This window comes from Sinocyclocheilus rhinocerous, unplaced genomic scaffold (genome assembly GCF_001515625.1).
Source record: "Sinocyclocheilus rhinocerous isolate Xijiao unplaced genomic scaffold, SAMN03320098_v1.1 scaffold12, whole genome shotgun sequence".
Taxonomy (NCBI): Eukaryota; Metazoa; Chordata; class Actinopteri; order Cypriniformes; family Cyprinidae; genus Sinocyclocheilus; species Sinocyclocheilus rhinocerous.
The window spans coordinates 836117-901611 of NW_015626394.1; the positions used below are offsets into that span (position 1 = coordinate 836117).

Genomic DNA, 65495 nt, shown 5'->3' on the forward strand with positions numbered 1-65495 from the left:
TCTTATCAGCTCTAGACCGTTTTCTTTAAAAATTAGATATATTTGCAGTGAATAAGCTCCTCACGCTCACTGGGTAAATCATGTATAGCCATGCCAACTTCAATATTTATGCCATCAGGTCTTGAGTGAAAAGGGCAAACACTGTATCATGTCAAAGACCAACATCCATTTTTCTCTCAGAGGAGGGATTGTGTGAAGGGAAAACGGTGCGCGTGTGTTGTCAGCATTTAGGTCCAATTTCCCTCAGTCCAGTTTGTGAATGAATCATTTTTAGGTTTTGTGAACTGGATCAAACTATTCATTGAAAAGACCTGACTCAAAAGAAAATGTAATTCAATAATTAAACATTGCTTCCCTTTCATGGGAACTTCGAACTGCGTCCTCTAGGGGTCGCTATGGGGAACGCCTCGTCGTGACCCGTGTCTGAAGCATACATTGAAAAAACACCAACTCGTTGGCCGGCGACAGCCATGACGTCACTACCGGTGCGACTACAGTATAAATAGACGCCGGGAGCACACACCTGTATGGTAAGGGTTACGCATTATTGATCTCGTTCCCTTTCTCTGAGTTGGTTTAGACCCCGGTACCTTGGGCTCCACTCAACTAGTGTGTCTCTGTCGACACACTGGAAGCATCGCTCCCCTCACCATTGAGGGTTATTGTGAGTAAGGTGCTTTCTTTTGAGCGTTAATCCTCTCTGCGGAGTTGGATTCCTCGCTCCATGGGCTGTCCTCGTGGTAGTATTGAGCAGTGCTCCCCTCTTATCAAAGGGTTACCTGGAATGAGCAACATTATTCCTCTGAATTCGGAGTTCTCCTCTCACATGAGAAGTTTGAGTTCTCTGTTTCTCCAGAGCACCTGGAACCAGCAGCATCAGGTGAATTAGGCCCTTCATCTGCCTCCCTGATGCGCTGAGTGTTGGCTAGCTTGCAGTATGCTTACCCTTCTGATTTTACAAGTGCCCAGGAACGGGGTGATGTGAAGATTTTCAGTGAACAATGACTTCTGGTCAACACAGAGCTATTATGTGCCTACAGAAGTGGTATGAACCACTTTTATGATGCTTTTGCATCCTTTTTGAAGTTTGAAAGCTCCATTCCCCAATTGGTCAAGTGACCAATTCCAGTCCATTACTAAGAAAAATCCATTAAAAAGTTTTGCTTTCATGTTTTGAATGACATTAGGGCCCATAAATGGTGACAGCATTCATTATTGGGTGAACTATGTGTGTTCTGAGAGACTGAGATGTTTTTCCAAGCTCAGAGTAAATTATGTCATCTTCCCCTCATAAACAATACATAAACCTACTGTTCCTCAGCATAAAAGCCAAACTTATCTAAATCTAGCCCTCTCAGTCCAGCAGGGCAACGCTTTGAGACGGAGGGTGAAGGCCAGACCCCGTTGCGCTTCAGCGGGAGGGCCTGGTCGCTGCACAGCACTGCAATCATTTCAAAGTGGGTTTTATTGACAAGCACAAGGCTCCATCCATCACCCGCTATCTGCTGACAGACTGCCACTGACAGATGACCACCACGGTCCTCTCCTGAGTGGCCAGTTGGCGTAATGCCAGGAAAGCACAGTATGCTGACGGTAGAGGCCGAATCTGCGGCCCATCAGGGAAGAGCAGTGGCAAGGAGTGAGACAGATGCTTTTGTGGGTGGTTCTGCAAACCTCGTGGAATCAATTTGTGCTGCTGTCAGCACAGAGTCTGGGGCTGCGTTTACACTTGGCATTAACATGCGACCTGTATCCGGATGTACGCCGCCCCCTTTCTCCCGAACTGTCAGAAGAACAGAGCGCTAGTGATACTTGTACATTTATTTTGATTTGTAAAATGTCCCGCGACTGAAAATAGTTTTCAAAAGAAAACCTACCACTTCAGGTCGACTTTGCACCGCGGACTTATTTAAATATTGCGCGGGAAATACAGATCCGATCGGTTATCCAGATCGAGAAGTCAGCTGATGTTGCCAAGTGTAAACTTAAAAAAGCATCATATGACCCCTTTAACACACCTGGTATGAAGGGTAATCCTCTCATAGTCTCACATGGAGTCTGAAAGTTGACGAAAAAGGTGATTACAAATCCATTGTCATTGTCTTGGAAATGTAAACTTTGGATTCATGTTGGTTTCATATTTGGGAAGAAAAAAATTAGACAAACATTTTAAAACAAGTAAATGTCAAATGAAGTCCTACACATCAGGGGTGTCAAACTCAATTCCTGGAGGGCCGGAGCCCTGCAGAGTTTTGCTCCAACACGCATACCATGTAGTTTTCAAATAAGCCTGAAGGACTTGATTAGTTGGATCAGGTGTGTTTGATTAGGGTTCAATCTAAACTCTACAGGGCTCCTGCCTTCGAGGAATTGAGTTCAACACCCCTGCTCTACAGGGTCTTCTCTGTGATAATTTCCTGTTTTTTGGTTTTATTGTCATTACCGCAAATTTAAAAAAAAATATTAATAGTTTAAAACAGATCTATATAATAAGGTTATATAAAATTGTATATAAATATTATAATGTAAATATATTTATATAAGTATTATATCATATGAGTTAATGCATAAACTTACATTAACAATGAGCAATCCATTTGTTACAGTATTTAATAGTTATTTTTAGTTCAATTAAATTCACATTTATTTGTATTGTGCTTTTCACGAGACATATCGTTTGAAATAGCTATACAGAAAATTATGTTCATGTTAGTTCAGCTCAGAAATTAGCTCAGAAAATTAACATTAAAATTCATAAATGCTTTAGAAGTATTTTTTTATTGTTAGTTCATAATGGAGTTCACTAATGTTAACAAATGTAACCTTACTGTAAAGTGTTACCAAATCTTTTTCTTTTCTTTTTTTCAGCCTTTAATTAAACACTTTGTTTCAGTTTCGGGGTGGTTATACCACATTGACTTCATGGCCAACAAAAATTATCAAAATTAATTTTAAATTATAAATTGGAAACATTAAAGAAGAGGCGTAGTCATGTAATTTCTTAATTTAATTTGATTTATTTTTAATAAATTAGAGAATGTATACAGCCTAACTGACACTTTATAATGCATTTATTGGACTAGAAAAAGTTGGAGTTAATCAGTCAGGTGAAATCAGATTAGGCTACTTAATCCAGAAATTGGTTTGCACCTGGACTCACATCTATGCCCTACCGTTATTGTCACTGTATAACCAATGATCTCTATAAAGAACACAGTGGGGTGCATCAGATAAAAATCATTCTTTCATGATGTTTGAGAACAAAGCTGAAATTGTTTTAGTGTTTGGGCTCCACAGGGAGACCGGGAGAGTCTGTTTGCATGCTTACAAGATGAGCAAACCAGACAGTTCGAGTGGGTCTCAGAACCATAAACAGCTCCTTTACACACAGAATATCGCCTTTATTCTCTGAGGAAAAGAGTCGCTCTGTGCTGTGAAATAACAGATGCTTTGAAATGATTGATATCATCTGCAACCAGATGTCATTGATCGGATCTCTTCCATAAAGCTAGGAAGGAACCAACACTAGGATTTCACAAAACCTGTCATATTTCACACTGACATTGAAAGAATAAAAGGACCTTTAAAAAATGTAGGACCTTATTTCAGGATCTTACTTTTTTATTTTATTTAAAAAATGTGGTTTTTAAATTAAAATAAATTAATTAATAAAAAATGTGAATTAATGTGAACATATGATTTCAAGAAAATACACAATCGATTAACAACCTCGGAGCTCACAACAGGTCGATTTTCCTAAAATGAATGGTGTTTTTATTTCCGAAACCTGACTGTTGCGTGAGGATTTTACACAACACCGTTTTCAACTAAAAACAGAACACTTTTTAAGCGTTTTGGCCATTTATTTACACAACAACAGCATTTTGGGGGCCTGCGAATGCAAATGTTTGAAAACGTGTTGCAAAGTGCAAGTTTTTGAGATCGTCTCCGTGTACAAAAATGCGAATTTGTGAAAACAGTGATGTCATGTGCGAGCGTATTACGTGTGTTTGCATAGACTTTTCTTCACCGTTCTATTTCTTTATGCTTTATTAAAAGCAAGTTCTTGCTCTGGGCACTGTATAGCCTTACAATTTATTTATTTTTTGGAATAGCAAGCACAGATGAGTCATGCATAATGAAGAAAATGTGCTGAAGTCTTTTCCATAGTCAAACACAAGGATCACCTCATGCAGTGTTCACAACTTTTTGCTCCTACTGACTTTTCTCAAAGTAATTTATGACCTTTTTTTTGGGGGATGTGACATTAAAGAATGGGTGGGTGGCCATAATTGGTCAGTGATAAAGGGTCCCTTTGCCTTCAGAGTATTCACATTAATGAAAGCAGGAGTAGGCCAAATGATGTTAAATTACTTCACTAAGCCAATACGGTTTGGAGCTAAATGGAGCTTCTAATATATATTCTGCACAGAGAAAAAGAAAAGAACAAAAATCAGATGGATATTAAAAATAAATAAATCCTTTGTTTGACCCGTCCTCAGGTTATAACAATGCCAGTCACTTTTTAAAGTATCTTCACTAAATGAAGCAATGGGGGAAGTCGTGACCTAATGGTTAGAGAGTCAGACTCATAACTCAAAGGTTGCGAGTTTGAGTCTCAGGTCCGGCAGGGATTGTAGGTGGGGGGAGTGAATGTACAGCGCTCTCTTCCACCTTCAATACCATGACTGAGGTGCCCTTGAGCATGGCACCGAACCCCCAACTGCTCCCCGGGCGCCGCAGCATAAATGGCTGCCCACTGCTCCAGGTGTGTGTTCACGGTGTGTGTGTGTTCACTGCTGTGTGTGTGCACTTAGGATGGGTTAAATGCAGAGCACTAATTCCTAGTATGGGTAACCATACTTGGCCACATGTCACGTCACACTTTTTCACTCACTGTCTTTGTACAAGTAGCTTCAGAAAATGTGCCGCCACTTTCATGCATATAGGATGCTGTGCTATAACATGAATTTAGTTTGAAGGGGTTGCACATAAATCTCTAACCATGTAATTTAAAGTAATGTAGAACAAAAAAATGAACCGTTTTTAATTTCTGTATTCAGACACTAAAACCACCCATTCATTCTCACTTGCTGTTGAAGCAGTGTGGCGGTCTGGCCTGGTAACTGAAAGCTTTCAGGGTTGCGAGTCATGTACAGTAAGTCATTTTGAATAATGAGCTACATGATTAATTAGTACGTAGCAGCTCAGAGGTGCTGGAACCTGACAGGTGAGCACCTGCGGCAACTGTTGTGGCAGCAATGCTATGCAATTCGGCGCCTACTGGCTGCAAGGACAGGTTAATAGAGCTACTGACCTCTGACATCGGCCATTTCCATTCAGCACTCTCATGATTGAACAGATCAAAGTCATAACTCCTGACCTCTCTGGCTCCATCGAGCCCATGTAACAGCACAAGTCGTCTTTGTGCTAGCAGCTCTCTCATGTTTATGAGCGAACAAAACAATAATCCAGATGCCATTAGTCACCCTTTACACATAAAGACATAGATTAGTCGTGTACATTTTGTCAGCATGTGTTTAACGGGAACCAGTTGAACTACTGGAACATTAGTTGGACAAAAATAATGTGAACACTCATTATTATTATTATTATAGGGGCTAATATCATTTGTGTAGGCTACAGTGAATAACCTGCTGCGATTATCTTTTATTTATTTTTTCATTGTCTATATTTCCTGGACAGCTGGAGCATCAAGATGAACTTCAACATCTGCCCTGGCCAGACAAATCATCTGACTTGAATATTATAAATCATAGCCATATAAGCCAGTTTTGCAGAGAAGAGTGAGAAACCCTCTTCCAACATCTCCGAAGCAACTGGCAGATGATCTGATAGACAACATTCTACTGGAGACTATTCACAAGTTGTATGAATCTCTTCTAAGAAGGTAGGAAGCTGTATTAAAGCCAAATGGTGGTGAAATACTTCCCAGGTCTTCACATTATTTTGTCCAACCCCTGTATAATGGTCTTAAAACAATACATATTTAGTTTGGTTTATGCCATTGTAGTCGGTATGTGCTAGGCAGCTTCCTTCATTAGCAGAGCATGGCTGTCGGAGCAGAGGTGTTGTGGGATTAAAGTGAGATGAGTGCCTCATCAAAGAGACCGTCTCTCTCCTGACTGCTGCGTTTCCGCTTGCCTGGATCTCTTAATTACTTGAAATCTCAAGACATGCTGCTTTGGTTTAGCCACGTCTCCGCACATTAGAGCCGCACAACTGAATCCAAACATGCCGTCTGCTCGTTCCATCTTCCGTCTGTTCTTGGAACGAAAGCGACTCACCTTGATGAGATTCAGCCAAGTAGAGTCCCCATCCAAACATGCTCACTGATTATCATCAAGCTCCATTATGTTTTGTTGGACTTTGTTATTGATTTGCTCAAAGTATGCCTACCTTCTTATTCAGCAGGCTATCACAGTCAGGGCTGGAGCGAGATCATGGCTGCTAATGCCTCTGTGACCATGTTGCGCACATCCCTGCCAGCCATCTGGTGCTTACTGCAGTCATGTATCCTTAAAGAAACTGCAATGCACAGAGACAGCTTATACATCGCTACAGCTTATCAAAAATAGTCATTTGCAAACTTGGATAAGGGAATTACATTTTTGGTTAAGAGCACTGTAAAAATGGACACATTCAAAAATATATACATATATATTTATTTGATAAGCAAATTTACTGAGCATGAACATGAATCTTACCTTTGTTATCTTAAATTGTTAAATCAAACAAACGTATAAACAAACAAACAAAAAACTATAACGTAGACAAACTATAAACAAACGTTGCAAGAATATTACAGTCATATTAAACCCAATGTCCCCTCAGGTTATTTTCACTACAAAAAGAAACTAAAACTATTAGAAATAATTTTTTGTTAATTAAAATAAAGCAATAAAAGAAAAAAATATATATTTCAGGAAAAAATGAAAATGTGAAATTTTGCTTGTTGAAGTTGAAGTAAAAAATGCTAAAACTAAAAGCAAATTAAGAGTATTAAATGCTCTTATAGTACATAAATACTAAAATAACATTGCGTTTTTATTAAACAAGAGAGTCCTCAATGTTATTTGAAAGACGTGAAAGTAGGGGATACTGTATTTCATTTAAAATACAATATATTAAATTATGAAAAGTTTATTATTTCACATTTTATTATTGACATGTTCTTAACAAAGGATTATATTTAATAAGCTAGCAGGCTAACAGGCTAGTGGTATGCTAAGCAGTTAAAGAATAAGAAATGTTTAATTTCCCAATCTATAGCTATTTATATTATAATTAACATAAAAATTGTGGCCTAATTTGTGCAAAAGGATCCAATGGTCACGACACCGGATTCATTTTTATATAGCGTTATCATGCTATTCCAGTGAGCTGTATAACATAAAGCACATATAGCGTCAACATTTAACCTTTTTTTTTTTTTTTTGAAGTGGTAAGCACCACTTGTCTTTTGAATTTGTCTAAATTGATTATTTTATACTAAACATGCTAAATATAAGAATCTTACAGTTTCTGCAAAATCTTACAGTTTCTGTAAACTTATGAGCACACAACTGTAACAGGTGAAACCACACACAATCATCCATTTTTGTTTTCTATGTATTTGTATTGAGGTTCTGTTCATCTGTTGCAGAAGAAGTCCACTGGGAAACATCTTGCCGGAAACATGAAATGGCATACAGAGCATGCGAGGACTGAAAGCTGCAACAGAAAACAAATCAATGGCTATAAAAGTGTCACCTAGATTGACAGTGAGCTCTGTTTACTACAGAGCATGCGTTATGTGCTCAAGAACAGGAACCATGGCAGAACAGAGCCCATGGATGGGGAACAAAGCCAAAATGGATTTTATGAAATTGCTTGTGACTGAATGAAAACACCTGTTTAAGACAATCTTCTCCCAGGATGCCTGTTGCTGCTGTTGTCAACACTGAAAAGTAACACTTGAATTTGAGGCTTTTTTATGTGCTGAAAAGTTGACGGGACAAGTTTAAATGCTTTTTTTTGTTTTGTTATTCAGCTATGGTGGGAGGAAGAAAGGGATCAATGTTCTTTCAATTCTCTGAGCAGTACTGTGAAAAAAAACCAAAAAAAAAACAAACTTCAATACTTCATTCTTTGAAAGGAGAAAAAGTGAAAAATACGTTTTTTTTTTAAAAAGTAAAGGGAATTAAAAAAAAACTTGAAAACATGCTCACGGTTTGTGTCCTGTTCTGGGGATCGTTAATCCAAAACCATTAGATTGATTTTTAATGCAAAAGGATGAATGCAAAGTAATTCTATTTAACATTCACATAACTGCAAATTGTTGTTAGTTTCAATAAAAACCTAAGAATGCAGTGACATGTATATACACACACACTGTATAAATAAAATATCTCCATATGATTATAGACGTCTTTTTTATTTGGTTTTGGAATTTATTTAAAGTATTATTATTGTCAAAGTTTTCAAAGTCTAAAAAGAGCTCATCCTATTCAAATTCAACATGAATAAGCAACTTCTCAAACTAAAAGTTACATGAACAGCAGACGATTAAATTCTCACACTATCACTAGGTGCATTTACATGGAGCATTGTATTCCAATTACACGTTTACATGCAACCAAATAATCTGTTTGTAATCGGATTGACTGCTTAATCGGACTGAAAAGCCTTCATGTAAACACCTTAATCGGCTCAATCGGAATGAAATTTCGATCGGATTGAAGGGGGTGGTTTATTCCTTTTCTAATACGATTGAGAGTGCATGTAAACACTCGATCGGATTGAACCCCGAAACTGAAAGGACTGCGCAATGTGCAATGATGCAGAAATAGCTTAATGAAGTATGACGCGCAGAACGAGCGGTTCTTCCTTTTGAATAAAGTGTTGTATAAATGCGTGTCCTGTCATTATAAAACTCTCCTTTCACTTGGCAACTGTGAAGTGGAGCAGGACAACCTCCCACCAGTCCTTGTTTTGGATTCTCATCCACAGGCAACCCGTTGTGGGAGCGGGGAGGGGCATTTTTACTGCGTGATAAATATGAGCAGCACGGCACAGCGGTTTATATGTATATTTATCCATAAATGGATAAATATTAATTCTGCTGTTAAAAACAAATAAAGAAACCGTGTAGGAGTGTGGTTATGTGCAAACAAGAGAGAAACTCTATATTTGTGCAGTGTGCGCATGTAAAAAACAAAAAATCTATTCCGATTTGAAGCTTGTGACATATAAACGCGCACATCAACCCGATCACTTTATTTAGCGTTCATGTAAACACTACATTCAGATTCATCAGTCGGAATGTTTTGAAACAAAAAGTGTCGAATGAAATTAATTCAGTCCGATTGAACCAAAAATTGTGCATGTAAACATTTAAAAGTCCAATCTGAATGAAAATGCTCCATGTAAACACCTCAATCAGAATAAAAAGGCCCAAACAGATTCATCAATCGGAATGAATTCAGTGCGAATGAACTTAAAATTGTGCATGTAAACATTTAAAAGTCCAATCTGAATGAAAAGGCTCCATGTAAACACCTCAATCAGAATAAAAAGGCCCAAACAGATTGAAATTTTAATCGGGTTGAGAGGGGTGAGATTAACCTTTTCTAATCCTTTCGATAGGACATGTAAACACTTGAAGAAACCTGAACACCGTGTGTTTTGAGTTTGAGCTCCGTCAAATTAATTCTTTGTCGTCTAATTTTTTATCTTAAAATCAATTTTATACACCATCATTTTCGAATAATTGCTGTTAATAGTGTTCATCGTCTTTTTTATTACGTCTTAAATTGATTTTTCCGTACATTTCTGCCATATGTACATTAATTGACAGTCACCACTGATAAGCTACCACTAAATATTGTAGAAACTTAATTTGCTGTAAAGTTGCTTTGCAATGATTTGTATCGTGAAAAGCGCTGTACAAATAAACTTGACTTGACTTGACTTGATCGGATTGAAAACCGAAACTGGAAAGTTTTGCGCATGTGCAATGATGTAGAAATGGCGCAATGATGCGCGGAACGAGCCAATGTTGTTATAATGTTGTTATAAGCATCATTGCACAAAGCTTCATGTACTTTTGTCTCCTAATTAGGACCAAAAAGAGAGAAATATTAAGTCTGCTTTTTAAAACAAAGAAAAGGAGTATGGTTAGTATGCAAAAACAGCGGGAAACTCTGTATATTCTTGCAGTGTGTGCATGTCAAGATTAAATCTGATTTGAAGCTTGTGACATATAAATGCGCACATCAACCCGATCACTTTATTTAGCGTTCATGTAAACACTACGTTCAGATCCATTAGTCGGAATGATTTGAAACAAAAAATGTCCATGTAAACGTGGCTACTAACAACACAAACATAAGCAAAATTCACAAGAAATAATCTATGAGAACAATAACCTATAGGCTTGCATGTAAACCCCAGGTTTTTTGGCTGGTGTACCACACAATATGTTAACAACTCCTGAGTACACATACTGTCCGCGGACGCCCACTCTAAATCCTGATGTCATCTATGATCTCATGCTTTGAAGGGTGTGGGGCATCGCAGAGCGTGTGCAAACTCCAAAAACATGAGCTCATCATACACCCACGATAACACATTTAGTGGAAAAGAAAAGTTGTTTCCTCGAAGGTCAGGCACATGTTTTCTAAAGGCTGTTTCACACCATGCCAACGTTTCAATCAATCCGTGTAGTATTTTAAGATGGCTTCATACACGGCTTAACCAATCATATTTCAGAGTCAGAACTATCGGTTTTATAACTGCTATTTTTATGGTTTCTCTTTACGTACTTCAAGCCGGGTCAACATCTTTATGACAGAGAGGCCAATAAGACACGATTCCTTTTTAAAAACATCTTTTTAATAAGGTGCTAAAAAAATCTTTGACATGTTTCTGCAAATGGACAGGGGCACGTACGCCTCTCCAGTGCCACTTACGATTAGCATTACAGTGACAGAACAGAGCACAAGCACCGACTGCAGCACAATCACAGTGAAGAGGAGGACAGAACAAAGGTCACTGTTAATTAAGGCAACGTTAACAACAGGTAAAATAGAGAACTGTTCTGTACAAAGACACGAAAAAGTGATTCACATGCAGGCTTTTCCCAGAGAAGAACAGAACCGTGTGTGTGTCCAAAGTTCTCGGTTGGAAAGCTGTGGAAACGTGGGATTCAGCGTGTCCGTAAAACACTTTTCCTTTCCACTGATAACCGTCAATCAGTTCCACTGAAGTCAACACTAAATCCAACAGCAGACAGAGATTCATTTAAGTCTCAAGCCACCAAATTTCACCTTTCACAGCAAAGTGAAAGTGGCAAAGCAGTCCAGATTCAGATGGGTTCCATTTTTATGGTAATGTTGAAAATGCAGGAAAGAACAGCCCAGCGTGTGCATGGGTCATACAACAGGCTGTATTTAAAAATTTGAGAGGGAGTATTGCACTTGTTTTTGCATTAGGTTATGCCACAAATCATGACAGGCTACAGAGCATGGCTATTATTGCTGGTGAATAGTGTTGTACTGTTCCAGCAGTTCATAATGCCATGTTTAAATGCTCTTCTGCAACAGTACTCAGGCATAAAAACCATTAACAATCCCTTATTGTCAATATTAGTGTATTAATCACTAAAATGAGTTAATAAATTACATTTAAATGCATGATCAATTGCATAAAATTCTAAAAGGCTTGTGCAACAGACACCCACTGCGCGCATGCTACAGCTATAAACCAAGCCTTCACATGAGAATGGGACGAACACAAATGGCTACCTAAACATGAATAATACAGATCCCTCATCACATAAACTGTGACCTCAGACGCCTTGATGTAGCATGACCCAGAATCGGACTAATGGATGCAAGGTGATTAGCTAAACACCACAGCGGAGTGGATTATTCTTTGCATAATATGGGTTGATACGGAAAACAAGAAGACTGGAGGACCACAGCTTCTGCCACTTATTGACAGTACTATCACAGGTCAATTAAAGCTTGGATCTCACAGGCTATTCACAAGTGACACTACAGCTCTAAGAGGTCCCCGGTCCACAGACGGCCATAGCTCCCGCCAGGCGGCTAATTGAGCTTGTCTATAATTATCCATTACACTCCCATTAGATGTGGTGAGAGCACTACAGGAGTCATCACCATGGGGCGCTGCCAAATCAGTGAGTAGATCCGCTTGTATCCATGTCTCTCTAAGCAATAAAAGTCCCTTTTATTGTGCCAGTATGTAATCACATAATTTCCATTAATCGTTAAAAAAAAAATTTTATACAAATATTTTAAAAAGTCAAATAAAACATAAAGAAGGGATGCGTCAAGGAGGCAAAATGTCAAGTAGAAAGGTCAATATCTACACTTCTTTCTTCCTTAGTCAGGTCTCAGTTCCCGCTGTTAGTTATGATGCTAACACAATGCACTGCCATCACTGCTGGTCATATATTTCACAATTACAACATAAAAAACCCCAAAAAAACCCAGATCCATAAAAATGAGCAACATGCTGTGTGCTCTTTCTCTGCACTCTGCTGGAATATAGTGCCCATAAAAAGACTTCTTCTGCAGTCTTCTGCTGAAAAAAGCTCACGCGGTGTGCTCAGACAGAGACAAAGACATCCAAATAGAGGCGGTCATACGATTCCCTGAAGAAGAGGAGGAGCAGGAGACTGAAGATGCAGGAGCCTGTAAGACACCAGTTCAACCAGGACAGCTCTGAAAAACAAAAGAGCAAGGTTGACTGATGTTAGGGATGACAGCTTTTAGAGCACCAGATGCCATGTACAGTATTTCAATGCATGATAGAAGACGTGTTTATCATATTCTTATAAATAACTCTAGTCCATACATTTCTTATTTTCTGTATGGTTGAAGGTTCATGCATTTTTTGTTAATCAATAGAAAAAAAAATATATAAAGTTTAAATGAGAAACTATTAAACTATGACAGGTGAGTTACTGCAAAAAGACAGTCATTGCGACATGGTAAATTACCATTTTCATAGGTGTAACGTTATACTATTGGCTTGGAAAATACATTAATTTGACTAGAAACACCAGAGACCAGAAATGTAAAGCATCGTTCCAGTCAGGCGAGACTTAAAAAAGTGGATATAATAATAGAAATAATGCCCCACATACTCTATTTTTTCATTTCACGACATTACAGAACTAAAGGTGAAAACTTACAAACATCAATTCACTTGACTAAATGTAGCTGGCACTTCTGACCAAACCACATACAAGTTCATGCTCCAATAACCAAAGGCAAATAGACTAGAGAAACAATATAATTGTCTGAAATATTTTATAGAGTATGTGAGGAAAAAAAGACACACTGTTTCCCACAGCCGCTGTATTGCTTACATTGGGCAGTTAAAGATACGAGAGGTTTTACTTTAAGGTTGATGGTTAAACCAATAGAATCATTTCACAAGCAATGCACATTAATACTAAGATTCCCATTAAAAGATGACACTGAAAACAGCATGTGAGAGCTGTGCAAGCACATTCAGAGTTGACATATACAGCAGCGATTCAATGCATGAAAGCCCCACACCAGCTGCTGTGGCCATGATAGAGCGCCGGGTTGAATATAACATAAACCAGGTCAAACACACAGACCCTTGAGGACAAAGGAAAGAGTGCAACTTAATTTAATAGAGAAGTGGCTTTGTAATTTTCACAAGCAATGCACATGAATACTAAGATTCCCATTAAAAGATGACACTGAAAACAGCATGTGAGAGCTGTGCAAGCACATTCAGAGTTGACATATACAGCAGCGATTCAATGGATGAAAGCCTCACACCAGCTGCTGTGGCTCCGATAGAGCGCCGGGTTGAATATAACATAAACCAGGTCAAACACACAGACCCTTGAGGACAAAGGAAAGAGTGCAACTTAATTTAATAGAGAAGAGGCTTTGTAATTTTGAGGCGTCCCGTATCCAGATAACAGGTTGATCAATTGCCCCTGAAGTGAGAGCTGCAATCGATGGCAGAAGGTGAAATGCATGCTGGGTCAGCTGCTGAGCCCATTTGGGCTAAATGATATGATTTAGCCATGCAGCACAATAAACGCAAGCAGGTATGCTCGAGGATAGAGCCATGTCGACTTGAAGAAATGGGAAGTGGGGATTCTTTCCAAAAGCCCCCTCATTAATCAGGCCTTACTATCCCTTCAGCAGTGCTGGTATAGCGGCAGGTTAATGGAGTTGTGTTTATCTGGCTATTATGTCTGTGCCGCACGCCTGCCCCAGCCTCATCAATTTAAAAGAGAGAGGTAGCATCAGCAGGCGGGATGTCTGCACCGAATGTTAATGAAGAGAGCGGCTCAACTCAGGTAATCCAATCAGATGCCCCACAAAAATATGTGAGTCGTCAACAGTCACCCTTCCAGCGCTAATGAAAGGCAGAACTTCGGACACAGCGCCCATCCTCTCCCTGAGGCAGCGACACTATGGAGAATGCAAAAGAAGTTGGGTTAAAGGATTCGATTTCTCCCACCTTCTCTCGCAATAATGGGAGCACAGCAATTATATCCTGTCTGTCAGTTTACGCAGCAGTCAAACTGTTATGTCGTATTTCCTTCCTCTTAATACCTGACGGCAGAATGCAGAGATGTTGTTATTAAGGGTACAATTTAGCCTGTCTCTTTTCTGCCATCGTCTCAGGGGCTGTAATGTGCTGAAAAGGCCACGGCGGAATGACAGCGTAAACAGGCCACTCACCGTGACACTCGCAATCTCTTACACCCGGAGCGTTGGGACAAAAGTGAGGACAAGGGGGGAGGGATGAGAGGAAACATCCTACAGCCGCTGTCTCACGTCGTGACCAAGCGGCCCAATGTCTTCGCAGTCACCCACAGGGCTCCTCACTTCCTGTCAGGCAAGCTAAGGCGTCTGAGATGGTCCTCTTATTGCTGTAATTATTCTTAATCGGTACCCATTCAGCTGGCAGACTGATGGCATATTTCAGTTCAGTTTAATGTCTCCCTCTGGCCCCAAGCAGCATCGAGAGAGGCTGACTGACAGTTCGTAGACTCTGTTTTCTCCTTATAAGATTAAATCACACCTATATTTTGCACCTATGAGTTTGATCTGTTTACCTGGTTTGGCCTGGAAAAAATAAAAAATAATATATATATATATATATAGAGAACAAACGAGCAGGTACAATTAATATGTATACAAAAATATCCAATGTAATATTGCTTGATAAAACATATGGTACCTATATATTTCATCCCTATGAAAAGTACTTAAGTGAAAAAATGACACACCTCAGCGTTAACTTAAACAGGTTAAGCATGGTGTGAAAAGCTAGGAAACCTGATTTTGCTGAAGGCTTACCTTCACAGGGAATTGAACATTAGCTAAATCAAACGCTGCAAAAAGAATTTAGAGCAGGAAGTGCACACTCTGGGTCTCTAAAAAAGGTTACTGGACCCTTAATTTTTATTATTGGCATTTGACATAAGGGCCACCTATAGAGAACAAACGAGCAGGTACAATTAATATGTATACAAAAATATCCAATGTAATATTGCTTGATAAAACATATGGTACCTATATATTTCATCCCTATGAAAAGTACTTAAGTGAAAAAATGACACACCTCAGCGTTAACTTAAACAGGTTAAGCATGGTGTGAAAAGCTAGGAAACCTGATTTTGCTGAAGGCTTACCTTCACAGGGAATTGAACATTAGCTAAATCAAACGCTGCAAAAAGAATTTAGAGCAGGAAGTGCACACTCTGGGTCTCTAAAAAAGGTTACTGGACCCTTAATTTTATTATTGGCATTTGACATAAGGGCCACCCTCAGACACTAGATGACATGGCCTTAACTAAGCCACACAATCAAAAAGGCTGCATGTTCAATCTTTACCAGCTATTCACAGCTTTCAGATTAAGGGTGAATGAACCAACCTTGCCAATTTAAATGGCCAGCTGGGAAGGACAGCAACGGTAACTCAGTGAAGCACATCCCTTTCACTTCATTTTAAAGTGAATACAAAGAATGTGTAAGACATTTGTGAATGTATCATTGGTCACAGGCACTTGCGATTCCTGAAAGCACATCAATTCAACCTTGGGTGGTTGAAAAAAAAAAAAAAAAGAGATTTTTTTTCAAATGGTTTTGAAAGAAGTCTCTTTTGCTCACCAAAGCTTTGTGAATGTATCATTGGTCACAGGCACTTGCGATTCCTGAAAGCACATCAATTCAACCTTGGGTGGTTGGAAAAAAAAAAAAAAAAGAGCATCTAGAAAATAAAAGAACATCTTTGAGGCAGGCCAATCTAGGTGAGGCAGGCAATTTTCAATGCACACTGAAAACCCAATCTAAACCATAGTTCAGATCTATATTAACAATGGAATGGAAAGAAACAAGGTAATTACAAGAGGGTAAACAACAGAACTCGGTCTCAATCAGGATTAAAGGGTCTTTAACAAAGAGAGAGAGAAGGACATAATGTGTCAAATATGAACCGCTCAAAAGCTTGATGTCAGTAAGATTTTTTTTCAAATGGTTTTGAAAGAAGTCTCTTATGCTCACCAAAGCTGCATTTATTTGATCAAAAACACAGTAAAACACTAATATTATAAAATATTTTTACAATTTAAAATAACTGTTTTCTATTTTAATAATATTTGTATTTTATAATAATAAAAATTTGTATTTTAATAATATTTCTTAATGTAATTTATTCCTGTGATACAAAGCTGAATTTTCATCAGCCTTTACTCTAGTCTTCAGTGTCACATAAGCCTTCAGAAATCATTCTGATATGCCGATTTGGTGCTCATTTCAATCAATGTTGAAAACACTTGCGCTGCTTAATGTTTTTGTGGAAACCATGCTACATTTATTTTCAGCATTCTTTGATGAACATAAAGTTCAAAAGAACAGCATTTATTTTTAAATAAAAATCTTTTGTAACATTATGAATTATTATATTGTCACTTTTGATCAATTTAGTGCATCTTTGCTGAATAGAAATACTAATTTAAAAAAAACAATGGTAGTGTAACTTAAGAAATAAGTTTTTGTCTTCATGATTAGAAAGAGGAGTCAGAGCTTTTCTAATGTGCAAGTGCCCTTGAGGTCAAAGTATGCTTCAGTTTTACATCTTGTGCGCATTTGCATTATCTGTGCCTTTGCCTCGAACTGATTGCACTGGTGGTTCCACTAGATAGCAACACTCACAGTTAGGTCATTCCTAACTAGCCTATGAAGATTTTTATAGCCTATAAAAATAGCAGAATAGGAAGGAAAAAAACAACATCTATGGCTGTGCAAGTGTTGTTAATTTCCCTAGGTTTCACATTTTAAGTGGAACTGCACCTTTAAGAGGAAGATTTTGTGCAGTTTAGTTAACAGTAAGCTTATTTTTTGAAAAGGGCTTTCTGCCAGTGGAAACAGCAAGAGGTTGCAGGATGGTTCTGATGAAACAAACAGAAATCCATTCATCATCTCTTCAGTGCCTACACACCGGTTGTCCTAAACAGAAACAAAGTGTTCAAAACTCAATAGAAATGTCAACACAATAATCTTCTATATATAGAGTCCTCATTGTTTCAACGTTATTTTCAGCCATGGCACGGTGTTGGCGGGCCAATGCTGCTCTGACAGCCACACAAAGGCAGAACGAATCTCATGGCTTCATTTGGGACCGATAACCCAATCAGATTTGAACGGATGAGCCAGTTAAGCTCACTCATCTCAATTTAATCTTCTCCAGGGGATCAGCAGAAAGACGGAGGAGTTTTCGCAGCCTGGGAGCCGTCCAGCAACCTGACTGCTCATAAAACAGAGATCCGTCAGCCGGTCAGTCAAGGCCACTGACAAAATGGGGATATGAGTGTATCACAGCAGGCATCTGGACTTGAAAGTGGTCAGTGTGAACAGAGGTTGACAGCTCCATAATTTATAACATATGTTAATTTCTGAAGAAAATGCGTGGTGCTTGCCTGCACCCACAAGTGTTGTGTGTGGTTTCCCAGGCATAGCTATGAAGTTTTAGAGATGCTCTAGGTTGTTTCTAGGATATTCTTAGGCTGATGTTGCCAGGCAACTCTGGTTAATGTTGCCGTCAACGGGCAACCAGGTGAGACACAGGGCCCACGACTGATCTAAAGTATCCAGAAGAAATTTGTTACCCATTCTCAGTGGGAAAGTGCCCAAGAAACATTCCTCAAAAAAAGTTGCCCGGCAAAATTGCTCAAAAAGTTGCCCCGTGTATCATCAGCCTTAGTGTTGATTAGTTGGTTGCTAAATGTTTCAAGTATTAAAAAAAATAAACAAAATAAAATTCATCGCATCACATTCTGATTCCTATATTTCGCTCAGGTTCAATGCACATCTATGGTATTTTTTTAACCCGTTTTATTATTCTTTTATCATACTGCAAGTCTGATTTTACCCCCTAATAAACCAATAAACAAATAACTAAATAAATGAATGAATGAACGAATGTACGAATGATTAAACAAAATAGGCATAAAGCAAATAAAGTCTGCTATTAGGACTCTTAATATTATGATGTGATTAAATCCCCAACTCTCATTACTGTAATGCATAAAAACACATTTTACAAAAATGTATTTATATTACTTTATTTATTATTTTACATAATACAATAATATATATATGTACATTGCAATTCAATTATTTCTAATTTTTATCTTGGTAGCATTTGTTTTACTACTTTTAATTTACAAATGAATTATAAATTGATTTTAATTAAAACAATTAATTTGAAAAATATTTTTTACGGCGAAAACTGTACTGTGTTACAGTAATGAGAATCATTAAAACAAATAAAAAAAGATAATACCAGGCCAATTATGAAGAACTGTGGGATAATTATCCTGAAAATAAAATCACAACCTAAGTATATTACATTTTCTTTAAGATTTTTTTTTTTTTTTCATCTTTTGGTTCTGGTGTGAAATGTTAACTAGGCATTTCCTGGACAGGTTTTGGGAGATTTCGCCCATTCACAACATAGAACATTATTAATAATTCATAATTATTACAATCACACGTGTTATTTATGTGTATATATGTTATGTACGTGTTATGTAGGCACACCAAAACACAATGCTTCATGTTTCTGAAAGGAAAACACATACAGCCTTTGTGTCAACCTGACGAAATGGTGTCCACCAACAGCAAGCGCTAGAATAAAACTATCACACACTACCTGTCAATCCAATGAAACCTGTCAGAAAGTGATACATGAATGTTCAGCTGGAAGCTACTATTTACACAGCAAGATCGGGCAGACAAGTCAATCTTCCTGCACATTTTTTTTCATATTTACACTGAAAGTTCATCATCATTCAGGAGGACAATGACTTTGGGACTGTGACACTGTCCTAAGTGTAAGTCTCTTTAATATCTCTGCCATGTGTTCCTGTGTGTTTAGGCTGAGGGAAAGCTTAGTTTTCTTTGCTGTAAACCCTGCACTGCCTTTCAAGAGTTAAAATATCAAGGTACCTGTGAAGTAAAAGGTGAGGCAAAACAGCATAAGTCCAGTGAAGAGGTTGCTGAGGAAGGTGACCACTCCGCAGGTGATGCCCTCAGGAACAGGGTAAACCGTCTCAATGAACAGCTCCAAGAAGATGGGCACACTACTGTTGATGAAGATACCCACCAGGATGCAGGAAGTGTAGAGAGTGGCTAAAGGAGCAGAGAGAGAGAGAGGGCTGTATCTCAAATACATTTCTAGAATAATTCCTTCTTTACACAGGAAAAGAAAGACAACCTTGCAAATGAATATTTGAGGGGAAAAAAACTTTCTAACTCAATTTACCTGTGCTGGCAAACCCTGTTTCAGCAGATATTACTCTAATCGACTAAGAAAACACTGTTACACCTCATTCTTAAGTAATGATTATAATGTACTAAATTGGTACTACAGAAACCTTTCTTTTTATCTTAGCACAGCTGAAGTTTAATGAAGTGTGGAAATTGCAAATGTTTTTTTTTTTCAGTATTAAATACACTTTCATTTCCAAAATTCAATTTTATTTTAAATATTGCCAAAAAGAAACACCCTGTTCTAAAAACTCATCACATCAGTCTATTGTCATTTTAAATGATGAGAAGCTGTTCCATGTGTGAGTGTGCAGTTCTGTTTTAAAAGAAGAACAAACTGGTTCTAACCAGGGTAGAGATAAATGGATGGCCCAAAGCAGAACAACAAGAGGACAAGCACATCAGAGTCTCTAGTCTGAGAAACAGATCCCTCAGCTGGCAGCGTCATTGAAAAGTATGGCAAACACTAGTTTCATCAAAAATGGGATAAACACCTACGCTGCATTAAAACTTAATCTCAAATACTGTAATTATTTAAACATAAATTGCTTTAATGCACACTAATGTTCAAACGTTTAGGTTCAGTGACATTTTAAAATGTTTTTTAAAGACATCTCTTCTTCTCCCCAAGGCTGCATTTATTTGATCAAAAATAGAGTTAAAACAATAAAAATAGTGAAATAGTATTACAATTTAAAATAACTATTTTATTTGAACATATTTTAAAATGTAATGTATTCCTGTGATGGCAAAGCTGAATTTTCAGCAGCCATTACTCCAGTCTTGAGTGTCACATGATCATTTAGAAATCATTTTAATATGCTGATTTGCTGCTCAAGAAACATTTCTTATTATAATCTCATTAAATGATGATGTTGATAACAGTTTAATATTAATATTTCCATTTTTTCAGGATTCTCTGATGAATATAAAATTTAAAAAAAACAGCATTTATTTGAAATATAAATCTTTTGAAACATAAATGTCTTTACTGTCGCTTTTGATCAATTAAATGTACAGTATCTGTGCTGAATAAAAGTATTAATTCCCTAAATCTTACTGACCCCACACTTTTAAACAGTAGTGTTGTTGACCAATTTAATGCAACATTGGTGAATAAATAATCAAATGCTTTCAAAAACATAAAAAGTTCATAATGATTCCAAACTTTTCAATGTAATTTAGTCCTGAACACAAATCCTGAAAAGTCTTGATATAAGTGGTAATCATGTCATAAGTGAAAAAACTGTCAATGGCACTTCACAGTCAAGGTAGTAATGTGGCCAAAATGTCAATCATTGTCAATTATTCCTTACATAACAACGTTACATAATAAATACTATTTACAACTTTCAGATACAAGACAAATGTATTTCAAACTGCTCTGTGACCCACTGAAATGAAGCAATAAAGCATGAAGACTCTAGGGGAAGTCGTGGCCTAATGGTTAGAGTCGGACTCGTAACCCAAAGGTTGCGGGTTCGAGTCTCGTACCGGCAGGGATTGTAGGTGGGGGGAGTGAATGTACAGCGCTCTCTCCCACCTTCAATACCACGACTGAGGTGCCCTTGAGCATGGCACCGAACCCCCAACTGCTCCCCGGGCGCCGCAGCAAAAAATGGCTGCCCACTGCTCCGGGTGTGTGTTCACGGTATGTGTGTGTTCACTGCTGTGTGTGTGCACTTTGGATGGGATAAATGCAGAGCACTAATTCCGAGTATGGGTCACCATACTTGGCCACATGTCACTTCCCTTTCTTTACTAGGGATGTTCATTTTAACCTTTTAACCGACCGTAAGAATTTTGACCGATTAATACAATCAGTTAAACAGTTTAAAAAGTAATTTAATTATTAATTTTTTCAGTAATTTATCAAAATATTTACAAAAAAATTTGCTGCATGGTTAAAATACACTATGCGTATAAAAAATGTGTTTTTTTAGGGGGGAAAAACATAAGTCGCATTTTATGGTTTCATTCAGAAATAGGCCTAATGCCGCTCTAAATGTTTACAAACATTATAATAAACACTGTAAACATAGCTAGGCTATTTTAGTTCCCCTCACTCCACAACAAATCCTTTTAATTAACAGTATTTAGAAAAGAACAAGAATTAAAAATATAAGAAGTTATAGCAATATAAAGGCTAACACTTAACAACACAGATTTTACTACCTATTTTTTACTACATAGGTTTTTTGCATATGTTTGACTGACTGTATTTTATTATGATAATAAACAGGCTGCATTGTCAATGTAACAATGCTTAACTGTGTGTGCGCATGCGGCGCCGAATGTAAGGAAGTACTGGTATCCATGTGGTAACTATGGTATAAGTGAAAGGAAATGACAATGGCACTGTTAAATTACATGAACATGGTAGGCGATGGTCCACTGTCAATTATTCCCTGCATTACGATTCCAGCTAGAATAGATTCTGATGAATTGATGTTGCACAACATAGCCTTGTGTTCATTAGCGAGAGATGTGAATCATAAGAGGCATGGGAAGCCACGAATGGCAATGGGACACGTGAGTGCGATAAAATCTTGCAAGATGGAGTGATGGCCCATGAGTCTATGAGCTCTTGTATATGGACTTGGATTATCGGGAGCTGAGAGATTGTTGTGCGCTGCGGTTTGTCTTTGTTCAACGGACAAATCTAGAATGTAATATAGTTTTGGTTGTTTATCAAGGTTTATCATTTGTTTGTTTTTTACCCTTTTCAGCACACCAGTAGTCCTGGTTAGTGTCTACGCACCCAATTGGGATGACGTTAATTTTGTGAAAAAAATATTTTCCTTGTTACCAGATTTAAACACTTACCATCTTATATTTGGTGGGGATTTGAATTGTGTGATGGATACAGCTATGGATCGTTCCAACCCTAAAACTGTACCACTTTTAAAAATGTCTCAAATTATTGCTGGATATATGACTCAAATTGGAAGTGTGGATCCATGGAGGTTTTTATTTCCTGATAAAAAAAGAATTCTCTTGCTTTTCACATGTCCATCAGACGTACTCAAGGATAGATTATTTCTTTACTGATAAAAGGCTTATCCCAGCAATAAAAAACATAGAATACTCTGCTATTGTCGAATCAGATCACGCCCCCGTAATTCTTGATATTTGTTTTACTTATAACTACCCAACATGGTCAGTATGGAGGCTAAACACAACTTTACTTTCAGATGCAAACTTTTGCCAATTCATATCTTGTGCGATTGACAATTTTCTACTAACTAATAAAACAGACTCTATATCACCATCATTATTATGGTAGACATTTAAGGTTGTAATAAGGGGAGAAATAATATCATACTCCGCCTTACCTAATAAAGAAAGGAAAAAAACACAGGAGAAACTCATCGAATCTATACAGAAAACTGACCGTCAGTATGCTAAGGCCCCAACGGCAGAACTATATAGAGAAAAACTTAGTCTTAAGACAAAATATGATTTACTATCAACAGAAAAAACAGAATGTGACTTGGTTTTTGCCCGTGCCAAGTTTTACGAACATGGTGAAAAGGCAGGCCGTCTTCTTGCTCAACAGTTAAAAAGTAAATCAGCATCTCGGCTTATTCCAAAGATAAGGAAAACATCGCAAGAAATTACAGTAGATCCCCAGGAAATTAATTCTGTTTTTCATAAATATTATTCAGATCTGTACAGTTCAGAATTTCCACACGATGACTCTTTCATGTCAAAATTTTTGGCTAATGCTAACCTGCCCACAGTTAAAATAGACCAAAAGAATAATCTTGATAAACCTATACAACTTCAAGAGATAGAGGATTCAATCACAGCCATGCAAAGTGGTAAAGCCCCGGGACCAGACGGGTTTCCCGTCGAGTTTTATAAAAAATTTTCCTCACAACTATCCCCATTGCTTCTTAATATGTTCAATCACTCTCTTGATCAATCAAAACTGCCATCAAGTCTTACACAGGCCCATATCACAGTTCTTCTGAAGCCAGATAAAGATGCCCTTGATTGTAGTTCTTACAGACCTATTTCCTTACTAAATGTAGACGTTAAAATTTTATCTAAAGTACTGGCCTCTAGAATAGAGTATATAATACCAGATATTATTTCACAAGACCAGACAGGCTTCATAAAGGGGCGCCACTCCTTCATTAATATTAGGAAACTTCTTAATGTTGTGCATTCTCCTGCGTCAGAGGGTAATCCTGAAGTGATTATTTCTCTAGACGCAGAGAAAGCGTTTGATAGAGTCGAATGGATCTATTTATTTGCTGTATTAGAGAAATTTGGATTTGGCTCAAAATTAATTTCCTGGATTCACCTGCTTTATCATCAACCTAAGGCAGCCGTAGTCACAAATAAGATAGTATCACAATATTTTTCCTTGTCTAGAGGCACACGGCAAGGATGCCCCCTTAGCCCTTTGCTATTTATTTTGGCTATAGAGCCATTATCATCAGTACTCAGATCATCACAGTCTATCAGTGGTATTAAAAGAAGGGGTGTAGAGTATAAAGTATCTCTATATGCTGACGATCTGTTATTATATATAACTGACCCACTATCATGCATCTCTGAAGTTGTGAAAATATTAAAAGAGTATGGGTACTTTTCAGGTTATAAATTACACTTCTCTAAAAGTATATGCTTCCCTGTAAATCATATGGCAGATCAGATTACAGATACAGACTTGCCCTTTTGTATATCAAAATCAAGATTTAAATACTTAGGAATAAATATTACCCGTTCGTACACTGATCTGTTTAAAGCAAATTATAACCCCATACTTAAAAAACTTGAATCAGATTTCCGACGGTGGAGTGTTGTGTTATATATTTGTCTTTAACTGGTAAAATCAATTGTGTTAAAATGAATGTGTTACCCAGATTATTGTATTTGTTTCAGAGTCTTCCAATTTTCTTGCCAAAGTCCTTTTTTCAGTCAACCAATAGGTTGCTGTCTTCCTTTATATGGGGGGGCAAAAAGACAAGAATACGCAGGGAGTTTCTTGAAAAACCTAAAAAGGACGGAGGACTGGCTCTCCCAAATTTGCTAAATTATTATTGGGCAGCAAATTTACAAAAAGTTATTTATTGGTTTCAGTCCCCACATATAGAATGGTGTGAAGCGGAGGCTAAATCTTGCAAATCAACATCGCTGTCGATGCTGATTACAATGAAGTCACCATTCTCACCATTGCAGTTTTCCTCAAGTCCAGTTGTAATTTCGACCCTCAAAATATATAATCAGTTTAGACAAGCATTTCAACTCACAGAATTTTCCTTGGAAACCGCCATATGTAATAATCATCTTTTCCCAGCTGCCAAGCTAGATGCTACTTTCAAGCAATGGCAGGACTTGGGCATAGTTAAATGAAGTGACTTTTTCATTGATAATATTTTTGCTAATTACAATGACCTGATTCAAAAATGTAATCTTCAAAAATCTGATTTTTTTCGTTATCTCCAGGTCCTGCGGAGACAGCCTCTTATGATTCACCCGTCTACTATAACTCCACCATAACGGTGAACGAGGACGAGTCTTTGATGAGGGCTTGCAGCTATTATATCTGCCTCCAGAATCGCATCAATTAGAATGTGCAGCTATTGCCCCTGCAGCTCAATTTTAATGCAGCCATTTTTTCTAAAGCATGGACTTGACCCAAAGGGCTGAGCTCTGCGGCAGAGAGCTGGTGGCGTATAATAACTCATGTTAACGCATTTGCTGCACGATTCATGGCACAGGGAGGGTGCTGGACCCCGTAACTCACAGGGGCCCATTAACAAGAGATCACTCGCCAAACAACCACTAATAGGACCAGGCTGCCGTGAAGACTTAGTAAGGCATCTGTTTCTTCTCTCTGCAACCTGTCCCAAATGAACAGCCAAAGTGAGAAAAAAGCAAAAAAACGTAAAAGTGCCAAAGCAAAGTGCATTCTTTAATCAGCTTTATGAATCCCCATTTGGCTTGTAGCTCACAACTCATTTGATTAACACACACAACACAGGTCTTCATTGATGTTTTAACCCTCTTTGTCTCTCCCCATTTTAACGGCAATGCTGGTACCAACCCAAAATCCAATGCAGCAATGTGACAATTGATTAAATGCAGAGTTTGCCTAATTAAAAGGTTTTCAAAATGCAGAACCTGTCTGGATGTGCTGATTGGGGCCCTTCTGCAAATATTTAGTCATCAGGGACAGTCAAATCTCTTGCTTTTTGCAGACAACAGTTTGCTCTTTCTCTCTTCTCTATGCCAGTGTCTTAATCAGTCTGTGCGACGTGACCATTTCATTAGCATTTTCACCCACTGTTCATAACAAAAGCTGATTTTAATAAATTAGCAGGAAGAGAATAAATTAGCTTTGGGATCTGGGAGAATCCAAAACAGCCTGAAAAAAAAAAGTGGCTTAACAGAGACAAAATAAATGTCTTTCCAGCAGGAGCGTAGAAACGACCTGAAAAGTATGACAAGTTTGACACTGGTTTATATGCCTAGTTGCCACGGATACACTCATATGAGACCATTTAAAAACTAAAAAAAAAAAACCTTAGAAAGTTTCTAGTGCCATCAGCATTCTAGCATTTTTGTCATGAAACTTTAATAATTAGGGCTAAAACATTGTTGTGACAAGTATAAATAAATAAATAAATAAATAAATAAATATATATATAAATCATTTTTGTCAAAAAAATAAAATAAAAAATTATTCTGTAGTTCATATCTTCTCTCCTCAGGACGTTTTTCTTTATGTCAGTGGCTTGGCATACAAACTGTGCCTGGCATGGGTTATATCAATAATATGCATTATTTTATGTGACGTTTGGAAGTTGGTAGCCACTGTAGGATGACCACCCACCCTTCAGCCCATTCCTATAGCGATCCAGTGCTAGTCTCAAAAAAGTAATAACTTCACCAGCTGTCTACAATTTTTTTCCCTGTGCGCCACTGTCAAACAAAATAAAACAAAAAAAATATAATCATTATCTCCCAAAAAAAGTGTGGGAGACTTATTTATAACAGTAGGGTGACAGCTCAGGCAAGGGCAAAACTACAGATTTTAGCATAATTGCACTGGATTGGTTGTTGTGTCTTCCAGACACGGATTAGACACTTATCTTAATGTTTTCAATGAGTGTCCTTCGGCCTAGTTTTTGTGGTGTGTTTTCACCATTGGCACTAGTCGGTCTGCGACTTTTTGTCCGATTGAGCATGTGGAAGTCCATCGTGAGAGAGATCACTCTGATTGGCTGTTTAGCTTAGTGAACCAGTGCACTAAGCAAATGACAAAGTCAAGAGGGCACACAGAGAAGGCTCTTCTCATTTTTTTATCTGCATCTCATCTGTAATGATTTTCACGGAATCCATCTGTGGTGAAGGAGATTGGAGAGTTATGGAGAGTTAATTCTTCTCACGTATGCAGAGAATGTATGTGCTAGTTGGTTGTTGGCTGTAGACTTTTCCGTTTGTTCAAGCGCAACTTTTTTGCCCCGATTCAGGTAACGTGAGGCAACACCACAGTCGGCTCTCGTTGCCGTTAGGTCTTTGATGTCGTTTGGTGTGTCTGGGCCCATAAGGTGTGTTCATGCAGGAATTCTGCTTGTGTTGTAAAACGGCTGGATAGAGTGCAAAACAGAACACAGTGACCTTGAGATGCTTATTTTTAAGTTTAAAACTTATTAACACCCATTGAACCCACTGAGACACAACACAATGGCCAAAGATACCAGCATGGATGTAGGTCAACAATTAAAATATACTTGGAGTTCAACGATACTTTTGTTGTTTCCTTTTGTTGAAGGTAATCAATTTATTACAAAAGTGATGCTTTGATGGCTGTAACTGCGGTGCTTTAAAGAGAGAGATTTAGCATGCTGACAGTCCCAACAGATACAACATGCTGTCAGCATGCTAAATTGCTCCCAAAGAAGTTAACACGATCTCTAAATTCAGTCCCTTAAAAGCACCACTGCTAGAAAACCCTCACTATTCAACCTCACTAAGTTAGTAAAACTCAGCCCTGGTTTCTTTGAGAAGGAAGGAATGCTGATGTGTGACTAGTGTTTAAGCGTCTGCTGGTTTTCATGTTACTGTACATACATACATGTAAAGTAAATGCTAACAAATGTTAATGTATGACAACCCCACCACCATCATTTCTCATGCATGGGACTATTACTCACCTCGCCATGGCCACACCAAACACACAGCCTCCAACTATGGACCAGAACCCGATCCAGCCAGCATCCACCTGTGAGAGAAAGGTGCAATCAGCTGGGGTTTTTCGCTGCTTGTAATGCTGGACATCACTTGTGGAGCAGCTAGATGGATAGTGAGCCAGGGGCGTCTGCAGTGTCTATCAGAGAGAAGAATAAACTACCAGACCTCATGCTGTTCACGAACATGTCTTTAATGAACAGTCTGGTTCAACAGCAGACTTCATAAAACAGATGGTCTATATCAGGGATGGCTGAGGTCAACCACAGTACTGATCAGACCAGGAAGAACAAAACAAGTTACTCTATGAGGACTAAATAAAATGATATTTAGACTTAGAATCAGTTTTTTTTTTCAAACACACACACACACACAACTGTTCAAAAGTTTTGGGGTTGGTAGGTTTTTTTTAATGTTTATGAAAGAAGTCTCTTGTGCTCACAAAGGCTCCATTTATCTGATGAAAAACACAATAAAATTATATAGTAAAACAGTATTCTATTTAAATCAATTCTATTTTAATATATTTTTAAATGTCATTTATTCCTGTGTGATGGAAAAGCTGAATTCTCAGCCTTCTGCATGATCCTTCAGAAATCATTCTGATTTGGTGCTTAAGAAACATTTCTTATTATTATCAATGTTAAAAACAGCTGTGCTGCTTTATATTTTTACGGAAACTGATAAATTTTTTTGATAGATAGAATTATTTTCTTCTTCAACGGATCAGCATTTATTCTAAATATAAATCTTTTGTAACATTATAAACTATTTTATACTGTCACTTTTGACCAATTTAATGAATACTTGCTGAATAATTTCTTTTTAAAATAAAAGTCTTACAGACAGACAGACAGACAGATAGATAGATAGATAGATAGATAGATAGTAGGGATGCACCGAATGTTCGGCAACCGAAATTATTCGGCCGAAAATAGCGAAAAGACCAAATAAATTGTACCGAACAATGACATGACGCGATCAAAATAGCAACCAGCGCAGAGTGAGAGGCGCGCACTCTTTATTATGCAGCACACACGTCAGCAGTGTGGAAGCATTTAAACTGTCGGAAAAATTGGTAGAAAAACCGTATTCGGTATTCGGCCAAGAATTTTCATTTCGGTGCATCCCTAATAGATAGATAGATAGATAGATCTGCTCTATAACATACTGCATAAGCAGAAAACTTTACAGCATCAGTCTTTGATTTAGCTGATTTGATATCTAGCGATGCTAACTGGGCATCAGCCTCGATTCCCTGGGGATGGGGATGGAGAGAAGAATGCTGGCTAAGCATCTCTCACCCACTGCACAGGACTGTCACTGCACAGGAAAGCACCTTCAGCAAAACACTGATCCCACATCAGAACATTTCCTTAAGGTCCTTCCAACCTGCGGCTATCAGGATGTACACCTGTACCCCTGAGCTGAATCTCATTATGTCTTTGGGGGGGATGTAATGTCACTATTCAGAGAACACTGGGCTCATGAATATTGCTTTGCTCATTGTTAGCTAGGCCAGAGTGTCACAGTGCCCAATTAATATTCATGAATCTTGCTAATTAATATACAAATTCCATAGTAGAGCTCACCACTAAGATGAGATGAAATATTACTTTAACATCAAGACACAATCAAAAATCATTTAAAATTCATTCCATCCCTTTAAAAATCTCAATAACGCACTGATTGAGTATTTCTTTACATAAATGGAAGTTCAGTCTCGTAAAGTGTGATTTGTGTGACACGTGACATTTATTTGACAGCTTCATCCTACTGGAATACACAAATTCAAATGTAATGTTTATTTTACTATGTGTGGAGATTCAGCACTGCGCATTTTCAGATTTCACCACCTACTTAATACTGTCAATGTATTATACTCTTTGGACAAGCACATTTTTAATAAGCGGCAGTAAGGCGCCGCTGCGCTGAGAATTTATATGGTCTGAGGATGCATGTGCTGATGAAATGTTCTACCGCAGGGGTAAAAGACATCTTTATCTATTTGAAATAAGCATCAAGTGCTAAAACTACAGTAAATTATAGCATATAATCAGAATGTAATATATCATGTGCTTTTAATGCGAGCCAACAAAGGTAGACTACATAATTTAATATCAGCTGATGTTGATGGCTAAAAGCTGATGGCTAAAAGTATGGGGGAGTGGGGGGGGTGGCAGAGAGGTTTGGCCCTCTGGATCCGGCACCCCTGGATGTATTAATTGCTATTTCCATTCTGTGATTTATGTCTACTGCTGTAACGCTGTTATTTCCCCCAGGAAATGAAGGAGATATCATTACCTATGCTATTTCTTTTGGCAAAAAGTGTAACTCATGTGTGTCCAAACCATTATTCCAAATTCAAATTTTTCTGTCATGCAGCATAGTGCACTGGAATTGTTAGGATTTGGGACAAGGAGAAGGATGATACGGTGGATACCCCTATTAAAATGATGTTACAAGTCTATGCAGTTTAGGAAATGCTTTGGTCATCACTTGAGTTCCAGTAGGCTAATAATAACACTGAATCAATAAAAAAAACTACTAAATTATAAACAGATTCAACAGAAAACTTAGGGGTGACAAGGCCCAACTAGGCACAGTGCTAAATCCGGCCCAAACAAACAAAAACATCATACATTATATGGTGTCAGTATAAAACAATATCAAACAAATCACATTCGTCTGGGAATGCTAACACTTTTTCCAGGTATTCTAGACCTCCTTGCTTGATGCTCTTAGCTCACTAACATGTTTACACTGGAAACCTCACGGGCAAAAAACATGGCATCACTCACTGAAATGGGTTTTAAAGAAAACCACACTGCTACAACTATTGTTTTAATCAGGGCGAAAGAGTTCCACACACACACACACACAGGTTTGTTTTTGTGAAAAGTGGGGGACATCCCATAGGCGTAATGGTTTTTCTACTGTACAGACCGTATATTCTATTGCCCTACACCAACCCTACCCCTAAACCTACCCCTCACTGGAAACTTTGTGCTATTTCAGATTTTCAATACACTCCATTCTGTGTGATTTATATGCGTTTTGAAAAGTGGGGACATGGGGTAATGTCCTGAAAAGTCACCTTCTCCTTGTAATACCTATGTCATACCCTTGTCATTATACAAATTTATGTCCTCATTTGTCACAAAAACGCGCGCACACACACCACAAAACCAAGCCCTAGTTTTGAGCAGTTTGAGGCAACTCTCATAAAACAGTCACTTGTAATGTTTCTCAAAGCCAGCAAAGCACCTTCAGTTTGATAACGACTTTCCAAGGGCAAAAGATGTCTGTCTAATCAGTGCGCAGCCATTGTACGCAGGCTTAATGGCCATTCACCAGAAGCAATTAGACAAGGCTGATTAATGTAGCGGAGGACCATACACTTAAATGATTCTAATTATTGTTGTACAACTCTACATGCTTACTGCCTCAGGGTTCTACCGTTCCATTTGCAAATTACTGTGTGCGAATGTGGAAACGTATTTGTTGTTGACTTCTGATACTGATCAAAACGCAGTAACTTAAATATCAGCTTCAGAATATAAACTTCCTAATGCTTCTAACATCATTTGCAAAATACATTTCATACGACAACTGGATGCTTTTCATTGCTTTCCATCAAAATCAACAGAGAAATAATTCAGAGTAAAGTAAATTGCTAACACTTTACAAAAAGTCCCACTGGTCAATGGATTAGGTATCAACAAAAAACAATGAACATTAGTTAGAATGAATGTTAGTTCACAATAAGGTCGTATATACTGTAAATAGTTTACATATAGTGTTACAAGCAAAGCTAATGTTTCTGAATTCTGCAGTAATCTTAAATTAGTTTTTTCAATGTCAGGTTTCAAAAGTGGTCCAGGCTGAATTAAATGTTTAAGTTTAATACTTAGAGTCTGAGGTTTGGAACAAATCCCTAACCAGAATGTTTGAGGAATATCAATAAGCTGCTGTTTTGTGAGCACTTTTTACAATGGGCTCCTATAAATCTATACATAATTTCAGTTTGTCTGATAACACTTATTTCTCTTCAACCAAATTTAAATGACTAGGAAAAAAGACCTTCTCAACAATAGTGAAATATTAAAATAGGAGAAGGAAATGCTTGCGGCGTACACTTTCAATTGTTAAAAAAAGAACTGAGACTTGAATGAGAAGACGGAAAATTCAAATTAGCCTCACAATGGCTTTGGGAGCAGATACATATTGTGGAAAAAGGAACAAGGCCTTCTATTTTCGACTTGCATGGTTTTCTTTCCAATAACAGTTCAAAGACCACCTAGTTTACCTGGAAAATAAACTGCAAGACATGAAAACATCATCTTTGTCTCCGCAAGCCAGTAATTCAGCTGGGCCCAGAATGTTACATGATTGCTTTGGCCCATAACTCTCACATTTCAGATGCAAATGTGAGGAGGCTGGGGAGAATCAGAAACTCTGAGGTGGAGAGCTCATCTCATTAAACTGTGGATGGCCCATCAAAGATGGAGTACTTTTGTGAGTATGCAAATAAAAGCGTCTTGAGCATGTATGTTTGATTAGATTCTGATGAGCTCTGTCTGGAGAGGGAATGGATGGAGAGGGCTATCTTCATATGGACAGCTCTGGATTTTCAAAACTATAATTAGATGTTTTTAACAGCTTGTTTTGAAGTTCAAAGTCCACCCGTTCAGGCCTGCCAGTTTTTTAATGAGAAAGTATAGAAAGGCAAACCGTTTTTCGGTCAGAGTTTCCAGTCAATACTTCAATGTGTGTTTGTACTCCCAGGGTTAATTATCAGTCAATAACCATTTAATCCAGGGAAATTACATTTCATTTGAATCATAATTAAACTCATAGAAGGTGCAAATGATTTGTACATCTGATAAATGCAGCTTACTTAAGACACAGCATACTGAAACACACGGGAACGGGTGAAAGTAATCAGGTCTTTCAATATTTGGATTAATTCATAACATCCAATTGTTTTATTAAACATTTAACCATCAAAGCATAAACTAGACATCATTCTTTTCATGAAAACCTTTTAATTACTTATAATGTATCATCTAAATGGGCCCAGCATGGAATATGGGATATGTCTTACCTGGCTGACTTTAGCAGGTGTTAAAATCATGTCCAACACACCAGCCCAGCCGGCAACAACCCCTGTGGGCACGGAGTAGGCGAGTGCTATCATCAGGAAACGCATGTTGCTGAAAAAGCAAAAGCAAAGATGAGGACTGATGAAAACTTTTAGCAATAGAACACTATGAAAGCACTTTAAGCCACTAGGCTGCATTTTGACTGTGTATGACGCCCATTTTTGAAAGAGTAACAGATCTTTCAGAGCTGTCATGAAGCTGAACATCAAAGCTTGTGCATCTCGCAAAGAGTCAAAGATTGTAGATTTTCTTTCCTATACCTTGCAGCCTGTCACCAAACATTTATCCTACCTTGCAGCCCAGTGACAGACAGATAAAAGTCTCCTGAATACAGAAAATACACAAAACTGATAGCAGAAGCAGATATCAGGGAAGCATAATGCTAGGATAAAGACATGCCCAGAAGTGGCGCTTTGTCTTACATGGATTTAGCTTCCTCAACCAAATATGATTCTTAATAGGACACTGCACATTATCAAGCAAGTGGTCAATGTAATATTACAACTTTATTAATATTACAACAAAATTACGCAAATGCACCACTGAACTTGAAATTTACATGCTAATCCACTTGCCATTTTAGTCAGAGTAAAACTGACTAAATTAATGAACACGACATGATAAAATATTGACCAAGTAAAAAAATATAATGAAAAAAATGATTAGGGGATATTTTTAATTGTTGATGTACTGCAGCAAATGCCTTTGCGAATATAAGAATATGCAATGCTAACCGACAGCTTTCTTCATGTACTATAGACCTTGATATCAAGAGTTTAACGAAGTAGGAATTGTTCTGAACATCAAATTAAATCTAACTGAGCCACTGGGAAAAGCCATGCATAATATCAGTATCTGCATGTTTTTTTTAAATAAATCATATATCTGTAGGGCACAGCTGAAATACTTTTACTCTTTAATAACATTATCTATGAGACTCTCTAACAAGCATTATTTGCCAACAAATCCTTCTTGAAGCTAAGCAACAACAAAGTTGCTATGTATATAGAACCATTAATACAAGCAGCACAGTGCATGGTTTAGTGTACTGTCAATTTTGTGGTAATGCTGGACTCCGCTTCACCCACACTACTCATAATTACCTCCAGGTATGAATCACTGGGTGTGAAGGAACTTCTACCATCTACATCCAGTCTATTAACAGGAAAGTGTGAAAGCCAAACATGCTTTCAGTGGGTTTTACAGCGGCCGTGAAGAGGGCAATAGCAAAAAAAGGTATTGATGGAGGACCCTTTCTCCAAATTGTACCCATTTCATTAACCTCACAGCTGGGGGAGATCGATATCTATGCACTTTTTTTCCCCACCAAGAGCTTATTTAGATTATGGGATATTAGAAAGCCTTTTTTCCCTTCTTTTGACAAATTTGGAGGAGCCATCAAACCAGAACAATAATCAGCTAAGTGCCATTTGTCCTTGGCAGGCCCTGTTGGGATCTAATACCCCAAGATGAGGATTTTGCAATCCATGGCCATTTTTAACACAGAGGCCATCAATACTAATACTATTCAATCATCACTGTTAGCACAGTAATCAAACACTGGATGACGGTTCCCGTAAAGGAACAATGACATAATGATGCTCTCTGCTACAAACAAATCAGGCTCAAAAACTTTGAAGTTTCACCAAGTCAGGTGAGCCAAGGACTTGGGAGTTCAGAGACTGGTGGTGAAATGCAATCATGATCACATGACCCCAGTCCGTATCCAATGTACTGTCCCTGGAGGCTAGCTGTTTTACAAAGCTCTACCAATCCACTGCTCCATTGAGATACAAATGTGAGATGGCTACTGGAACTCTGCCTATCGGTGGGACTCCAGACAGCATTACAGTCCCAATGGGGTGACTTCGTCCATTCATTTGTGTTCTTCTTTTTGCTTTCAGCTCTGCTGTGAGTGGGAAAGTTCTGGCGTTCCTCGGAGGGGGTCAAACTGCAGACTCTCTACAATAGTGGAAGCCCAACAGTCTTTTCCAGTCCACAGATTTCAGCCAATTCCTCTAGTGTTGATGTGAGAATGCATTCAAAGCAGGGCTGGCTTCCTCTGATCTGTGAATATCGCAACTACCCCAAGCGTTGCAGGTGCGACTACATCAAGAGAATTCTGACTAGCTGTAAAAATGTGCCACTGTGGTCACACTGGCCTTTGTGGACTTCACTTGGTTATTAAATGTACAGATCAAGATCTTCTATTTATTAAGTATGGTCAGCATGTGCCATCATAAGGCTTGGTAATTAATCTGCAGAGAGAAGATCTTTTCTTTGATGTGTATTAAATGGCAACCGCAGCATATGGTGAGTGGCAAAATGACAAGATCCTGTTCATTAAGATTTTCTTTTGTAAAAGCAATGATAACATTTCAGAGACCGTACTGCGATCAGGGAAACAGAATGTGGAAGTTACAAAAGGCCTAAAATAACAGATGTCCATTGTTGTGTCCATGTGCAGATGTACCCAATACAAAATATCTTGTGAATGCCAATGAAGAACACTGATCTTCTCATTATAAATTTATTTTTTAACTAGAATATGTGTTGTGCTCAAGTCTTTTCAAGGTTTGATTTCAATCCTTGCACTTGAATTTAAAGGGACAGGAGATCTTTGTTATCATCTATTCATTCCTATGCCGTTCCGAATCAGTTTGATTAATCAGATGGATAATGTGTCTTCAGTAGAACACAAAAGCAGATATTTAGCAGAATTGCTCTTTTCTATTCAACAGTTAGTGATTCAAGCACCAAAAAGGAAATGTGCCACTAAAAAACAAAATCAAAAACATTTAAAGGGGTCATATGAAGTTGCTAAAAAGAACATTACTTTGTGTATTTGGTGTAATGAAATGTGTTTATGCAGTTTAAGGTTCAAAAAACACATTATTTTCCACATACTGTACATTATTGTTTCTCCTCTATGCCCCGCCTTTCTGAAACGTGTCGATTTTTACAAAGCTCATCGGTCTGAAAAGCAAGGTGTGCTGTGATTGGCGTTTTTTTTTTTTTTCATACACATGTATTGTTTCACTGCAGAAGACATTGAATAATCAACTGGGGTCGTATGGATTACTGTTGTTTGTGTTTTGTGCTTTGTGTCAGCTTTGAGGGACCATTAACTTATATTATATGAGACTGATTATTTTCCTAAAAATATCTATTTGTGTACTACAGATAAAACGAAAACGATATACATCTGGGATTACATGAGGGTCAGTAAATGATGAGAGAATTTTCATTTTTGGGCCAAGCTAAGCCATATGGACAACTTGCATGGTTCTTTCTGGCCTTTTTGGGGCTTGACAGCTGTGATCATCCACTGTTATTGTATGGAAAATAACTGTTAGATATCTATGTTTTTTTCTTAGAATTCCATATTAGAACTTTTATGTTCAATTGAACTATTCCTACTTTGCTAACCTCCATTCCTTCTTTCTCTGTTCAAAACATTTAGAGCAGTCTGGTAAGGGAGGACTGTTGTTTTACCTCAGAAGCCTGCAGATGCTGCTCCTGTAGCTGAGACGTTGGCTAGCCGCTGCCACGCTGGGAGGGATGGGTGGCATGGAGGGGAAGTACAACAGCACAGCCACGAAAAGTGCTGCAATCATCCCAACCTCTGCAAGTTCACAAAAACACACAACATTTATCATGCAGCCTTGGTGTCAACATCAAATCTCACAAAGATTTTACGGGTTCAGACTTAATCTATCCCTGTTAATTAGAAAAAGAGCTTAACGCGTCTGGCATTTCACTGCAATTTTCAGATACTAAATTCAAATTAATGAGAGAGAGAGAGTGGTATCCAAACCAACATCATTAACGGACATTAGATGGCTCACATTAATCTAGAGTTAACCATGAGTCTAGCAGATTTATTACAATCCTGTAGAGGGAGGAAATGCACAATGAAACAACCGATCAGCTCATTAACATTAGTCCACAAAAAGCTCCTGCTTTCAAATGTGCTCATCCAGTGCTGGAATTTGTGACAGTGCTACCAAGTTGATAATTAAGCATTGCTGCAGCCAAGCACAAAAAAACCTGTTGGCACACAGTATCTCAAATCTGGATGCACTGGCACTGCCACTGCCAGCACAGTCTTCGGGTTGAGTTCCTAAATTTTGTGTCTGGGCGTTGTCCACATGATAAAATAAGTGCAGTTTCCTTGGACAGATCCCATTTTTTTTCAGCTAGTTAATTTTTACAATATCGTTTCTATAAATCTGCCTTTTCTCTCATAAAATACAGACTTATCAAGCTGGAATGGGTACAGGTGGGTGATATGACAAATCTTATATCATAAAAGAATAATTTTATATCACGATAATGGTATACATCAAGCTATACACTAATGCTCAAAGGTTTTGAAAGATTTAATTAAATATTCATACTTTTATTTAGCAAGAACACATTAATTTTGATCAATATTGACAGTAAAGACTTTTATAATGTTACAAAGGATTTCTGTTTCAAATAAATGCTGTTCTTTTTCACAAAAACACTGAGCAGCACAACTGAACTGTTCAGCAAAATAAACAATATTGATTATAAAAAGAAATATTTCTTGAGCACAAAATCAGCATATTAGATACATTTCTGAAGGCTCATGTATACACTGAAGACTTGAGTAACGGCTGCTGAAATTTTAGCTTTGATACCACAGGAATAAATTACATTTTAAAATATATTAAAATACTGGTAAGTGTTATTTTAATAAATGGTGAAATATTTTAATGTTTTTACTGTGTTTTGATCAAATAAATGCAGCCTTAGTGAGCATACAGCAAGAGATTTATTTCAAAAACATTACAAAAACAAACCTTGGAAAGAATAATTTTATATCACGATAATGGTATACATCAAGCTATACACTAATGCTCAAAGGTTTTGAAAGATTTAATTAAATATTCATACTTTTATTTAGCAAGAACACATTAATTTGATCAATATTGACAGTAAAGACTTTTATAATGTTACAAAGGATTTCTGTTTCAAATAAATGCTGTTCTTTTTCTTTTTCACAAAAACACTGAGCAGCACAACTGAACTGTTCAGCAAAATAAACAATATTGATTATAAAAAGAAATATTTCTTGAGCACAAAATCAGCATATTAGATACATTTCTGAAGGCTCATGTATACACTGAAGACTTGAGTAACGGCTGCTGAAATTTTAGCTTTGATACCACAGGAATAAATTACATTTTAAAATATATTAAAATACTGGTAAGTGTTATTTTAATAAATGGTGAAATATTTTAATGTTTTTACTGTGTTTTGATCAAATAAATGCAGCCTTAGTGAGCATACAGCAAGAGATTTATTTCAAAAACATTACAAAAACAAACCTTGGAATGGTTGTGTAGTTGATGGAAATTCAACTAAATTGTTATATGAATTGATTTTTATATTAATTAATAATTTATATGAATTAATCATGTTGTAATGCTACATTGAATGAAATACTTTACAAATGAAAGGGACTTCATCTCATTTTATTTTTTTCTCTCCTTAATTAGAACTTTATGAGCACAAAACATGAATAGTGGCATAAGTGGGAACTCCTTCAGTGCTGTTTAAAAGCTGTAAATAGTATAGCAAAATATCTACTAGGCCTAGTTGCCAGATTTTACTGTCACACAGTGTATACTGTTATACCGCCCATGCCTAAAGACTTGGCCCTTCTCTAATGGTTTTATTAGACTGGACAAATCTTTGCATCTCTTCAAGATTTCAATCTTCAAGATGCGTGCCAAAATCCGGTGCATGTGGCTACATCTTGATGCCCAGTGTTGCAGTAAGTGTCCCAATGACCTCTAAACTACTAGCAAATCAATGTCTTTTCTGTGTGCGAAAGTAACGGCAACATCTTTCAACTTAAACAGAGGCAGAGTATCAATCTATTACTGGCAAGATTTCTTTCTCTCAAAATGTTTTAATTTTCTGAATCAGTTAAGCAGAACAATGTGAGGCAATCTTTATAGCGAGGTAAACGCAAACCACGTTAAGACGTTTGATTGTGGTATTTGGACAGCCACCATGGATGTCTTTCTTGTGATTGCTTTTCTGTATGACAAATGCTTAAAATAATTTAATATTGATTCAGAATGAATGCTGTTGCTGTATTGTCAACAGACAATACTGTATACCTGCATAAAGAACAAACTGTATCCTGTCTCCTATGTGGTTTTGGTTCCAGTAAATGGTGCTTCCCACAGTGCCATTGGGTGCAGGGATAGCCAACGGACCAATCAGAAAGGCGCAGGCTGACCCCAGGTAGCTGATAAGCGATGCAACAGCCGTGGCTGTAGCTCTCTGATCAGGAGCAAACCAAGTAGTAGAGAGCAGCTGCACAGATCAAACGGTTAGCGTGGTTTCGTTTGCCGTTTGATGTTTCCCATATGCAACAGAAATGGCAGCGCTGATGAGTTGGCCAACACGGCGTTCACACCAGTGAGACTGCTCACAAAATTTTGTAGCATCGGCAGAAAACAAGGTCACAAAATGCGACCATTTGGTCGCAGACTGGAGCCCTGAAGAGGCTTTTGGTCAAGCCTTTCCTTGTTTCATCCTAGCAATTGTCACAAACTGAACAAAATGTTTTAAGGTCTATTCTTGCGTTCATGAAGATGTGAAGTTCTTTACTGTGGTTTGTCAAAGAGTGTCCGAGGGATGGTAAAAATAAAAATAAAAACTCTGAAGATGTACTAAGTGAAGGATTGATAGTATACTTTCCCTAGATTTAAAACCAGCTCACAAGTGCATTTGGTTTGGCCAGTACACATCATACACAACATTCAGACTGCCCTTTATAGGTTCTTGAACCTTACAGTCTAAAAAAAAAACAACTTTGCTTCAGTCATGAATCATGCAATGCACTCCTCAATTCCCAATCAAATACAGTGTGTAAGCTCTCTCAACTACTCCTTTCTCTTTTGTTCCAGGATGCTGACATCTGATTCTGCAGAAAGGTGTTTATGCATTCCTACAGCATATTTTTCAACTGGACATAGCTCCTGCAACACTAGTCATGCTAAAGCCTGGGTGTTTTTGCTTCTAATGAAATGGGCTAAAATGCACTGTGGGATTTTTTTCCCTTAATAAGAAAAAGCGGTCTGCATTTGCATTGATTGCAATCATTGTGATACCCCTCACGTAGCTCATAATTGGATCGTAGATGATTCTAAATCCTACATCTTAAGCTGATCATCATTATGACTTTATGTTTGTCAATTATGGTTGGAAACAATGCAATATTGACAATTCTGGTACAAAGAATGACTACAGATATTGCCTATATATCAAGGCCAAAGAATTCCAGTCTGAATTGAATCTGTTAGCTTACTTTAATTGAGCAATAAAGTGTAAGAGGCTGTACTATATTGTGATTATAATCAAATTAAGTTCAGTGATACGCACAATGCTCAGCAGAGTGCCTTCAGCCCTTTCAGCTAAGACTATATTGAAAATAAAGCACAGCCTTGAGTGAGTCATAGCATTTATCGAACAGCTACTACATAAAAATATGTACAAATTTTTTTTTTTATTAGGCAAATTCATTAAGTGCTGCCTTTCCACTATGATCCAGTCCTTGACGTGTAAACGAAGGTCAATATTTGGCCTCTATGGGTGCTCCAAAATAATAAAGCAAGCAAATGTGTGTTTCAGATTATAAATACATGCATACTTTGGACTGGCTGGAACACTGTATAGACCAATCACCATCCAGGACTAGAACATTTTCACAATATCAATTATGTGTAAAAACTTGTAAATGTGGGACTTTCTAACTGGTTGGAAAGTCTGATGGTTAACTGGTGGGTTTATCCTGAAAACAATGCTAAAATGCAACTAATCATATAATCATGCAGAGTTAGGATAGCAACATAACCAAGCTTATTAGCCTGTAGAGGAGAAATAGTTTCACACATTTTTTAATCGCCAAAGGCTATGTATCCAATCAAACACTATACATTATTTTTGTGCAAATAGATGTCACTTGGTAGAAGCTACTCAAATTATGCCAACAAAACAAAATGACTAACAAAATCATATGAAGCAAAACGTGGTTTGCTGCAAAGAACATGATAGATAAATTTACTAGGAACCAAGATTGTCAGCTTTTCTATTCAACCCATATTGAAGTAAGTATTCAGTCAAAAGACTGCCTGACTTCTGTTCAGTTTAGCTTGCAAGGAACATTGTGGCTCTATCTCACTCCTCACCACCAAGACAACAATAAAAAAAAATAAAAAAAAAGACTAAGGCATAATGGTACAATCTGCTGCGACCACAATCGCTGTTGATTTGAGAACAACCATTGGCATTTGTAACCAAACAGCATTGCAAAAAATAGATTTTATTGCTGCTACTTTTTGCCATGATTGAATCTCAGTCATTCTGACACCACATCAAGCTTCTAAATAAAGATTTAGGCTAATAAAAGTAAGAAAAATCAGAGAAATCCGTGAATAGGGCTGATTACTTTTAAACCTCGAATCTGAATCAAAGTAAGAGATGAAAAGGGAGAAATGAGTCTAATGAATGGAGAAATTTAAAGGCAGTGGAGTGGTAATTTAGCCTTAGATAATTCTGATCTGGCACGAGCAATGTCAGGGAGGATTCTCTGCTTTCTTATGAAACTGCTGGGTTAACAGGATTCTAATGCAAATTTAATAACCTCCATGAAAATGACTAAGTAACATGTTTTATAAATGGACTGCTTTATACTGACCAAAACAATAACGGTACTGCCAAAAAAATTTAAACTAAACGTCAATGCCAGAATAAAAGAGGGCCCTGGGAGAATTTAAAACACATTGCCAGTGTTAAAATCACAGCCATTGAAGACATGATTTGTGTCCTTATGTTAAGTTACAGAGGAGAAAGGTAATAGTATTCAATCAAAAGAATGCCTGAAACTTCTGTTCAGTTTGGCTTGCAAGGAACACTGTGGTTCTAACCAAGTGACTACTCACCACCAAGAAAACAATCAAAAAATCGACAAACGCACAACAGCACAATCTGCTGACCCCAATCGCTGTTGATTTAAGACTAACCATTGACATTTGTAATTAAACGGCATTGTAAAAAAAAAGTTATTGCTGCTGCTTTCTGCCACGATTGAATCTCAATCATTCTGACAAACCAAAGCTTCTAAATAAAGATTTAGGTTAATAAAAATAATTGAAAATCTGAATGAAAAAAACACATGAATAGGGGTGATTACAGAAACAGTTCACCCAAAAATGAAAATTATGTCATCATTATTAACTATTCTTACGTTGCTCTGAACACATATGCTGTTATTTTCCCCCACAGAACACAAAAAAATATATATTTTGAAGAATTTGTACACTGTTCTTTTACATTCAACCACCATTCATATAGTGATTACATCAAAGTCGGACCCCAAAAAAATAAAAAAAAATCATTAAACTAGTCCATGTATCATGCATTATATTATATATAAGTCTTCTGAAGCTGTAAGGTAACTTATTGTGTGAGGAACAAACCAAACTGACGCATTATAAACTGCTAGAAAAGAGCTGTAAGATTCTTCAAAATTCCTTTGTTACATAGAATAAAATAAATAAATAAAAATAGTAGAAAATTACAATATAATAATTTATTTAAATTATATATAAAAAAAATGTATAATAAAAATAAAAAATTCAATACAAAAATAATATAATTTTATATAAACATTATTTATTTATTATAAAAATAATACATATTTTAATAATACTTTGAAATATTAAACAACTACATCACTTTTCAGTTAACAATGTAAAAAAACTTTTCTTCTATCAAAAACGCTTCTATGAAATGCCATCTAAACAGAGCTAACTGATGTCTGATGGTGTCCAATTTAGCCTTACACTGTGAACTCTTAAACAAAATAGCATATTCAGATCAGAATGACTCTTTCTAGTGTGGCATATCAATGATTACCATCAGTCACATGCTGGATCACATGATATGCAAAACGGTCATTACCTTTTCAATGAAAAACTTTTACACATTATTAATGCAAGTGCTGACACCTAGTGGTAGCTCAATTCACAGCTGAAGTCACCAGGTCTCCTACTTCCTCTGCGACCTAAGCTTAACCAAAGGCTTTCAGTAGCTCTCCATAAACCTGTTATTTTTGCAACACATGCATCTCATGACTTAGGCAGTGTGAAACTCTATGTGAGTCATGGGGTCGGTGAATAAGTCCTAAGCGATCCACCAGTAACTAACGAACCTTGTAGCACCTGCTCATTTCTATGAAACCTTACATGTTGATTGTATAAAGTCTGCTGGTGGTGTAAATGTATTTAAACAATACATCATAAGCTGTTCTGGGCTTCTAAAATATAAAACACACAACATAGAGTTGAGCCACTTCGTATGAATCAATAGACTCGACACATTAAGTGCCCCCGTGTTAAAATCAGCCATTACATTAACAGTCACTGCAGACAATAGTTGCTTGCAATGTATCTTTGTGTTTAAATGTGCTTGTGGTGTAATATATAAATATATAAAACTATCAACATAACGTCTCAGGTTACTTATGTAACCATGGTTCCCTGAGTAGAGTCCTACAAAGCTTTTCCTGTTATATATCAAGCAAATGCACAATTTTAGATTATATAACTGAGAAGGTCAATGTGTCACTGTGTGCTCTAGGATTGTGGGAGCTGTGAAACTAAGCTATGTAGCCTTGTTTCATTCAAGTATCTAATAAGCAAATAGCAAAAATAAATAAATAAATCTAAAACAGAGGGGGAAAGTAAAATTAATGCACTGTTTGAAAAACTGCAATGTTTTAGCTCTTAAATGCTAAGTGAAAAAAAGCTATAAAAATGTGTTAATTGTGGTGATGTACAATAATGTTTTAATGCAGATGGAAATAACCATATAGATACAGGTAAGTATGCAAATCTGCATGAATTATATGGTACCCACGTTCTCTGAATGAACCAACAATTTTCGTCATGCCTCAATAATAAAATATGATTTACGCTCATGATTTACGCTCTGATGTCTTATATTAGTTTTATATTGTCAACTGACTTCACTAACATAAAAATAAAATAAAATAGCCATTCTAATTAAATCTATGTGCAACTTCATTTAGACAACCTTGATGTCCATCATTGGTGTAGTTAGCTCTTTGTCAAAAATAGTAATAATAGAAAAGGTTTGTTTCCTTTTCTCACAACTGCAATGAGAAATTTGTTATAGTTATTTCTATATGTGCGGTTGTTAGCCATGTGTGAATGAAACAGCTTAAAGAGATAAGGAGCGAGAGAAAATGGAAAGAGGACACAAAGCACAGAAGAGGACAGGAACATTCAATTTTTCAGGTAAAAGAATCCTAATCTAAAGCAAACAGACCACAGTCAGTTAAATTGTTCCAGCACTATGTATTTAAGCAAATGAAAAGGTCACATCTTTAAAGCGGTACTAGCCCGCAAGAGTACCATGTAACTTTGCCAATAAATAACACACTTTCTCTTATCATAAGTTGCAGTGAATTTAAAGTCAGCATAAATATTCTGAAAATAAGTGTTCGACTTCATTTATCATAAAATTGTATTATTAATATACTGTCCAAACTGCTCTCTATATAGAGGCCGACAAGTACATCTAATCACACAAATAGAGCTAGATCACGAAAGCCATAACTATACAATAAAATATTTGCCATTCAAGTCATCAAACGCAGCTTGTCAAAACAATATTTCTTTGGCTGTGCAAATTTAGACCTCAAACAGTACAAAAATATTCAAATGACCAATAAAGTGTGCCAGCAACCTAAAGAAAATGTTTTAGGAAGAGACCGATCGCAACACTGTCTGCACAGCATCAAATACTACAGCATAATTTTTTTCTACAGTACCATTAAAGTCACAAAGCAACAGAAGTTATTTTTCTGTATTGTGACGTACATCCGAGTGAACTGGATTATATAAAAAAAGGTTTTAAAGTAGTGCAGGACTTGGTTCTATTCATCGTTTGCTGACTGGATGGAAGCTGAAATTACTGGAGAAATCCTGCATACGTCACTAGAAAGATGTCTGACGTTATGAGAGTTAGGGCTGTCAAAATGTTTTTCGAATTTCGAATATTCGTCGAATTTAAAATTATGCTTCGGAGAAACGTGCATAATATTTTGCTCGATGCGCCCTCTTGTGGCCTCAGGAGAGAAGCCAAAAGCTTTTTTTCCCCCAACTGAAATGATGCCTTTTAAATTCGAATATAATTAGAATATTGATAATATTTAAGTAAAAAATTTAAATTTAGTTTTTCAGCCATTTTGACAGCCCTAATGAGAGTCTGATTAAAAGTTAACAGGTCAAAAAAGAAACATGCATAAATGAACATGTAATTTTAATATGCCTATACACTTTCACTCCAAAGCAGCATTTCATACACAGTGCGGCATCATGTAATAAATGCAGTTACAATTTGGAGCAATGTGAGACCGTTGGAAAGCAATCTCTGATCTTCTAATGACTTATCTCATTGGGAAATTGAGGAACTGCATAATTACACAAGTGATAAGGAACCAACTTTTAGTGAAAGCTAGTTTGGGTAAGTGGAGTTTTTGTTGAATAAATTATGCATCATATTGTGCAACAGAGCCTTACCAGCGTCTGTAGTGCAGGTCTTTGAGGGGAACACTTCGTAACGCTGCGCCCAGCACCATGAAGAATGCTGACAGCAGCAGAGACGCTCGCAAACCTTTGGCACAAGACAGAGAGGAAGGAAAGAAGGCATATCAGAGAGATGTAATTTCTTGTAAGCTTTGATTAAGTGATGAGATTAGCTGTTGATGTAGATCTATCCCTAAGATATAAGCAAACTATGCACGCCTATCATGAAGATATCAGGATTAGGAAATCAGATGTGAATGGTTCATTTTTAACCATAAAAAATAATTAAACATGATTTATTTGTGACAAAACAAATGTTTGTGTCCAGAAGCCATAATGAAAATCTTTACTCCATGAGCATTTTCCTGGATTCATGCATAAGAGCAGAAACTTGAACTTCAATAACGTTTTTGAGTTTAATATAGACACTCTGGCCTGTGGTTTTTGGCAGACATTGTTTTTACAGCCTGTGGCAATCGCTTTCGTGTTGAGAACAAAAGGGAAGGTGAAATGCTCCCATTCAAGATAAAGAGCAAAAAACATGGTTGGAAGCTTTTTGCTTAAACATTTTCAAAAGAGCATGCCCTTTCTTACCAAAGATATCAAATAAAGTGTGTTAATATGTTAATAAACAGAACTTGAGCATCGACAAGCTGTATAAGCTAATAGAATAAGCTATAAAATGTGGAAACTGAAAACATTTGTTTGACAATTATCAAGTCTTTGAGATGGCCAAAAATGCCTTATTTTCATGCAAAAAAACGTGAAATGCATTGGGGAAATGTTAAAAACATTAAGCATTCTGTCCTGTTTGACCAAATGATCTTTTCCAAATACAAACCATGTGAGTGAAAATGTCATTTCCGAGGCTCAAAACAGATTCCTCACAAGATACTCTTATCTAGGGACAGTTCACTTAACAATCACAATTCTCTCTCACACTCATGTCCTCCCAAACTGAAATGCTGTTATTTTTTTATGTGGAATGTAATATTTACACAACTAATTACCATACAAGGACAATTTATATTGACCATGTAATAAACACTAAAAAAAAGTTTTTTACATAAAATCTGAAGTCATACGATAGCTTTGTGTTAGGAAAGACTGAAATCAAAGTTATTAGTCAAAAATCCTTGACCGAAACAGTTAGTGCTTCTCCAACTACGCGTTTCGGCTGTGTCAGCGCCTGCTTTGTGCACACAGAATGGATAAGTTAAAACAACATGTCATCAGCATGGACAAACCCCACTGTAAGAATGGTAGAGCAGTAATATGTAAAATTTGTTTTGCTGAATATCGAGAGATGGCTTTACTTTACTACAGTACGACTCATTTATCACCTGTGAACACAAAACCACCCAGAACAGCATACCAAGTTCGATTACCCAACTTAATTTTTGGCTTTGGTCGATGAAAAATGTTAGTTTCAGTTAAATATTCAGTGCATCACTAGGCCTAGATCCTATAATTTTGGGTGAGCTCCAGCAAAGTATTTATTATATTTATTACTTTGTGGTCCTTTAGATGGTTCCTGACCATAATTTAAATATGAATAATAGAAATTTAGGTACAATATTTCCCTTATATCTCTACTGGCAAACAGATCTTTACAGTGGCTGGAAAATGTCATAAAACCTGTACAGTTTAATTCTCATGTGAACTTTATAAAATAGTACTGAGATTCTATAAATGTTTTTTCTTAAACTTTCTTAAAAATAAACAATATACCATGAAGTACTAGGTATTGAAATCAGCCAATTCATTTCCATTTTACCATTAGATATGTTTATGTCTGTTTTACATTTCATTCAAGGCCACCAAGGCTGTACTTCCCTCAACTTAGAAACTCATTCAATTGTCATGACAAGTATAAATACAAAATTGGCATCTACTGACGCCATGCTTACATAAAGACGCGTGTCATATGATGTTAGGGAACTGGTTTTGTTGCCTAACATGTGATGAACTACCGGTTTATGATTAATTTTTATTTCACCTGATGTAAGGAGTCCTTCTGTGCAGTTTGTTTTTCATCTAACCAACATAAAGCATTAGTGTAAAACATAATTATTCACAAATTTTCTAGTTTTTCTAAAAGTATGTACTTTGAGAGAGTTACACATCTGGCCACACAAATGTAAAACTGTAGTAGATATTCAGATATTCAAAAGGTACTTGGTACATGAACACTTTTGTCAGAAATATATGTTGTCATAAAAACACAATGGTATATAAATAGGGCGGTAGTATAGAATTGTGATTAAGGGTCAAAGGTAAAAACAAATTATAGTTTGGATGTGTCCTTAAAAATGGTTTGAAAGCCCTTTGTTGTACTTGACAACATGTTTAAAAGAGATATGAACAACTAATGACACAGAGCTAAATTTTCTTAATAAAATGAATTTGTGCATACATTACACATTGAAATGATCAAACTGGCTCTGGTTATTATGTGTAATTAGTGATATCACACAATCAACAAATCTGTCTAAATATTGGCAGATGTATCTAGTATAATTTGTTTGTATTTACAGATATTGTTGCCATGACAAAACTAAAACAACTCACCTTTCTTATCCATCAACCAAATAAACAGCAGCCAGGGCAGGTAACCCACTGGACCCCACATCACCAGCACCGCGATATCTGTCGATGAGAAGTCGAACACATGCTTGGCTGAGATCTGGATCGGGCCCCAGGTGTTCCACACAAGTCCTTGCATAAACCCCAACAATGAAAACATGGTGAGAACAACCCATCTTCTCCTATACACCCTGCTGAACACAGGCTGTGTGTTTGTCGCCGGCTGGGAAGGAACCAGCAAAGGTTCCCTTTCTCCTTCGGTGCTTTCCACGGCACCCATTGAACAGACGTGGTATCACGTTTTAAAATGACTTTATGCAATCCGGCAACGTCTATAACAGGCCACATTAAAAGCTAGGGCACTCGCTCAATTGTCAGCTGCCCATCGAAACAAAAACAACCGATGACACTCCAGCAGCTACGCTCCAAACTTTAATGCGCATGCGCTGCCTACAGACGGAATTGACGTAACGTGTGAAACTGCAAGTCGTTGTTCTCCATGTTGGATCAACCATTTCAAATAACTTAAAGGAGACTTCAGCTCTTCTGTTGAGCCAACATGGCCGTTTTTTCGTTTCCTGTGTGTTGAGAGGAAATAACAAAAATCAGCGGTAAGTCTCACGTGAGTTTTGTTTACTAGCTGGAAAAGAGATTTAGATTCCAGATGTGTAGATTCCAAACTGTTAATATCTGCAGTAAATTTGCAATTTGTTTATGCAGATGCTGCACATGCATTGACTGTGTGTTTTTACATTTTAATATGAAGTTGTCAGTTATATTGATAGTTGTCACTTAGATTATGGTTCTGACTTTGTGATTCACTTTAGTGATTGTGATGTATTTTCATCTGAGTGATTTAAAGTAAAACTCCTACAGTTTATCTGAAAGATTACTGAATGGGTTTTTCATTTGTGTTGTATACGACAAAATCCACTCATCTTAATCATCCTCATCTTATTTTTTTTTTTTAATGTAGAATGGCTTCAAAACCCTTCACTCCAGAGGAGGTGAGGAGGATTGTCCAGTGTCTACAGACACCTGCTGTGTTTCTGAACATGACCACAGACTGGCCAGCATTACACTGGACTGTGGAGCACCTGTCAACTTGCCTTACAGAGAGGCTTCGGTTTCGTATTGGGAAAAAGACTGAGGATATGGGTAAGCCACAAACATTAAACAGCCTCTCATAGGTATTAACAAGATCATCAGAGTAGAGGAACTCCATTTGCCCAGGACATCATTTTTTAAACATAATCAGGACATAATTTTCGAATTTAAATGATAGGTAGGCATGTTAGAGCAGGTTTGGACAACAGTAGCTTACTATAGTTACTTGTGAAGTGACTATACCCCATGTAGCATCCTACTTTCTCAAGAGTATTCCACACCTTTGTTTTAATGATCTAAATTAGGCAGAGTAGTTAACTGTCTTGAGTAATCACACTTAATATGATCAAAATGTACTCCTGTGTTCAGATTAGAAACCACCTGTGTTCAGCAGTTTTGCACAATAATAAATACAAAATGCTCGTCTTTCATTTTGGAGAAATTTATTTTTGTGTTATGGTGTTATTGATAGGAATAAAGTAAGCGTGGGAAAATTTGCAAGTGTAACTGAAACATGTTCTGTGGGGGGTGTGAATACTTTCGGAATGTGGTGTACCAAATGGCAGAAGATTTTTCTATAGTTACTTGTGAAGTGACTATACCCCATGTAGCATCCTACTTTCTCAAGAGTATTCCACACCTTTGTTTTAATGATCTAAATTAGGCAGAGTAGTTAACTGTCTTGAGTAATCACACTTAATATGATCAAAATGTACTCCTGTGTTCAGATTAGAAACCACCTGTGTTCAGCAGTTTTGCACAATAATAAATACAAAATGCTCGTCTTTCATTTTGGAGAAATGTATTTTTGTGTTATGGTGTTATTGATAGGAATAAAGTAAGCGTGGGAAAATTTGCAAGTGTAACTGAAACAAAATGTGAAACATGTTCTGTGGGGGGTGTGAATACTTTCGGAATGTGGTGTACCAAATGGCAGAAGATTTTTAGAATACTTTGAGTAACTTTTTTCCCCTACAGTGTCAACAGAAAACAGTTATTTCTGTTATTAGATGCCCTCTATCACAATGTGCAACTTAATTTGAAGTAAACTTTAATTTGAACTTAATTTGTGACACATTTGCAGGAAATGAAACGGTCTGATACAAATAATTGCCAGAAGTGTGAAACGGTAATAGTTAGTCTTGCAGAAACCTTTGTCACCAATGAAGGCTTTGCTTCTTCAGGTTCTTTGGCACTTCTGGCAAATAGTTATTGCAAACCATTGGAAACAACTGTTAGACTTTTTACTAAAGTGAAATGTAAATATGGGAAGTGAACATGAAATGCCAAGCAGTGACAGAACTGTGACAAAACTGTACTTCTAAGTTTTAAACAACATTTTTCAGTAATAATTAAAAACCCCAGTTTTTATGACTTCAGATCAAGCAAACTGATATGGTGCTTTAGTATATATGAAAAATAATCAATTTCCATATGGAAATAGCCTCTTACACAATACAGTTCATTTGCCTAAAATCATTTTAAATTATCAAAGGATTTTTTTCCAGTTTGTGCATTTTGAATAAACCCTTTTGGAATAATCTATTCATTAATTACTTTTCACTTTTGTTTCGCTTTGTTCGCACCAGCTCCTCTTTTTGAAACAGAGTGTTCCTACATTGAAGCAACCATTAAAGAGTTTCTGTCCTGGACTGCCAATGAAGATGAATCACTTGTTGGGCCATTTTCTGACCATCACTGCAAAGAAGTATGGGCTTATGCTGATTACAAGTACATTACCCAGCTTTTTCAGGATAAACCTGCCATGTTTCAGGTAAACCATGCAAATTCCCTTCCATTACTTTAAAGAAATATTTAATATTTTTATTTTTCAAATATTTATTATTATTATTATTACTATGCAATATGTTGTATTTTAATATATATTCCTATAATGTATTAAACTCTATATTTTGCCATTGCAAATTCTACAGTGTTTATGACGGCTAAAATGAGCCCCATTTAAATAAAATAAATGGACAAGACACTACTCTTTTCATTTTCTCCCACAATCAATCATACTCTCAGACCTCATCAAGCACCATATTAACCCATTTGCCTTTTTCCGCATGCCAGTTATGCTTGAGAGAGACCAATTTTTCATGAAGTGGGGCTCTACAGCACACGGGGCATGTCAATGACATCAGCTTTGATCAATAAACACAGTCAAACATTCATTAGTATGTATTGCCTTGTCTCCCACGGATGCTTACCTTTATTTTATGAGCTCTCTGAAACTGTTTATTAGCCTACTGTTGTTGCAACTTCTCATGAAAATTTATGACAGCACTAGGAGTAACAGATATGAAGAGCAATTAATCAGTCCTTGCTGTTTTATTATTTAGTAAAACATATCCTATCATTGTCATTCTGTGGACATTTAATGATATTTTGTGCCAATTTATTTTGCTCTGTGTTTCCCAGCTAATGTTCATTTCTAGCTTTCAGTTGTTGTAAATCATAAATGCTTATGAGGTGCCAATATTCTCCCTGCCAGCTAGGGCATCGAGAGCAGATAAGGGCCTCTCTTAAATGATGAATAGGGTAGTTTGAACATTGCTGAGGGCTTGCTTGATTACATACCATCTCATTTACAGTCCCCTGGACGTGGTAATGGTTTCATTATCTACCTTCAAGGGCAGCATCTCTGAGTGGGTCTTGTTTGAATTGACATCAGTAGGCGATCAGATAGTTTTTTGTTCTTTGTAAACACAAACATTATAACTGCAGGATGTGGTGTGGTCGGACTTTGGCTTTCCTGGCCGAGATGGACGAGACAGCACACTTTGGATTGGGACACAGGGTGCTAACACTCCATGTCACCTTGACTCTTATGGTTGCAATCTTGTTTTCCAGATCCAAGGCAGGTAAGAACCAGGTTTAAACAAGGTTTACTCAAGTTTTGGGGCAAAAACTCCACCAAAAGTGACAAACAGGCCAGAGGTATTAGCAATTATTCCGTTTTCAATTATTCAGTTTGGTAACATTATTCCCTTTTAGTATTATTTATGTATTTTGTTGTATTTATTAATATTTTGAATTAGCTTTTATTTTTATATTTTAAGTTTTCAATTTAATTTTAGTTTAGATTTTAGTAATTTGTGTGCTTTTGTCATGTTAGGTTTTCTTTGATATTTCTATTTAGCTTTCATTTATTTTTATTAAATTTTAGTTTTGGTAATTTTATTACTTGGTAATTTACTTAAATTACTTCAACTTAAACAGGCAAGATTTTAAAGGTTTTCATGTAAAATGTATATTTTGTTATTGCATTTATTCATATTTTGAATTGGTTTGTAGTTTTATATTTTCAGTTAAAGCTTTGGACATTTTATGTGCTTTTGTCATTTTATTAGTTTTTTAGATTTCATTTATTTTTATCTCCTTTTAATTTGAGTAATTTTATTACTTAAACGGGTAACTTTTATAAAGTTAAATTATTTTATTTTATTTACATTTTATTTCAGCTTTTTAATATTATCAAAAGCCGTTTTTAATTGTTTTAATTTTAGTTTATTTTAGTTAAGACATCTCACCAATCTGTGTTGTGTGAAAGACATTGAGAGAACGTTAGATTTAGGCTTTTTTTCTATTTACAGATCCTAGACCTGTCACAGAGACAGGTGTGATTTCTCAAGACGCTTGTTTCAGTGAAATCTGTCATGTAGTGGGTAGTAGATTCAATTGAAGTACTTGACATATGTTAGAAACAATATGCCCTCATAAATTCCCCTGAAAATCAATTTCAGGGGCTGAATGTCACCATTTAATAAACAAGAACCCATAACCTTGCTATTTTATTGTATTTCTGTGCACCAGTATGAACTCTTGACTAGATGAAACTAGTTTTTGATGACTGGCTGTCAATAGACCCCTGAACTAGATAAGCCCCAGGCAAAACTGCCAATTTGGCTGATTCTGTGAGCATGGTTTAGAACAACACCATGTGATTCCTTCAGATATTGACAAGAGCTCTATCTCGTCTTATGTTAGGATTCCTGATCCAATCCTGAGCTGTTAAAGGAAAGCTATTTTTCCTCTGCATTCAAAAGAGCAAATGAGAAACGGAAAGTGCAGTGATGTGAACAGCTATTAAGATATATTATTTGCTCCATTGAGAGAAGCTAAACCTGACAATGAAGAACCTCCTCCTCCATCTTCTCTCTGGAGCTTGTCTTGGCTCTGTAATTGCTTATTGAGGCTGCTCGTGTCAAGATAGCCTGCCACAGAAATCACAGTATTATATAATATCTCCTGCGAGTAAGTTCATAATACTTCGAGAAATCTCTAAGCATTCCCATTCATCTCAATGGCAGTTGCTTGGTTGGCACCTTAAGTAAATACAGAAGCTGCATGACTAATTCAGTTAGAACTAATGCCTCTAGAAACTGACGTTCTGATAGTTCTGACAGTTGTTTGGCTAGCGAAAAATATAAATCCATTTCACCTTTTTTATGAGCCCTCCAAAAACTTTGGCATGCTAAAAATTTCTAACATAATGAAATATTTGTGATGTATCTATTAATTTGGGCACAAAATCTCAATGTTATCTCAATAAAGTCATTTTTTTCTCCAGGAAACGATGGCATCTCTTTCCTCCCGATGACACACACTGTCTCTACCCAACACGGATACCATACGAGGAGTCCAGCGTGTTCAGCCAGGTTAGCGTGGTCCAGCCAGACCTGAAGACGTTTCCAGCATTCAGAAGAGCTCGAGTCCACACCATCACTCTGCAGCCTGGTCAGGTAGGCCAATATGAGATTTTCTAATACACTTCCTGTCAAAAGTTTTGGACACACCTACTAATTCGGTGTATCCGGTGCATCCTAGGATGATATCCTAAAAATTACAAAAACACACAAAAAGAAATTCTACAACTTAAAGTAATATTAAAATGGAAACTGAAAATGTAAAAATAAAAACTATAATAGTATATAAAAATTATAAAATGTTGGATTACCTTTTACCCTTACCCATAATTAATTTATAATTTTCTGACAACATAAATCCAACATGGTGACAAAAATGGTGCACTAAGCACTTCTGCAATATTTACTGTTATCTTGCAACACTGTTTATACAACTCTCAATTATATTATTTTTGCACAGTCATATGAAACTATAAAAAAAAAGTATAATTGGTGATTTAATCATGTGTGTATCTGATTCAGAAAATCTCTGTAATTTTCTCTATAAAGTACTACATTCACTGAGTGCCCACTTTAAAATTTTGCTTCTATGCCAATTTGTTCTCTAACTAATTTTAGAATAGTATAAAATAACACACATGGGAAGTATTCGGTGCACCCTAGGATGCTTTTTAAACTGTATTAAAGGAGTTCTGAATTTGAATACATTATTATTACAATTATCATTATTTTAATTATTCTATTATTAAAAATATTTAATTATAAAATTAAATAGATTATTATTAAAATATTTAATTTAAATGATCTCATTTAATCACAGTTTGTTGTCCATAAAACTCATTTCAAATGTGTAGTCATAAGTTGTTTGCAAGCGAAGAAGGGCTTGTTTGAATCTCAGATATTACATAAATCAGATTTAGTCAAGATTTGTCCATTGTCATTGATGGTACATTCCCAAAACATTCAATATAACGTTCCCAGAGTGTCTTTTTGGATCCTGTATCACAACAGTCGGTCTCCTATGTGTGCATTTTGGTGGCTGGTAGTCGAATCAGACAGCAGTAGAATAAAGCTGTGTGTGTTTTGTAGCACACCCTCCTCCTTCGGATTCCAGCAGCGTGTGTGAAACCTCTCTGATCAAGCTCTTTGAGAGGCGAGATGGTGGCAAGGCAATTAGCGGCGGTCCAACACAGCGAGCGTACTCTCTGGGAGCACTCACACTTTTCACAGCATACTAATGAAGACGAGAGACATACACTTCCATTCTTTGAGAGAGCTAACACTGCTCCACTGCCTCTCACTGCAAATACAAGGGGGAAAATCACCAGAAGAACTTTTTTTATTTGCAATGTACCTTGAGTTCTGGAATGTTAGTGGTAAAAAAAATTTTTAACCCTCTGATGCTCTGCTCACTACAGTTGAAAAATCTGTTTTTAATCATTCAGGATGTGATTTACATTCAGTGCATATTTACCCCATTCTCCTCCTTAGATTTTAGATATGTTACTCCACTCTCATATGATTGCTATTAATGGGAATTTACTACAGCGACAAAAGCTGTTTTTAATCACTTTTATGCTTTTCTGAGGTGTGGGGGCCCTGGAATATTTCCTTATTGGGGGCAAAAAGGTTGAGAACCATATTATCTTCAGTAAATACAGTTTTTTAATCCTTTGCCCAACTAAACTAAGAGAGAGTAAGAGAACTTTTAAGAACTATACAGGGGCTTAACAGTTCTTTGTATGGCAGTGGTGCTATATAGGACCTTATCCACCCCAAAAAACTGCTGAAGAACCATACTGGTTTTAAAAGGTTCTTTATTATGGTAGCGGTGATATATAGCACCTCAACCACCCCAAAGAACTGCTGAAGAACCAATTTTGTGTGTGTGTGTGTGTGTATAAAACTATATATTTTCATTAAATGACATAAAGCTGAAATAAAGTAAAATGAATTATAAAATAAAAAATGAATAAAATTAAATGTATGAAAAAATTTAATGAAAATGAGAAATGTGACCTTTTCTACAAACTGAAATAAAATAAGTTTAAGAAATAAAATGATTTAAAATAAAAAATAATTTAAAGCTAAATAAATGTTAGAAATTCTTTAAAATATAAATAGAAAGAAAAACAAATAAAAATGACAAGCACATAACACAATTACTAAAACCTTAACAAAAATGTAAATGAAAACTGAAATATTCAAATTATTAATAAATAGTTTCTAAATAATAAAATCTCTCTAATTTTCTCCTTTGAATAAAGTAGTACACTGAGTTTTCATGTCAGTGTGTTCCCTGACATTTGGCTACATGTTTGTTTACGCCTTTGTTTTTATTATAGAGATTTGCTTGGATTTAAAACCACTGTATGTGAAAATCGATTGACCCCATCTAGTCCCATAAATATTGCTAGGATATTGATTTTTTTATGTCCCAAATGGTGTGATATTATATAGAGCACAGCTGCCACCTGGTGGTAAATAGTATTTCAATATATACATCTTTATATACTTGGGTTTAAAACTAGTATACTATAAAACTAGTATATAAACTAATATATATATATATATATATATGAAGAGTTCATTTGCAAAAACAGATAAATCCGTTTTTAACAATTCTCAGAAATCATGTTTTTTCATTGTGCATTCCAATTAATCTCAATCAAACAGCAGTTGGGTTAGTTTGACTAGGTTAAAAAATAACAAAAAAAAAACAGCCAACTAACACAATAAAACGCAATAAAAACATGACAACATTATAAAAAATATGATTTTTGAAAATTACAAATATTGAGTTATCGGTTTTTGCAAATAAACTCTTCATATATATATACACACACACACACAGACACGCACGCACGCACGCAAGATGCACTTTGGATCATTCTGATTTTATTCTGGAGGACATGATCATCAGGTTTTACACAGTTTTTGTAGTTGATGCAGCTTGAGTGCTGCTGTCAAAACAAAAGATGAACAAACAAAATACTAAGAGCACCTGAAATTCACTCAAATTGTTGTGCTGATAATGTGATGAAAAAAATTATTAGTAAAATACTGTTCATTTAATATTAATATTAAATAAGTATACTCTGCAGGTCTTTGCTTGATATGCTATTAGTTTTGACTGACTGCTGTAATCTTTCATCAGGTTCTGTTTGTGCCCAGACACTGGTGGCACTATGTGGAGTCAGTAGATCCAGTGACTGTCAGTGTGAACTCCTGGATTGAGATGGTAAAACTCTTTATGGCTTTGCTGGATTATTTCTATTGTGAATCATAGCTTCCTCTCAGTGCATCTTTTGAAATATGATTTTTTTGTTTTGTTTTGTTCTGTTCTCAAAAGGAGATGCTGAAATCACTAGGTTGTGTTTCCACCAGCTGTAAAATGCATCTTGTGTAATCAAACAGCTATTTAATATGCCCGTTTACTGTAAATGCTCCCATTTAGCAAACCTGATTGCTCAAACTATCTGGGCAGTTTAAACAATTGTATAAGAATTTGATTAATCAAGATGACTCTATTTGATGTGTACTTGAGTCAGATGTAGTTTCTTTCTTTTTTTTTTGGTGATTTTTGTATTTATCGTTGTGCCGTAGGACATGGATGATGAGGCCAGAGTAAGAGAAGCTCTCACTAAGACCATTGTGTGTGCCCTGAAAAGCGCCCCCAGCTTAGACAACAACGACCACTGGCTCAATCCTACTGAGGTATTCACTCCAGCACATACACACACAGTGCAGAAGAGATTTATTTGAATTCTCTGTAAAGCCATGAACGTTCTGCATAACCAAGTTTCACACCAAAACTCTAATTATTGAAAGAATGTTTCTTTAATTTAATAAGATAACGTGTGACCTTTTGTTCTCCAGAAGGTGCCAGTTTATTCAGTTGTTTCTTTTTTCCAACATCAAGATTATAGCTTAAAATGTAAATGAATGTACTGTAGTTTTTTGTGAAACAAAGGAATACTTTTACTTAGCAAGGATAAATTAAATCACAGTAAAGATTTATGTTACAAAAAAAATCTATTTCAAATTAATGCGATTTATTCCTCAAAGAATCGTGAAATTTTTTTGATCAGTTTCCACAAAAATATCAACCACTAGGAAATGTTGCTTGAGCACCAAATCAGCATATTAGAATGATTTCTGATAGATCGTGACACTGAAGACTGGAGTAATGACTGCTGAAAATTAGCTTTGCATCACAGGAATAAATATGATAGTATTTCACAATATTACTGTTTTTAGTTTTATTTTCGATTAAAAGAAAGAAAGAAAGCCTTGGTGAACATAAGAGGCTTGTTCAAAACAATAAAAAAGCCTTACGGATCCCAAAATTTTGAATGTTAGTGTATATGTTTGGTGAACTGGTTGCCATTTCATTTTGTTTTTGTTCTTTTCCACCTTGCCAGGTTTTTGTAGTTTGTGCAGAATGACAAATCAGTTTTAAAAAGTATAAATATTCCATGTAGATCTGGGCCCGTATTCACAAAACATTTTATCTTACCACTAAGAGTTCTCCTAAATAGCAGTAAAAGTTTTTAGCCAAGAGTTTTCTCTTAAAACCTATTCACAATGCTGCTGAGACAAACTTTTACTAAGGAATAGAGAAAAGTCTTAAAGGGGTCATATGACGTTGCTAAAAAGAACATTATTTTTGTGTATTTGGTGTAATGAAATGTGTTTATGCGGTTTAAGGTTCAAAAACACATTATTTTCCACATACTGTACATTATTGTTTCTCCTCTATGCCCCGCCTTTCTGAAATGCGTAAATTTTTACAAAGCTCATCTGTCTGAAAAGCCAGGTGTAATGAATGAAGATATTTACTCACCCCCATGTGATTTCAAACACATATGCTGTTATTTTCTTCACAACAAAAAGGAGACATTTTGAAGTATCTCTGCAGACGGTGATATGATTTGTGCGCTTCAGGTCTTCTGAAGCCATATGATAGATTTGTATGAGAACTAGGTTGAAAATGGGTTTGGAATGACAAAGGTGACAGAATTAAACTTTTTGATTGATATTGATTACAGTGTGTCATCTTGATTGTTGTTCCTTAGGATGGAGTTTCTTCACATGATGAAAACATGCAGTATTTAAACCTAGCGGTAAAGGCCTGTATGGACAAGAGGAGAGATGATACTGTCGGCATGCTCTCACTTGTAGACCAGCCCAGAGCAGAGCTGGGAAAACGTGACTCCAGCGGACAGTTAAAGACTCCAGCATCTCTTACCTTCGTGGTTCCCTTCGGACCTCATCTCATTCCTGTTAATTTGGCTCACAAACCCAACTGCACCTGTCCAAAGGACACGTCTTGTTACAGGTACAATGACCTGTCACAATGTCAAAGTACATCCCAAGATGAAGATGAATCAAGAAGTGTCAATGAACTTCAAAGATGGGGTCAGTGTGCACATCAGGAAGAGGAAAGTCCAGGAACCTCAGGAGGAGGTGCTGGTTTGCCCATTTCCACCAATGACATGCTCCAGTTCCTGATACACCCTGATGTCATCACTCTAGTTACAAGGCTAATCATGTGCCGACAAAGAGAACTTCACTCTTAATTTGTACCAGATCAACAGTATTTTTATAAATAAAAGGTCGCATACTAATTATTTTTTTGAATCCATCAGTCTTTTTGTACACATCAGTTGTCAACAATGTTGGGTCCAGACCCAAAATAATTTATGTAAAACACACATTTTGCATGTTACATGTATTTAAGCACCTGTAACTGATGTGACAGTAATGTTGTACAAGAGTTAATCAAAAACACTACTCACCTGAACGGCAATTATAACAAAGACCCTATTCGGACAGACATATTTGTTCCCTGATGGGTAAATTTAGGTTTCAGAAATATGAACTTAGTGAATGTAATCCCATCTGAATTGAACAAGTCTGTGTTTTTCTCACACAACTTCTGTTAAAAGTACATAGTGACTGAAAATGATTTTCCAGCCAAATCGGCAGTAGAAATCTAATCCCGTTGGAGAGGAATGTCTGTGATTGTAGTATATAATTTTTTCACAACACACTTTTATAATTACCTTCATCAAATACTTTAAAGCCAAATTTTATCTTGCTTTTCCACCATAGTTATTTATTTTTTTGGTCCAAATTTTTGGGTAAAATAGCAGCTGGTGGATCAAATCATGCTGCAATCCTATCTGGTGTAACTGTATGCATTATATTATAATTACATCACATGACCCACACATACACATGACAACAGAGTGCCCAATCCTGTCCAAATTAGTACATGAAATTACAGGGGTCCTATGATAACTAATTACATCTAGATAGTGCAAGACTGACAAACATTATGTACAAATGTGAGCTTAAAAATGTGCAAATGGCATTAGATCATGATATTGTTGAAGTTTATTCACTAACATTCTGGGGTCAGTAAGATGTTTTTTTTTTTTTTAAGAAATTATTTTATTAAGCAAATACTTATTAAATTGTTAAATTATTTTTTACATTGTTACAAAAAATATTTTAAATAATGCTGTTCTTTTGAACTTTCTATCCATCAAAGAATCCCCCCAAAAAATCTATGACAGTCACAAAAATATTGAGTAATTGTTTTCAGCATTGTTAATAAGAAATGTTTCTAGAGCACCAAATCAGCATATAAGAATGATTTCTGAAGGATCATGTGACACTGAAGACTGGAGTAATAGCTGCTAAATCTTCAGCTTGGCCATTGCATGCATAATAAATTATATTTTAAAATATATTAAAATAGAAAAAAGTTATGTAAACCATAATAATATTTCACGATTACACTGTTTTTCCTGTATTTTTTATCAAATACAGCCTTACTTGAGCATTAGAGACTTCAAAAACAAAAATCTTACAGACCTCAAACTTTTGTAAGGTAGTGTTCGTCACATTCTTAATAATTACATTTTATAACAACAGATTTATTTTTGTAAGGTGCCATGTAAAGTAAAAGCATAATAATAATTCCTTCAGTGCAGTACATTTCTCTTAATTCAGTTAAAATATGATCCCTGAGCAGTAGAGCTCAGCATTATGCCACAAAGGCTCTTGAACAAAATACCCTGACTGTGGTTAACAGTCTGATGTGAAAGAAGTTAATTAGCTTATTGGTAATTAATGGATCTGAATAGTTCCTAACAAAACCCAGTCATTTTGCTACATCTTGGTTTGCTTTGGCATGTCAGTCAAGGAAACCGTCTGGTTTTTCTTACTATCAGAACTTTCCACTTACTCATCATCTGTGCCCTCGCTGAAAGTCTTGTCCAGCTGGTCTGGATCCACATAAGTATAGAAATAGGCCATGATGGAGAAGATAATGCTGACAGCCACCAAAAAGGATGAACTCTGCCCACTGTAGATTCAAAAAGCAGTTTGTCAGTGCAGGATCTATGCATTAAAACCATGGGACAAATAAGTGCTTGCAAGAGTCAGATTTGACTGATCATGGGTCGAGAGGAGGGATGACCTACAAGACCATGGTGGAGGATTTGCTACTCAACAGATCCGGAGTTCATTGACAAATATCTTATATCGTAAGATGCGCTCCCTTTACTCATAGTGCGCATGAACGCGAAATCAAAAAAAGTGAAAGTGAACAGCACGAGCGCTCATTCAAAAGAGATTTAAATACCCCCCCATTGATAGCGTCTCCCTGCTACACAAATTATATGTAATATTAGAATGTTTGCGGGAACGGGCGGGACTGGACAAACCTTGCAGGAGCGGAACACACACGTTGTCACTGTTTAAGTTCAGAGCAGAGGTAAGAAGAGTGTTATCTAGCGGTCAGGATATAAACTCAAAACAAAACAATGGCCATGAATCTTGTATACATTTTTTTTTTTTAAATATCATAGTATTTGAGAATCGATACAGTATCGCCAAAGAAAATATTGCGATACTCACGTGTATCGATATTTTCTTACACCCCTACAGTACAGTAAAAGTTGCAGAAAAAACATTAACTAGAAACTGAACTCTATCACCCACCTTCGAGAGTATGACAGTATAGAAGGCACCGAAATCAAGAAGTCCCAGGTCGATGTGATATTGGTTGGAGTTTGTTTTGCAAACAACTCCATTGTATCTGAAAGAAGAGTAAATGAAGTGAAAAACTGATCAACTGGAGAGTTATTTGAAACTATATGGATAATGAAACAGATGTAGACCTAACATACTCACTCTCCCCTTGGTACGCTAATATTTTGAGAAATCCCATAATTAGCAGCTGCATAAAATTCATCAGTGCCAACAGTTATGTTGATATTCTCTGTGTGGGTATTGATAAACCTGCAAAAGTCAAATATTCTAAGACAAAAGAGTACTGAAAACGATTTCAGATAATGGCAGTTGTTTTGTCAAAGGTTAGCTTGAAGGTACTGATAATTGCAGCAAAACACTAGAGTTTAACAAAGCTGTAAAACAGTAACTTGAAACCATATAAAACAATGTTCTGCTAGTATTAATTTACCTTAGATATGCAGCCCCGGTTTCAGATTTGGTGATGTGATCCTTCACCTGTATTTAGTTTAATAATGATTCAAATCTTTCAAATAATGTATTTTAATGTATAATAATGTATATGCTGGTACACTCTTTGCTGATGAAATCTGAAATAAAATTTCACATCCAGGTACTCACCAATTTGCATACAGTGTCACCAGGTTGTGCAGTGTGCAGGAAGAGACTGTAGGCAGTCCGTTCTGTGAACGCGAGTTCACACTGGTATTCGGCCCCATTGTGAATGACAGTAACTGTGTAGAGCTGGGATTCGCCAGTAAGTGGAAGACTTGTGTATCCCGAAGGATCCTGCATGACAAGAATGTCTTCAATCACAGCTCATCTGATCAGAATTCAGAGTTGGAACAATATACAATATAAAATCATATTCACTCTTAAGTCCTTGGTAATGTCAAGTGATATTGATGTATTCTATACATTTCTGTTTGAGGTTTGTAAGATTTTTTAAAAGTTTTTGAATAAAGTGTATACTTTATAAAAAACAGTGATTTTATTCAGGATTCTTTGATGAACTGAAAGTTCAGATTGTTTTTGTTTTAATGTAAAAATCTCCTCTTGTCACTTTAGGTCACATTAAAGGCAGAGTAAGTGATTTCTGGTAGCCAATGTTGATATTTGAAATCACCACTTGATGAACATAAGTATTATTTTTACCAAACTTTTGAACAGTAGTGTATTATGGTAATTTATACAGAAAAATACATTATAAGTATGTTCATTATGGATGCAAAGAAATGCACTCGTGTTTTTCTGTAGTGACGTTACCTCATTTGGTGTAAGTGGATCTGAGAAGACCGTGTGTCCTGGAAACTGCACGGTGACATCTGCATCCATAAGATTATAAACCTGAAGAAGGCTTTCTTTGGCAGGAGAAGGCTCCACAACAGTTTTCTGGCCAGAGAGATGAAATGTAACTTTCAGTTAATGTTGACAAGCGCTAAAGGGTTAGTTCACCCAAAAATGAAAATTAGCCCACAAATTACTCACCCTAATAAATCACTTTATTTTGATTATTTAAAATAATCACTTTAATGTAGCTTGCGCCAACAGTCCTACACGGAAGCAGCTCCGGGCGGATGACGTATGAGTTCAGCGTTGCGCATACGCCGGTGAGTCTCGTGAAAACCAACGTTTGTTTACAGGATCAAAGGAAGCAAAGTTTCCTTACTTTAGCAAAGGAAAACCAGCCTCCTCTTGGCTTATATCGAAATCCTCCGACATTCTTTGTTTTGATCTCTCCCCTGGGCTTCCGTGTGCGTCACTTCTGAGCCGACCTCTATACGTCATCCGCCCGGAACTGCTTCCTTGTAGGACTGTTGGCGCAAGCTACATTAAAGTGATTATTACGTTTTGAATATGGATATTTTTCTTACAAAAACGCATCGATTCGCTACAGGAGGCCTTTGTTCACCCCCTGGAGCCGTGTAAGACACTTTTTTTATGGATGGGCGCTTTTTATTTAACTTCTTTTGGACTGCTGCATGCAACACCCGCTGAGTGGCATTAAACAGCTTGAAAGATCAAAGACAATTTTTAATATAACTCAGACTGGATTCGTCTGAAAGAAGAAAGTCATATACACCTAGGATGACTTGAGGGTGCATAATTTGTGGGCTAATTTTCATTTTTGGGTGAACTAATCCTTTAAATGACTGCTTTTAGTGGTTCCACAGAAGATCTTTAGATGCAATATATTTATAAATATAATCTATTTTTGAAAATGTACATACAATGACATTGAGTTCTATGACAGTTGCAGCACAGAATGCAAGTGCAGCAAGGATCATGCCTGCAGCCATCTTCCTTAGTGGACTGAAAATGAACAAAAAAATTGGATATAACTTGACACAGACAAGGTTAATAAGTAATCAAACGAGTGTCATGTTAACATAAATAATGTTTATATCTTATGGTTATACTATAACATTTTCCCCTGGTCTAATGTTTCGCCCCAAATACGTCCATCGAAAATGCATTACTGCAAACATTATTTTGTTTATTGTTAATTTTTTATAATTTATTATTGCGTGTACAACATCTCACAAATCTTAAACCAGTAAACCTCCCCTTATGACAGTACTTCAGATGTGTATGTGTATGTATGTAGATTGGAATTTGTAGATTAAGACTGGAATATATATCTGTATATGTGATTGTTCATTTAAACAGCACCCACGTGAGTTTGATCCGACACAGCCCTATCAGCGGGTATATGCCCATGTCGAAAATCAGAATAAACACCAGAATCAGCAAAGCATTCAGCATCTTAACAACACAGAAACACACACCCACTAAATGACACTATAACCATTACATGCAGAAAAGACATTGATTATAAAGGTGATAACAATAAAACTTTGTTGCTTAGGTTTTTACAACCTGTCAGACCAAATAGAAAGATAGATCTGGAATTTTTTTTTTTTACATGAAAATAAAAGGTTTCAAATTATGAAAAATGTTAAAGGGGTCATATGATGCTGCTAAAAAGAACATTATTTTGTGTATTTGGTGTAATGAAATGTGTTTATGCGGTTTAAAGTTAAAAAAACACATTATTTTCCACATACTGTACATTATTGTTTCTCCTCTATGCCCCGCCTTCTGAAACGCGTCGATTTTTACAAAACTAATCGGTCTGAAAAGCGAGGTGTGCTCTGATTAGCCAGCTATCCAGTGCGTTGTGATTAGCCGAATACCTCAAGCGTGAGA

At 36.6% G+C, this 65495-nt stretch overlaps 3 protein-coding genes across 3 annotated transcripts; 1 reads left to right on the forward strand and 2 right to left on the reverse strand.

The window, feature by feature from the left end:
* Positions 1-10893: 10893 nt before the first annotated feature.
* Positions 10894-39726, reverse strand: LOC107714431 (disrupted in renal carcinoma protein 2 homolog). The gene is made up of 8 exons (XM_016520267.1): positions 39712-39726; positions 39394-39592; positions 36731-36860; positions 33178-33286; positions 28037-28104; positions 27408-27469; positions 19542-19724; positions 10894-12752 (listed from the first exon to the last, which is right to left on the reverse strand). Exons 1-8 carry the CDS (start codon positions 39724-39726, stop codon positions 12637-12639), a joined length of 882 nt encoding a protein of 293 aa, XP_016375753.1. The 3' UTR covers positions 10894-12636.
* A 6158-nt stretch (positions 39727-45884) lies between these two features.
* Positions 45885-48958, reverse strand: LOC107714327 (disrupted in renal carcinoma protein 2 homolog). The gene is made up of 2 exons (XM_016520141.1): positions 48466-48958; positions 45885-45982 (listed from the first exon to the last, which is right to left on the reverse strand). The coding sequence occupies exons 1-2, from the start codon at positions 48758-48760 to the stop codon at positions 45885-45887; spliced, it is 393 nt and encodes a 130-aa protein (XP_016375627.1). The 5' UTR covers positions 48761-48958.
* A 52-nt stretch (positions 48959-49010) lies between these two features.
* Positions 49011-59858, forward strand: LOC107714318 (HSPB1-associated protein 1 homolog). The gene is made up of 8 exons (XM_016520132.1): positions 49011-49091; positions 49457-49638; positions 51177-51361; positions 52318-52454; positions 54164-54335; positions 57397-57480; positions 57846-57956; positions 59318-59858. The coding sequence occupies exons 2-8, from the start codon at positions 49458-49460 to the stop codon at positions 59819-59821; spliced, it is 1374 nt and encodes a 457-aa protein (XP_016375618.1). The 5' UTR covers positions 49011-49091; position 49457; the 3' UTR covers positions 59822-59858.
* The last annotated feature ends 5637 nt before the right edge of the window (positions 59859-65495 follow it).

Bases quoted from the DNA above. Each gene is read 5' to 3' on its own strand.
- LOC107714431 (XM_016520267.1), bottom strand. The intron at 36,861-39,393 runs GTATACAGTATT...GTGAACTTGCAG, and splicing joins ACAGTTTGTTCTTTATGCAG to AGGTTGGGATGATTGCAGCA. The intron at 33,287-36,730 runs GTAAAACAACAG...TTGCTTTTTCAG, and splicing joins AGCATCTGCAGGCTTCTGAG to CAACATGCGTTTCCTGATGA.
- LOC107714327 (XM_016520141.1), bottom strand. From the start codon at position 48,760: ATGGGTGCCGTGGAAAGCACCGAAGGAGAAAGGGAACCTTTGCTGGTT. The intron at 45,983-48,465 runs GTGAGTTGTTTT...CTTGTGCCAAAG, and splicing joins TTGGTTGATGGATAAGAAAG to GTTTGCGAGCGTCTCTGCTG.
- LOC107714318 (XM_016520132.1), top strand. From the start codon at position 49,458: ATGGCTTCAAAACCCTTCACTCCAGAGGAGGTGAGGAGGATTGTCCAG. The intron at 51,362-52,317 runs GTAAACCATGCA...TTATAACTGCAG, and splicing joins ATAAACCTGCCATGTTTCAG to GATGTGGTGTGGTCGGACTT. The intron at 57,481-57,845 runs GTAAAACTCTTT...GTTGTGCCGTAG, and splicing joins TGAACTCCTGGATTGAGATG to GACATGGATGATGAGGCCAG.